This window comes from Lygodium microphyllum, chromosome 19 (genome assembly GCF_053477565.2).
Source record: "Lygodium microphyllum isolate KBCC chromosome 19, Lygodium_microphyllum_v1.1.10, whole genome shotgun sequence".
NCBI lineage: Eukaryota > Viridiplantae > Streptophyta > Polypodiopsida > Schizaeales > Lygodiaceae > Lygodium > Lygodium microphyllum.
Window position 1 is genome coordinate 92,385,489 of NC_141153.1, and position 72,089 is coordinate 92,457,577.

The 72,089-nt window shown below is 42.2% G+C and overlaps 1 protein-coding gene across 2 annotated transcripts; it reads right to left on the reverse strand.

Moving 5' to 3' along the window:
* Nucleotides 1-41,349: 41,349 nt before the first annotated feature.
* Nucleotides 41,350-56,278, reverse strand: ATSLY1 (Sec1/munc18-like (SM) proteins superfamily). Of its 2 annotated transcripts, XM_087700450.1 has the most exons (3): nucleotides 56,055-56,278; nucleotides 55,101-55,291; nucleotides 41,350-43,307 (listed from the first exon to the last, which is right to left on the reverse strand). In XM_087700450.1, exon 3 carries the CDS (start codon nucleotides 43,291-43,293, stop codon nucleotides 41,500-41,502), a length of 1,794 nt encoding a protein of 597 aa, XP_087556576.1. In that variant the 5' UTR covers nucleotides 43,294-43,307; nucleotides 55,101-55,291; nucleotides 56,055-56,278; the 3' UTR covers nucleotides 41,350-41,499. The 2 variants fall into 2 exon arrangements, with proteins under 2 accessions (XP_087556576.1, XP_087556575.1); XM_087700449.1 differs by lacking the exon at nucleotides 55,101-55,291.
* Between the last annotated feature and the right edge of the window lie 15,811 nt (nucleotides 56,279-72,089).

Consider the following 72,089-nt stretch of genomic DNA (forward strand, 5'->3'; position numbering starts at 1 on the left):
AAGCATTTTGTTAAGTCCCTAACTCTTTCAAAATTTTTTCTTTCCCACTCATTGGCTTTCTCGTCCATCTTCTTTCTTCCCTCCTCCAGCTCACTTGCCAAGGTTGTCACAACCTGCTGCTGCTGCTCATTTGTTAAGAACTAGAGTTGGTTTCTTTCCCTAGATTTTCGAGCCAGCTGTTCTTTAGCAATTTCTTTTGCCTGATTTGCAATGCTGAATCTTTTTTTGCCTCAGTAACAAGTAGCTCTGTCTTTCCTTGCACAAGTTGCTCGTGACTTTGGATCTCTACAAGGTGCAATCTTCTTTGGGTGAAGGCCATGGCCATGAGGGCCTCTATGTCTCCCTTGGCAATCTCCAATGCATCTTGCAGTCGTTGTGCCTCATTTTGCAGCCTTTGTGCTTCTGTTGTGGGGAATCCCAACCTTTCCTGCTCTAGGAACTCTATTTCCCTCTCCAGTCTGTCTTGTTCTTCAAGTTCATACCATAGCTGGAAAGTTATGGCATCTTCTTGTTGCTCACTTGGCTCGCCCTCCTAAGCTTCTATTTGTCCGTACCTTTCCAGTTTGGCAGTTCTCTGTTCCAAGTCAGCATACTACTGCACTAGTAACTTCAAGCTTCGCTACTCTGCCACCAGGTTTTGCTCTTCATCTTCCAGCCTTTGTCTTAGGCGGCTATCATTGTCCTGGGCTTCCTTGGTCCTTGCTTCCAGCTGATCTTGTAGCACTTTCACCTCCCTTCTTCGATCGGCTCCTTGCTTTGAAACTTCTAGCCTTAAGGCTGCCGAAGTTTCCTTTTCTTTCTCTAACTTCACCAGGGCCATCTTCTTTTCTTCTTTTGCCTTGTCCGATTGTGCTAGAAGCTCAGCCACATAAGTGTCGTAGTCGGCACCAAGTGGCATGGGAGTAGGGGCTGTAGTGGTTGATGCCTCTAGCTTCTGTTGTTTTGGATCTTGCCTAGACTCGGTATCTGTGACAGTGGGCCTTTTTGCTCCGGCTTCTGGTACAATTTCAGCCACTTTACTAACAAGTAGCTGCATCATGCTCATTAGTTGGGCCATGTCTAGAGAGGGCGTGGGCTGTGGGGTGGTTGTGGTTGTGGTGTCGGTTGGTACTGGCACAAAGGGGGAAGGCAGGGGGTGCATCAGGGACTTGCCCTTGCCTACAACCACTGGGGCCACTTCCACACTGCCACTTGCTTCAGCTTCATGGCGGGGACTCAAGGGATCGATCTCTCCTCCCCCATGGGTTTCTTCGATAGATCTACGAGTGGCCTTTGCCAACTCGGCAAGTTCTTTCATTCTTAGCTCTTCAGCTTTCTCCTCTGCCCTTCTTTGCCTCTCTTCTTCTGCCCTCTTTGAGTCTTCTCTAATTCTTTCGAGTTCTTCCTCTTCTTTCTTCCTTCATTCCTCCTCCACCCTTCTTGTCTCTCTTTGAGCCCTCTTCATCTCGGCTCGCTCTTCTTTGCTCAGTCTTTCTCTCTTCTCCTTCTGGCTCTTGTCACTCTTCTTTTGCTCCCGTGGTTTAGTTGCTTGAGTAGGTGGTACCTCCAGCTCTCCTTTGTCGCTTCTTGTCCTTTCACTCGAGCCTTCTTCCTCATGGTGAAGTGAGCTTTGATGCACAGCTTGCTCTTCATCTACACTGGCATCCTTGATAGCCTCATCGATGATTGCTGTTAGGACATCACTGTATCTGATTGTGGAGGCTTTCGAGGCCGGCTTTTTCCTTGCAGATCGTGCAGTAGAGGCAAGAGACTCCCCACTAGGTGCTGTGGTTGGAGCCAGGAGCGCGACCGAACTCTTGATAGTTTTCTGCACAAAACCGTTCCAATCCACCTCCTCTGGAACTCCTACAGCGATGCTTTCTACTAATGGCACCCCGATTTTGTTCATTAAATCATTGTATCTCTGTCCTGAGAAAAGGGCGTGGACCATTTTAGCTTGCATTCTTGTTTCGGGGTCTGGAATATCAACCAAATTGATTCCATCCATTGTGTGCACATCCTCTTTTTTGACTCCCATCATGGTATATACATCTCTTCTTGGGCGCCTCTCCTTCTTGGACACAAGCCCTAGGGCTTTCTCGACGATAGCTACATTAAGAGGCACTTGTACCCTTCTTTCTTGGTCAGCAGTCCTTACTGTGGCCGTGCCACAGCTCCTATCTTCATCAAAGCTCCTTAAGAAGTCAACACACATGCTGTAATCTACAGCCTGTCTGACCTTTTCCACATACTTTCAGAGGTTGCATTCATCCACCAACTCCTTCACTGCCGGCTCTTCCAGGATGGCATCGTCCAAATTCATGGTATGTTTGAATGTGAACTCGCTGAATCCACATGTCTCAACACTGATCCCATACTTTGTCAGCTCCTCTTTAGTGAATGGAAGTTTACCCTCCTTTTCTTGTCCTGCCATGGTAGGTGCCTGTCATTACACCATGCCCATATTAGCGTTATGAATTGACTCATCACTAACAAAAACCCAAAAAAGAATGTGTGTGACAATTTGCCGCGTTGCTTCAAAGGTATGAAACTTGGAAATAATTCAAAAGCAACATCTATTTTTTCCTTGCATTCTTTCCTATTTAAATTCAATTGATCATTTTCATCCATCACTACACCTTGCTACATCACTTGGCTCTCACTTTGCTCCCCCCCCCCCCTTCTTAAGTTTTAAAGGAATCCTTCCTAGGATTAGCAAGGGAAGAAGGAGGGCTCACATGGACTTTGTGGGGCGAGTTACTTGGCCAACAACCAAGTATAGAGGTTAGGGTTATATTCAAGCTAGGCATGATGATCAAGTTCACATGGTCGTATGGAAGCTTGGGTGATATAGGTCAAGACATCATGAAAGATGTCCCCAGAGTTGACGCGACTAGCAACGTGCAATTCCTCTTCCGTAAGGAATTGGTCAATGTAAGGGTGGGCCAACACATGGTCATCTAAGTGTATATTGCATGTAATGGCCAAAACCCTAAACGAAAGAGGTGCCACATAAGTAGGGTCGTGTTCAATTGTTTTGATTGCCCTTCTTTGCTTGGCATTGGTCATGATGCGGCAGCCTTTTTTCTCCCATTGGAGTCATAAGGCATACCACAGTTGTAAGAACGAAGAAGCAGAGTTGGCAAGCTACGTGAGCTCCTCCGGTTCTTGTTCAGGTGTGGAGCGAGCAGGCTTGCGGTACGAGGTAATTAGTCTTCTGAGAACAGCTTGCTCCTTTGAGATTTCTCCATTAGCGATTAATTCGGCAGCAATTTTGGGGAATTTGACGGTCATGAATTCGTAGTCTTTCCAAGTGCATGGCAACGCATGAACATCAGAAGCAAGGGGTTCATCGAGAAGTCCTAGGTCAAGCCTCTCATAGCTCCTAGTGAATGTAGTGAAGGTGCTATCTAACTCCTTGATGCATGTCACTACGTCATCTCCCAAGGTCTCAGCAAGATCCTTGGCACCTGAAAGGAAAGATCGTCTTTCATACGAAGGCCTAAGACCTGCTGGTGGTGATGGTGCAATTGGGCTGGACAGTGGTGACTCCATTGATGGCGTCACAGATGGGACTTTGCATTCCGAAGCACTTTGAGATGCTGCAGGGGGCTCCAGTGGCATAGGAGGTGTGCTGCATTCTATCTGAGTCGGCATGGGGGTGCTCGACTCCTCTGACTGGGATAATTTTGGGGCATCTAGCTTTAGACGATAAATGAGTTGGGATTCATTAATCACAACTGGTGCTGGTCTAGCTTGCTTTGCAACCTGGGCTCCGTATGTGCAAGCCTCTCTAGTTGGAGTGAGGTTGCTTAGAGTTGAGGCTCTTGAATGTCCACTCTTAGGCACCTATATCCAGGGGTTGCCCTCATAGTATCCTTGTGCTCACAAGAGATCTTTGGGAACCCATTGCGGCATGGTCGTGCGCCTACGTCGATAGCGTCTGAGCTGCCTCTTAGGTTGTGACTGATATTTTTTGCATTTAGAAGCACATTTCTATAGTTTACAAGGAGGTGGCCCTTGTCGTTTTGACACCCATATGAGCATGGACTCCTTGGCCTTGTGAATGGTCTTGGTGGGCTTGGTTCTAGCAGTTTGAGCATGGGGTGAGGTATCATAGCCCTTCTCCCTAGGCTTGGTCATAGGTTTTGGTCGTAGGGGTCTCTAGACGTGGCTTTGCAATTGTAGAAGGATCAAGATAACCCTTGCTAAAAGTAGTCACTATGCGCACATTGCCTATAGCAAGATGGATGCGATCTAGGTTATAGTCCACATTGCATTTCGTCTACTTTTTAAAAGTGCAACCTATTAGTGACTTATTACCGACCCCTTTAGTGTTTGGCAACACATAAAAGAAGACTGGTATACTTTCAAACTCGATAGACAGCCACTTTGCATTTTCCTAAGAGTGAGTAAGTATTGCCCCCAAATGGACTGAGTTTAGCGTTTGTAGGCTGTAATTTAGGTTGACCAATGCGTGTCCAATGGTCATGCATCAAGATATTACAATCGGCACCTTCGTCGATCAAGGCATCAAAAGAATACATCCGTTTTGTAGTGATCGTGATTCGTAGGTAGGCGGGTCCCACTGCTTCTTCATCTTGATTTGTCAGTTCGGTAAAAGTGGCCACGTAGACGTTGATAAGGGATTCAAGCATAGGTGGCTCGTGCAACGGATGGGAAGGAGGATAGTAATTTTTCATGCGACTACCATTGAAGAAGCCTATTCCTTCACCTTCGAGCGTCTCCAATTCAACATTGCCTATTCTACTAATTGTATGTACTCGGAAAGGTCCTAGTCCTCAAAATTTCATTTTCTGTTTGTGACCCTTCACAGAGTATAGTAGGACAAGGTCCCCCCGATCAAAGTTGTGCTGTTTGACATGCTTGTCAAACCATATCTTTCTTCGTGTGTTCTCACAAATCAGAGCATGGGTGGCTAAGAGTCGAGTCTCCGTGAGATGCTCTAACTCCACCAAGCGGTTGGTCCAAGCCTTTCTTCCCTCCTAACCTGGGCTGCTATCCTTAAGCTAGGGACAAAGAACTCTAAGGGTAGAATGGCCTCTGTTCCATAAGTCAGCCTAAAGGGCGTCTGTCCTACAACCGTCTTATAAGCTGTATGATAGGCCCACAAGGCCGCCATTAATTTGTTATCCCAGTCACTTCGTGATGTGGATACTATTTTCGTAAGCACGTTGACTAGGATTTTATTCGTGGATTCTGCTTGGCCATTTTCTTGAGGGTAGTAGGGCGAGGACCTTCTATGGATGATTAGGAAGGTCGAGAGCAGGTGGAATATCACTTCATTAATGAAGTGTGTGCCCTGATGATCACTTACTAGTTCAATTGGACAACCAAAACGTGAAACAACATGCTCCCACAAGAACTTTACAATGGTTCTAGCATTGTTCTTCCTAGTGGCTCTTGCCTCTGCCCACTTCATCAGGTAATCAGTTGCCACAATGATGTAGCATGCCTGGGAATACTGTGCCGCAAGACTGATAGGTCCAATGAATTCAATGCCCCATTTTTTGAAGGGTTGTTGTGCTATTAAGGGGGTCAACTCCATCTTATCCTTGCGTACATGCACCTTAGTCCTCTGGCACTCATCGCAGTGTTTTACAAATTTGGAATAGGGTGGGCCACCATAGTTGGGATTGTAGCACCTTACAGGCTGTTGCATCCCCACTAAAGTGTCCTCCAGCTATTCCACCATGTGCTTCTCTCAATACATCGTACATCTCGTACTCACACACACATCTACGCAACAAACTATCTTGTCCTAGCCTATAGAGTTGGTCAGTGATCAATTGGTATGGCTGGATCTTTAAGATAAGTCTCCTTAACCTGGCTTTCTCAATAGGTCTCTCAAGTAGACCGTTCTCTAGAACTTGAACTACATCATCGGCCCAATAAGGTGTCAGATCGGCTCTAAACAAGTCTCTTTTGCTAGACAGGCCAAAGAGATGAGCGTCCGGTAGGTCATCAGGTATGCCTTATCCAGCAGCTTCTCCTATGGGTATGCAGGACATGTGATCAGCCATGTAGTGCTGCTTTCCCTTACATACAACCACAGAGAAATAGAATTCCAACAAGAGAAGTAATCATCTAGCTGTGTGACCTGAAGTGCACAGCTTGTTCATGAGATAAAGCAAGGCTTGATGGTCAACGAAAAAGATGAAGGGGGTGACCAGCAGATAATGCCTAAATTTCTTTACAGCAAACACCATGGCTAACCCTTCCCTTTCTGTAGTGGAATAGTTCATCTCCATTTCAGTGAGCTGCCTGCTGGCAAAACTCACAGGGTAATCTAGGTTATGCTCACCAAGCTGGCATAGAACAACTCCAATAGCAAACTTAGAGGCATCTATGTGTACATGAAATGTTATGCTCCAGTTTGGGGCTCGTAAGATTGGTGCAATGGTGAGAGCCTTCTTCAACTCTTCATATACACGCTGGCATTCCTCAGTCCACTCAAATACGATCAGCAACTTGTACAATGGTCTAGCAATCAGTGCGTAATTCGGTACAAAGAGTCGATAGTATCCCGTATGGCCTAAGAAACACTGAATGCCTTTGTAGTTAATGGGTGGTGGTAGGTCGACAATGACCCTGACTTTTGAGAAGTCGGTGGCAATGCCATTCCTTAACACTATGTGCCCTACGATACATCCGTGCTTCACCCAAAACTGGCACTTTAAGGGGTTCAGCGAGAGGTTGTATAACCAACACCGTTCAAAGATAGCTCTCAACTTTTCTAAGTGTTCGGCCCAACTAGAGTGTACGCATAAGTCGTCTACGAACACCTCTAGCTCGCATCTAAGCATATCCTTGAAGATGGTGCACATTAATCGTTGAAAGGTCGTAGGTGCATTCATTAGCCCAAAGGGCATAACGATGTAAGCGAATACACCCCACTCCATGGCGAAGGAAGTCTTGTGCTTGTTGTGAGGGTGCACTTGCACTTGATAATAGCTAGAGAAGCCATCCAGGAAGCTGTAGGCTTCTTGCCTGCTACCCTCTCCAGCATATGCTCTATATATGGTAAGGGGTAGTTGTCCCTCTTCGTAGTGGCATTAACTTTCTTGTAGTTCACACACACTCAAATTTTACCATTCTTTTTCATAACAATCACTATAGGTGATACTAAATCCGTGTGCTCAATCTCATATATAAATCCCACCTTCATGAGCTTATCGATTTCCTCCTTCATTGCATAGGCGTGTTTGGGATTCATAGGGTAAGGTCGTTGCTTTTTTGGCACCACATCTGGAACCATTGGGATATTATGGGTCACAACCCTAGGATCGACTCCTTTAAGTTCCTCCAAGGACCAGGCAAACACGTCAACATACTCTCATTAGAGAGCAACAAGTTTAGCCTCCTCATCCTTGGTCAAGTCGTCAGCAATGAACACAGGTCAAGGCTTCTTGCCTTCCCCTGCCAAGTTGACTTCCTTGACCTTGGCGGGTCCCTCAATTGGCTCAATGGTTTGCCCTTGTCTCTTTGCTCCTAGCAGAATCGCCACTTTATCACCCTTCTTAAACTTTGTGAAGCATTTGGGGAGATCCTCGGCTTCTTTTGCCTCTCTGCTTCTAAGTGGACTACAATCTGCAATGTATTCACCTTTCCATTGGCAACGTTCGAATCGTGATAGCTTTCAGCAATGGCAGCAAGGCTCCACAAAAGCCTGTTATGCCATTGATAGAGCTACATAGGACCAAGCCTAAGGAGGGGGATCGTGAGTCATCACAACCACCTAGACTACAAAACCACCTCCAACTAAGGCCATACCCAAAGCCACAGAGCCCACGCTTAAATGGGTGCCAAGGCACCAAAAGTGACCTACTCGTAGCAAGAAAACACAGCCCTGCAAGGCTAACAACTGTCATTCAAAACCTAAGAGACAGACCTGACGCTATCAACATAGGCATACAATCAAGCCACAATGGATCCCCAAAGATCTATTGTGAGCCCAAGGATACTACAAAGGCAACACATGGATAAGGATTCCCAAGAAGGGAAATCCTATGAGCATAGTCCAACCACAACCATCGCTTGCCACCCCATCTCTAGGAAGCCCCACTCCCAAAATAAGGCAGTGAACACCCAGGAAACCAAAGCTGCAAAGCCTACAAAACCCATGACGTTGCAGTCAAAAAACCCCAACCAATCTATCAACCAATGCAGCAGCCTGATACCCCAGAATCATCTTAGTCCAGAGAGCTTGGCACCCTAGTGGTGGCTGCGCAAGAGAAAAACAATGCACCATCTATGCCATTGGAGCCACCCTTAGTACCCCAAAGTAGCACTGGACACACAGATCAGACTATGGAGTTACCCTTAAATACACCACTGTCTAGTCTGCTACCCCTCGAACCATCACTATCTAGCTCAATTCTACCCCAACCACTAGCAATTCTTAGGCCTTCCTACGAGTGACATTCATTATTATCGATCACCAAGGACCTTGCTGAGAATACGGGAGATGACTTGGTGACTTGCATCAAGCTCTTGGATAACACCTTTACCACATTCGCTAGGAGCTATGAAAGACTTGACCTCGACTTGCTTGATGAACCCCTTGCCTCTGATGTTCATTTCTTATCTTGCACTTGGGAAGAATACGAGTTCATGACCATAAAATTCCCCAAGGTCACAAAGGAGTTGATCAATAATGGTGAAATTTTGAAAGAGCATGCGCTCATCAGATGGCTAATAACATCACATCACGAGCTCCAAAGGCTTGTGTCACTTGTTGAGCTTGAGGAACTCACTGGCCTCGCTGACTCTGCCTTACAAAAATGGTGTAACCTATGCCTCCAATGGGAGAAACAGGGTTGCCAAGTAATGACTAATGCTGAGCAGAGATGTGCAATTAAAACAACTAGTATGACCCAATTTACATAGCACCAACCTCTTTTGGAGTCTCGGCCATCACTCGACGAAACAAACACCTAGATGACCAAGTCTTGGCCCACCCTTACATTGATCACATCCTTACAAAAGAGGAGCTACATTTGGTTGGCCGCATTAAGTCAGATGATTTTCTAACTAATGTCCTAACTTACATTACTGAAGTATGTGTTAGCCCTCATAATCTCGATCATCATGCCCACTTGGAACACAACCGTGATTTCTACAATTGGCTTATGCCAAAGTAGATAGCACCATACTGTGCTCAAATGTCCTTGCCTCTCCCATGTCCAATCCTAGGAAGGATTCTCATCATTTCTCGAGGGGGGAGGGGGTAAGATGATTAAGAAAACAAAGGCAAGAAGAAAACAAAAAGCCTTAATCAAAGTTAAAAGCAAGAAAGAATAAAAAAAGGGTTGGAAAGAAAATGCCAAAAATATTTTGGAATGAATAGGCTGCTATTAGAAAATTTCATGTCTCTAATTCAGCTTGTTTATTCTCTTCATGGAAGAAAAATCAATTTCCTGCTTACCAAAAATCCATACGAGGAATACTAATGTTGGACCATGGTAAATGACAGGTATCCACAATGGCAGATCAAGATAAAGGTGGAAAGCTCCCTTTCATGGAAGAAGAGAAAACTAGGTATGGCCTGAGTGTCGAGACAAGGTGCTTTAGCCATTTCACCTTCAAACACACGTTGATGAACCTGGATGAGGCCATCCTAGAGGAGCTAGCTATGAAACAGCTAGTGGAGAAATGTGACCTGTGGAAGTATGTGGAGAAAGTGGGGCAAGTGGTAGACTACGGCATGTGCGCAGAATTCTTGAGGAGCTTTGATGATGCAAGGAACTGCAGCACATTAACATTTAGGACAGGAGAAGAAGAATGTCAAGTGGAGGTACCCCTAAGTGCTGCAATGGTGGAGAAGGCCCTAGGTTTGGCCCCCAAGAAAGAAAAATGCCATCAAAGAGACGTGTATGCAATGCTAGGTGTGAATAAGAGTAATGTGCTCATGGTGGATAGGATAAGTCTAATAGACATCCCAAATCCAGAAGTAAGGATGCAAGCAAAGATGGCACATGCTCTCTTCTCAAGACAAATGTACAATGTGTTGATGAATAGGATTGGTGTGCCACTGTTCAGCATCCCTTGAGAAAGTAGATTGGAATGGGATGGTCTTGAAAACCAATCGTCATCCTAGCCACAAGCGTAGTACCAGCAGGAGGGGAGTCCTAAGCCTCAACGGCTAGGTCAGCAAAGCAAGAAGCTTGCCTCCAAGGCCTCCACAATTAGATTTGGTGGGGTCTTGATAGAAATCATTCAGGAAGTAGCGAGGGAGGCAGAAGGAGTTGAGGAAGAAGTAGGAGAGACACCCATCAGTCACCTCGCCCTGACATAGAGCAATCAAGCGAGTGAACTATTAGTGACCGAGGAGAGCAGGAGGTGTAGACGAGAAGGAGGCCAGGGCACAAGAGAAGAAGAAGGCCACAAAACCCCAACAACAGAGGATGGAGAAGATGATGAAAGAATAACAGGTGGAACTAAAAAAATCCCAAAAATAATCCAAAAGGGCGGAAGAAGAATGAAGGAGGAAAGAGGAGGAAGAAATGAAGAAGGTGAGAGAGGAATCATAGAAAGTCGAGGAGGAGAGAAAACAGAGAGCAAAAGAAGAGACTGAGGAGCTAAGGAGAAAGGAGAATGAAGACATGGCAGAGGCCATGCACAGGTCTGTCGAGGAGACCCATAGTGCTAGAGAGATGAACCCCCTGAGCCCACGACAGGAAGGCGAGCCCAACGGCAACGTGGGAGCAACCCCTATTGTTGCAGGATGGGGCAAGACCCCACTACATCCCCTCCCTTTGACTTTCGCACCTCAAACCACCACCGCCACAACACAGGAGCCAGCACTTGCCATGGACACCACTCAGCTCAAGTCCATGATGCAGTTCCTTGTTTATGAAAGTACAAGAGATAGTGCTAGAGGCAAGAGCCAAAAGACCACAACTACAGCAAACACCAAGTCAAGGCAAGATCCAAAGTGGCAAAGGTTGGAAGCATCCACCACCACAGCACCACCTACAATGTCCCCAACTACAGATTACATTGCATATGTAGCTGAACTTCTAGCCCAATTGGAGAAGGCTAAGGAAGAGAAAAAGGAAACAACGATAGAACTAGAGGCCAAAAGAGAGTTTCTGCGGTGCTAAGGCTAGAGGTGACACGGCAAATTGCAGAACATAAGAAAGAAATCTGAAACATAAAGGAGCAGCTCGATGCCAAAGAAAAGGAGACACAAGAGAATGAAGATCACCTAAGGCAAAGTCTGGAAGATGAGGCACAAGACCTGATGGCCAAGCAACGAAGCTACAAGCTGCTCATCCTAGAATATGATGAGCTTCAGGCAAGGGTGCAAAAAGTGGAAGATATAAATGTAGAATTGCAAGAAAACCAACATGACAGAGACCAACCATCCAAAGAACAATGCCAAGAGCAAGACGATGCCATGGAATTTAGGTTGATGATGGAGCTAGAGGACCAAGGAAGGCGAGAGAGAGAGAGATGGAAGCTGTGGTGCAGGAAAAGGAAGAGGCAATCGAGAAAGCTACCAAGATCCTGAAAGACAACCTGGAAAATGTCCACAGCAAGAAGTGGAGGCATTGATGGCCATGGCCATGACCAAAAGAAGGTTGCACCAAGCAGAATTGCAAAGCCAAGTGCAAGTCAACGAAGAACTATGAGAAAGGCTCGTTGAAACCCACATGCAATTCACCATGGCCGATCAAGGAAGAATAATAGCCAAAGAGCAATTGAACAATTGGGACAAAGAGAAGACCCAAATACTGGAAGTGTGGAATGAGCAGTAGCAGGTGGTAATGATGTTGTCTCAGGAGATGGAAAAAGGCAAGAAAGTTTTGGAAGAGAAAGCATAGCAATGGGAGAGGCACAATTTTGAAAGAGTGCGAGGATTTGACAGAGCACTGTGGCAGTGGCGGAGTGCGAGAGGGTGCTCGCAAAATCTAGAGCAGAAGCTGTAGAAGTGTGATCAAACACTCATAGGCAAGCTTTTCTGAGCACGACGCTTCATGTCACCTAAGTTGAAGGCAAGGATTCGGTGGAGAAAATGAAAAGGAAGCTGGAGTTGATGACCTCATCCTTGAGGTAAGAGCACGTACTTCCAATCGGCATAGGCATAACCAAGGAGCAACAATGCAACTACTTACAACAAGCCGACCTCTCCACTGATAAGCTCAGGGAACTTGGATTCGAAGAACAAGAGCAGTCCCATCCACCCCCAGTCCCCAACCCATGATGGAACAAGACACCGGATTTTGAGCAAGAATTCGAAGAAGAACCGCAAACCAAAGAGCCCAGTCCGCCCTTGCCTTTGACCTACCCCCATAGAGCCAGAGGGTGCCCAAGTCCCCGAATGCATCATTATTGCCAAAAGAAAGAAGAAGAAGAAAACTTGTGGATCAAGCACAGCCATGACAACTTCCTAAAGAACCCATGCCACTACGCGAGGATCACCATCCCGTCAACTAGCCACAAGAGCTAACTATCTGGCAACAACATCAACTCCAATCCTGACTCTTCGAGTTCTCCTTCCTCTACCCACAAGCCTTGGAATGAGTCCTACCTTTAGATGTGGTGGAAAGGATCATTTGCCTAGGCAACACCCTAGTGAACCAATGGGTCGAGGAGCGGAGCATTGTAATCATGCAATGGAGGTGGGAGCCCGTGGATTACTAGCAGGACAAGGTCTATTAGGTTCCTAAGACTGTCCAAGGCTAAGAGGCACAACCAAAGTGGCAGAGGAGGATTTGGATACCAATTTTGATGCATGGATGGCCTTCTATGGCATGCTACCTAAGGAACAGAATGATCCTATCTACATGCCCTATCCACGTAGATATGGAGTAGATTATGAGAGGAATGTGCATGGATGATACGAATTTCCAAAGATCTACAACATCAATATAGAGACTCTCGAGGGATGCATGACTTTCAAAGCAGGGGACTTGCACCCATCCATCAACTGCTTCCTCAAGGATTTCTCTTCGTGTGCCCAGATCCTACATTTATAACTACCTATAGCTACCTTAGGACCATTAGGTTTTTACATAAGCAAAAGCTAGCAGCTGAGGAAGCCCACCTTCCCCCACTCTTTTTTGACATTAACTTAGAAATAAATAGTTACGCTATTGCTACGCTCATGATGAGGGCAACCATGCTTCCCTCTTTTTGTATAAAGATCCTTGAGGATATGAGTGATAGCCAATTTACGACGAGGTGCAATCATCCTTTCTTTCAACCACACCTTTGAATGTAAAGGCTAGTATCAAGGAATACCTACAGAGCCACGCCTTTTTGACTAAGTCCCTAAGATCACCTCATGAATCATCCGAGGAAGATCAGGGCATAGCCTAAGGACTCCCCTATGTTAGAATGTTGGTTGTAATCATCTTATCAAAAAAAAAGGGAAGAAGGAAACAAAATGAAAAAAAAGAGAGAGAAAAAGAAAAAAAGAAAGAAAGAAAAAGGTGGAAACACAATCACTATACCTAGTGTTTCCATACTTAACCTCGTCCCTGTTAAAATATGCGGGATCTAGAGCAGGACAAAAGTGGAAGCTATGGAGGTTGAAAGAGAACAAAGAAACCCATGAAGACATTGACCCTTACAAAGACAATTTTTCACACAAGTGGATTAGGTTCCAAGATTGAGACTTGGACTCATAAACACAATCTTGTGTATTGACAGTGACAAGACACTTTACTGGAAATAAAGTAGGTGTGATTGCAAATTTCTCAACACCCCTCATCAATCACAACCAGAAGTACAAAGTGTGTAGAGGCTTTAGTGAAAGCAACACCTGAAAGTGTGGGCACACCATAAACATGGCAAAACTCCAGAGGCTGTTGCAAAAAAGGCTAAGTGTGGGTACCACAAACATGATGGACATCCAAAGGCTGTAGCAGGGGCCTCACAAAGTGTACAGAGGTTATAGTACATGGCCAACTAAGGAGTTTACAAGTTTATGTCTGAGGCATTAGAGCTAGGAAATACAAAGCTAAAAAAGCCTATATGCATAGAAGGACTGATGAGGTTTGTCCTTCTCCTGGTGATCTTCTTCTTCTTCTTCTTCCTTTGCTCCCTTTTCTTCTTCTTCTTTGACTGCAACTAGATAGGCCTTTTGGGACCTCTTTCTAGCAAGCCAAAACTTATCGGTGTGTCTGATCCTTTTGCAAAAGTCACAGAAGAGCTAATCCTTCTTGCCTTTGTACCTATTGCCAACATATAATGCATGTTCATATCTAAAGGTGCTTGGATCTTCCTTAGTTTTTAGCTTCTTTTCCCCCTCTAATAGTGATGCCTGAATATTAAAAGGTTCAAGGTTTGACATGTTGATTAAAGTTGTTGATGCATTATTATATTCAGGAGGCAAACTCTTTAAGTAGTGGCAAGTGATGTGCTGGACATCATTTCAAGCCTAAAAAAACTCAATCAAAAGACCATATTTTTATGATTTAGACAGTGCACCAAACAAGGTGTCAAGTCTCATCCATGTATCGTGTGAAGTCTCACAGTTATCCACATGGTGGATATAGCTATCATCTAGCTCCAGTTTGATAATGGCTTGAGCCTTATCATCATTCTTTTGCCAAGTGATAGAAAGGTCCGCATCACGAGGCTTATTTTCTTTTTCGGTGGTAATGGCCCAGAGACCCTTCTTCATCAGGATGAGTTTGATGTGGGTCTGCCAGGTATGAAACCCGACTCCTTTGAAACGAGCAATTGGAAGGAGAGTCTTTGTCCATGTTAGACTTGCGGGAGCAGCAGCAAATCAGCTTCAAAATTATCAAATTTAAGCAACAGAAGAGTTGGTTAAGATGTGTCAAAAAACACAAGTGCTAAGAGCACTAAATGAGTGTGAATGGACACTCTTCCTTGAGTCTTCCAAATCTGCAAAATACTTCAAGTTCTTTCAGATCCAAATCTTCCCCTTCTTGATTTGATACTGGGATCTTCAAATTTGAGTCATAATGGGTTGTTCCATGTGGCAAGAGAGAGAAAATGATGAGATTTTTTAGCTTGGTGAAGTTTGGCTATAGAGTCACAGTTCGGGTTTCTGGGGGCAGCCTGGTTTTTCTGACATTGCAGGAGCTATACTTGATCATTTTGAAAACTTTTTATATGAGGATGAAGCATACTTCAAGGGCTATCAATTCCCTATGGTGAAGAGATCACAAATTTCTTCAATGCTGGGCTTCAGAATGGCCAATGTCAAGGTGTCATGTGATAGGAATCTTCTCCCTGAGCAAAGCCAGAACTCTCTAGAAGGAAGCTTCCAAAGATATGAGCTCTATGATGAGATATGAAAGCTCCAAGTGCAGTAGGTCCTGTCTAGCTATGGCTGCCACAAGGTGACTGTGAGATTCAAGTGAGAAATGAGGGTTGTGCACTCAACCTGAGCTACTGGACTAAGGTGAAGAGAATCTAAGAGAAGTGAAAGGAGATCTGGACCATACTCAGCTGAGCTCTAATACCATGTTAAAATATGCGAGATCTAGAGCATGGAAAAAGTGGAAGCTATGGAGGTTGAAAGAGAACAAAGAAACTCATGAAGACATTGACCCTAACAAAGACAATTTGTCACACAAGTGAATTAGGTTCCAATATTGAGACTTGGACTCATAAACACAATCTTGTGTATTGACAGTGACAAGACACTTTACTGGAAAGAAAATAGTACTATCATTGCATTAGAAAGAGAGTGCAAGTACAATGCTTTATAGGAATTGAGTGGTGGTACTTTCTCCTACTATGAATATGGGATTCTGGTCATGAGCCCTCACTGCTCCTTACAAAGGGACTAAAGTAGATATGATTGCAAATATCTCAACAGTCCTCTCTCTCTTGTTGTTGAGGTGGTTAGTCATTTTCATTTTCATTAGTAACTCTCTCCATGTTGTTGTGTTGTTCCTTGTGGACTTCATCTCCCCCTATTCTCCTGCTAAAAGTGAGATGGTTGGGCTTGTTGGGATGGAAGATCGATGCTCCTCTCGAATTGGTGATGGCTATTGGGTCTCCTCTACTATATTTCTCTTCTCGCCTCCCCTAAAGCTTCCCAAATGATGGTAGTTAACACTCGTCCAAAGCCTACAATCAAAGCCTTGGAGGAAAGTTTTTTTTTCCCTCTCAAAAACTACTATGGTAGCCGGAGACTCCTTTTCTACTACCCTTGGTGCTGTGGCTAGTACTTTGCTGAGGTAGACCTGTATTGTTTTTCGAACATAGGCATTCCAATTTTCCTAATCTAAGGTGTTGGTTGCAAGACTCTCTAGCAATGGTTCTTAGTCATGGTCAATTTTTTGGCCAACCTTCTCCATGTATCTGTGGGGATTGCACTAGTCTACTATTTGTCTCACCGTGCCTTCCTTGTTCACCATCTCTCTCAAATTGCCGATGTTGTGCTACTTCAGGCGGTTGTAGACTTGTATTTCACTGGCTAGTCGATACCTGTTGTGCTCTTTCTCTAAGAATAGAAGTTGGCTTGCCATCTTGAGTTCATGTTATGGCACAATAGCTTGCAATTAGCTCCTTTAAGAGTACTTTTGCAAAAAAGGAAAAAGTTTAAGATCGAACATCATGGAATGGTGTGACAATTCAATAAGAAATGCAAACTTTTTATACTTCAAGCAAATATTTTCTTGAAGTGCTTTATTCATCTTTTTTTGCTTTTGAAATTTGGTTTGAAGTTTTGAAGTTCAAGTCATGTTTTCTTTTCCACCTTACCCCTCCCCCCTAGGAATGATGAAAATCCTTTCTAAGATTAGAGAGTGAAGGGAAAAGGGCATTTAAGTACATTCTTGCTATGCTTTACTTTGTCATAAGAAAATTGTAGAAGTTTGGGTTATACTCCAAGTGGGTGTGATGGTCCATGTCATGGGGTCTAATGCCTACGTGTGTAATGTAGGTCAGGACATCAGTGAGGAAGTCACTAGAGTTCACTCTCTGCTAGCAATATGCAGTTCTTCCTCTATCAATGTAGGTCAGGACATCAGTGAGGAAGTCACTAGAGTTCACTCTCTGCTAGCAATATGCAGTTCTTCCTCTATCAATATTTGATCAAAATAGGGGTGGCCATGAAAAATATTCCTCTAAAGGTCATTTGCACATGATGGGCAAGACTCTGAAGAGGTAGAAGAGCCACATAGGTAGGGTCGTACTTAGCGGTTTTGATTGCGTGTCTTTGCTTGGTGTTGGTCATGATTTGGCAGCCCTCTTATTCCCATTTGAAGATGCACAACATACCAGTTTTGTAGAAAGGAAGAGTCAGAGTCAGCTAGCTTTATCAACTCTTCTATCTCTTGGCTGGTTGTAGAGACCTTGCTCTTGTGATAGGATGTGATCAGCCATTGTGTGCAAGCTTTCTCTTGAGAGATCTCACTATCAATCAATTCATCGGCTACCTCAGGAATCTTGATGAACATGAACTCATAGTCCTCCCAAGTGCATGGCAAGGAGCAAACTTTTATTGCTAATGTCTCATCGAGGAGGCCTACTCAAACCATTCATAGTTCTTGGGCTAGCATGGTGAATGTGGCATCCAAGCATATGATGCATGTGACCAAGGCATCCCCCATATTCACGACTAGGTTCATGACCAACATAAGGATAGATCTATGTTTACTAAAGGGTTTGAGGCCTACGGGGAGGTTGGGATTTGGTTGCTTGATAGCTCAACTACCGATGCCTGCTTCATGGGCTATTCAATGGGGTGCTTGTCAGCCACTTGTCTGATGGATTGGTCTTGCAACTTAGATGATGCAATACCTTTTCCTCATGGAGCAGTTGGGACATTGGAAGTGTCAGGTTGAGTTGGTCTAGGGGACAATTGGTTGTGGTTTTGGTTGATAGACTCGTTGAGATTCTATGGGTTTGGTGCTTTTTGAGTCCATTGGTTTCTCATTCCTAGCTGGCTTACTATTTTGTGGAGATAGGTTGGAGGGCTTGGTTTGAGGGGCACATGTGCCCCTCATAGCCTTTGGCAACCAAATCCAATTGTTGCCTCTGTAGTAGCTTTGAGCACACAGTAGGTCTTTAGGCACCCATCCCAGCTTGGCCCTTCCTTTGGTTCTATAGCACCAACTATGTCTCCTAGTTTTAGGATGATGGACCTTTGAGGTCTCCTAGTTTTAGGGCATGATGTTCTAGGATGATGAACCTTTGAGGGTTGGCATTAGGGTGGCCATGGGTATCATTTATGTACCCACCATTGGAGTTGTGGATCTATGGGCCTGCTTGTGTTTTCTTTGGGTTGCAATTCGTTGGTCTTGGCAAGGCAAGACAAGTCACGACCCCCTCCTTAGACTTTGCGCTAGATACTTTTTTCAGTGGCACTATGGACTTAGATGGGGTCACACTGCCTTGTTGAAAGCCATCACTATTTGCACATTGCCAATGGCAAGGTGAATGCACTATGAATCATAGTCAACATTGCAATGTGTTTTCTTTTTGAATGTGTGTCCTAGCAGCAATTCCTTACTAGCGGCCTTGGTGTTAGGCATCACATAGAAGATCATAGGTAGGTTTTAGACTCGATAGAGACTGCTATTTTTCTCTTTCCCAACAATGAGTAGGATTGTCCCCCAAATGGGTTGAGTTTAGCATTGGTAGGCTCTAGTTGGGGTTGACCAATGAGGGTCCAATGATTGTGCATAAGGATATTACAGTCAACTCCCTCGTTAATGAGTGCATCAAAGATGCGTGTCTTTTGGGTAGTCACTGATATGCAAAGGTAGATAGGTGCCACTGCTTCCTCACCCTCATCCTCTATCTCAGTGATGGTGGCTACTCTTATTTGTTCGATCACTTGGTTGTCCGTATTGTACTCTATTCTATTGGCCTCTTCCTCACTTTCCTCATTCTTAGAATAACTGTCTTCATACTCATCATCTAGATCATTATTTTTTGACTGCTCATCGTCTCCTAGGCTTCTAGCCTCAACCCTCTCCTCATCTGTGATCGTGCCTGATTGTACATCAGGTTCAAGTTATGCAACTGGTTCCACTGCCACTTTGGCTTGTCCATGAGATCCTTGAGGGGTTTGAGATTGGCAGCTAGGTTACCTACCAACCCTTTTGTCAAGTATTCAAATATCCCCTAGAGTTCAAGTTTGTTTGACAAAATGTGGAAAGGGACATGTGTTGGCTATCTGCTAGGGCTCCTAGTCATCATGTAAAGTGGTACTAATGGAGGGGTCTTACCCTTCAGTGGGCAGAGCTGAGATGATGTGACTTTTTGAGCCTAACTAGCTACCTTGCCAGCCTATTTATAATCATCCTCTTCATCTAAGAATGATAGATCGATGGTGTCTAGCACGTGCATCCAATCCTGATCATCCTCAAGGGATATACTTTGTTAGTGGCCCATAGGATTTGTTGACTTGTGAGTCTCCTTTCAACATAGTAGAGATGACATTTAGGTCAACTAGAGTGGCCTTCCAAGTATCCATCTTGCTCTTACAACCTTTGATCTATTGCCTAAGAATATGAGACCATTGTCCCAATCTTCTATCGCTCGTGCATTTCGTATCCAAGGTCAACCTAGCAAGACATTATAGTCCACTCCCTTCATGACTATGAAGTTCACTGAGAACTAGACTCCCGCTATCTTCAAGGGCCAATATTTTAGCACTCCAAATGGTCTGACCTTCATTCCATTAGCCAGCATGACATTAAACCTTGCGGTCTCCACGGGTGGGTTACCCCAAGCCTGTAGGACTGCATGGCTGACCACATTGACTCTAGTTCTTGTATCTACAATTCTCTCTCTTGTAGCATTTCCTAATGCATTGATAGGCAAGCTTCAACTCAAGCAAGAGTTGAATGCCTTGAAGAAAGAAAAAATGTCTATCAATGAGTATGTGTTGAAGGTGAGGAGCATTGCAGATGCTTTAGCAGTGATTGATGCAATGCCGGATGATGATGATTTGGTTTTATCCACTCTAAGTGGCCTTAACAATAAGAAGGTATGGAAATGTTTGTTACTTCAGTATATGTACAGAAGCCATTTCCAGATTTTGATGAGCTGATCTCTCTCATGATTACTGAAGAAATCAATATGCAGGGTGATTCATATGAAAAAAATGGTGAACATGTCCAAGCATTTTACTCGAGTTCAGGAAGGGAATGTGGCAGATCCTCTTCGAGAAGCCATGGTATGGGACGTGCTGGCGATAACCAGCAAAACAAGTTCAATCAACAGTTTGGTGAAATGCAGGTTTCTGGATGTTGAGATGGCAAGCTCAACACGTACGGACATTGATAATGGACCGCCTGGCTAGATGAGTCCGCACATCTACACTTAGCACATTGGTGGTCATTATGATACTCACATGGCCACTGACTTATCACTTATTATATTTAGTTTGTTACACCTACCTATAGCTGGCAAAGATATAACATCAATCGATTAGTGTAGTCGGTTATGCACTGTTTGACTTAGAAGGCCACTTTCCTTTATGTTGTATCTTATCTATACTTTGTGTACATTGTATAGTGTGTGGAAGAAGAAGAAGAAAACCAGCAAGAAAATGTTTTAGCCTCCATCTCTCTTCTTGTGTTCTTGAGTGAGCTTCCTCTTGTGTATACAGTGTGTGTTTGGCGCAGCAGCTGAAGCAAGTCCCCCCACCACGTGATTCTTGACACTGAAGGTAGAGGAAACTTTAGAGGCAAGGGGAGCTCTAGAGGAAGAGGTGGATGGCAGAATAGAAGTTCTAGAAATTCTGCTATTGTTTGCCATTATTGTGGCAAAACATGCCATATTGCAACCCATTGCTATGCAAAGAAGGATGACATATGCAATGGTAAATTGCAGCAAGGAAACTATGCATCATCTTCACGACAGAATGAAGACAAAAATGAGTGTATGTTTGTTATGCAGCATATAATGAATGCAATTACAGGAAAGGGGACACATGATGATGTATGGTATGTCAATTCAGGTACATCTAATCATATGATCAGTCATGTTGAATGGTTTGGAGAGATGCAGGACTTACAAAACCCAGGTTATGTGCAGACGGGTGATGATTCATGCCACCCAATTTCACACATTGAAAAGGTTTCCTGGTCCTTGTATGATGGCCAAACAATGAGTCTGACAGATGTATTACATGTGCCATCAATTACAAAGAATCTAGTATCTATTGCCCAAATGGTAGATCAGGGGTTGCAAGTCCGATTCAATGCAAAAGGTTGTTTTGTAGAAGACTTTAATGATAAGTGTAGGTTCGTCACAAAAGGAAGTAGATTTGGCCAAATGTTCACTTTAGATGCTGGAATTCCTACAATGGATGTTGTTATGTATGCTAAAGGAAAAGGAGTAGTTGCAGATATTGAAATATGGCATAAACGTATTGGACATGCAATATGCAAAGGCTGAAATTAATGCAGTCTAGAGGATTGGTTTTACAGGGTTGCCTTCTTTTAGAGTTGCAGAATTGCATAAAGTCTATGAAGCATGTTAGTTTGGTAAGCAAGCAAGACAACCCTTCTCGCATGATAGAGAAGTGAGCAAAAATATTCTTGATGTAGTACATACAGATGTTTGGGGGCCTACACAGAATGTATCTCTTGGTGGCAGCAAATACTTTGTCACATTTATTGATGACTATTCAAGGAAGTTATGGATATACTTCATGAAGGAAAAGAGTGATGTGTTTGAGCACTTCAAATCTTTTAAGGCAACTATTGAAATAGAAACAGGCTTAAAAGTATAGTGCTTGAGATCAGATGGAGGGGGAGAGTACCTCTCTAATGAGTTCAGTGTGGCTTCTTGAGGACTCATGGGATAAAGAGGCAATTTACTTGTAGGTATATCCCACAGCAAAATGGTGTTGTAGAAAGAAAAAACAGGCATATTGCAGAAGTTGCACGGGCATTAACGACTGAAAAGAATATGCCCAAACATTTTTGGTCTGAGGCTATCCATACTGTTGTCTACATTATGAACAGAACTCCCACAGCTGCAGTTCATGAGATGACTCCTGAAGAATGCTTTACTGGCAAGAAGCCGATGTATTGCACTTGAAGGTATCTGGATGTGTTGCATATGTTCATGTGACAGATGAGCTACGGAAGAAGCTTGATCCAAAGGCTGAAAAATGTATTTTTATTGGGTACTCTTTAGAGCAAAAAGGGTGTTGCTGTTATAACCCTGTCACATGTGAGTTCAAAGTGAGCAGGGATGTTATCTTTGATGAGATGGGCAGCTGGTATGCACCTACTGGTGATGTATTAGGTGATGATAATGATCAAGACAACTACATACAAAAAGAAAAACAAGAATCACAGAGTCTTAGTGGACCAGAAACATCATCTGGTACTATACCTACAGTGAGCCCTTGGTCTGGGAGACTAAGGAGTAGTCCCACATCTTCAGGTGGATCTATAAGTGTTGCAGGGAAGGACAAAGGAAAGAAGAAAGTGTTGGATGGTAATGATGCGTCTACCAGTCATTTGGGATTTGATGGAGATTCTAGTAGTTCGGAGAGTTTGGATGATGAGCTTGGCATTCCTTCAGTCAGGAGACCAAGTGTACAGAGAGCTCATAGTAATGTAAAGGCTCCATTGAGTGATCTGATGGTACGCAAATCTAGCAAGGTCAGATACCCTGTTAAAAGATTTAGTTTTGAATGTTATGCAGCTCACCATTATGCTTATATGGTGAAACTATTTGAGGATGTTGAGCCCACTTTTTTTGAGGATGTTGTTGGTCATGCTCATTGGGATGCAGCCACCCAATGGATGAGGAGATGGCTGCATTAGAAGCCAATAAGACTTGGGATTTGGTACCCTTACCTAAGGGTAAGAAAGCTATTGGCAGTAAGTGGGTTTACAAAGTCAAGCATAATGCAAATGGTTCAATTAGTAGGTATAAGGCTAGGCTGGTTGTAAAAGGCTATGCTCAAACATATGGCATAGATTATGAAGAGACATTCAATCCAGTTGCTAGGATGGCAACTATTAGGTGTGTGATTGCCTTGGCAGTAGCCAAAGGTTGGAGTTTGCAGCAAATGGATGTTAAGAATGCCTTTTTGCATGGTGAATTGTAAGAAGAAGTGTATATGGAGCAGCCAACAGGTTATGAGGATTTAGAGCATCCCACATATGTGTGCAGGTTAAAGAATGCGCTCTATGGGCTGAAGCAAGCACCTAGAGCATGGTCTAACAAGATTGGAGAGTATATTGTCAATATTGAATTTTGTATTTCTGATATTGATCACTCACTTTATGTGAGAAAGGGAGATGCAGTTTTGGTCATCATAGTCATCTATGTGGGTGACTTGATTATTACAGGTGATAGTTACAATGGGATTGCTGAAGTTAAGGACTTCTTGAAGAAGAAGTTTGAGATGAAAGATTTGGGTGAGCTGAGATATTTTCTTGGTATTGAGGTGATCAGATGTGATGATGGTATATGGCTATCCCAAAGGCAGTATGGCTTGATTATGTTATCCAAGTATGGTATGACAGCATGTAAGCCTCTTTCAGTACCATTGGAGCAAAATGCGAAGCTGAGTGCTGATGTTGGGGATGAGATAAAAGACCCTACTATGTTCAAGAGGATAGTAGGGAGTTTGATTTACATGACTATCACAAGGCCAGACTTGAGCTATGTTGTTGGCCTTGTCAATCAGTTTATGCAGATGCCTAGAAAGCCTCATTTGGATGCAATTAGACGTATATTGAGGTATGTGAAGTCCACTTTACATTATGGACTTTTTTATGAGGCAAGTAAGGACGTACAGGCCTTTGGATACACAGATGTAGATTGGGCTGGTAGCATGTCAAACAGAAGATCTACAAGTGGATTCATGTTTTCCCTTGGTAGTGCAACAATTACATGGAGCAGCAAAAAGCAACCTGCAGTTGCTTTATTGAGTGCAGAGGCTGAGTACAGAGGTGCTGCTATGGCAGCATGTGAGGTGGTATGGCTACAAAAGTTATTAGGTGTTTTGGATGTGCAAGGAGATGGTCCAGTTGTCATTCATTGTGACAACATGAGCAGCATACAGCTAGCTAAGAATCCAGTGTTCCATGCTAGGACAAAACACATTGAGGTGCACTACCACTTTGTGAGAGAGAAGGTACTTGCAGGAGAGATTGACTTGGTATATGTCAGCATATAGGATCAGATAGCTGACATTTTCACAAAGGCATTGGGTGCAGAGAAACTTTGAAATTTCTGAAGCTTACTTGGAGTTGCAGAGATAGAATTGAGCTTGAGGGGGAGTGTTGAGATGGCAAATTGAACATGTGCGGACATTGATGATGGAGCGCCTAGCTAGATGAGTTCACACATCTACACTTAGCACGTTGGTGGTCATTATGATACTCAAATGACCACTGACTTATCACTTATTATATTTAGTTTGTTACACCTACCTACGCTAGCAAAGATATAATGCCAATCGATTAGCGTGGTCGGTTATGCACTATTTGACTTAGAAGGCCGCTTTCCTTTATGTTGTATCTAATCTATACTTTGTGTACATTTTGTAGTGTGTGGAAGAAGAAGAAGAAACTAGCAAGAAAACGTTTTGGCCTCCATCTCTCTTCTTGTGTTCTTGAGTGAGCTTTTTCTTGTGTATACAGTGTGTGTTTGGTACAGTAACTCAAGCACATCCCCCCACCATGCGATTCTTGATAGTCGTGCTAGTGGAATTGGGAGTTTGGTCAGCTTGGGTGTTGTTCCACACTTGAGGACCCAGTTCGGGCGTGCGGTGCGTGGCTTAGGGAGACAAGTCTAACCGTAGGCGAGTGTGACCCCCCTCGGTATGTCTTGCCCTTGATGTGCCCTAAGCGTTATGTGGGGAATCAAAATGGGCTAAGGCGTTAGAGACGGAGCCAACCAACTGAAGCCACCATATACGCCTAACTTGAGGACCTCTCGGTGCGGCGTCTGTGGCCTACATGGAGCAAGATCATTTGGTTGCTCTTTTCGTGATTTCCTTTTGTGATCTCTTATTCTGTTCCTTTGCTTTTCTCTTTTCTTTGTGTTGTCTCTCTTGGTCTTTTTAAAAAATAATAAAATAATAAATAGATTAAGGTTCATTCCTTGTCATCAGAGATATGAGAGGGAGGGGCTGGGGGCTTAATGGATTTGCTAAGAAATTATATACTTTGGATGTATCCTTTTAGGCCTAGTCGATTATTAAGAGGGGTGATGGATAAGAAGGGATGGTTGCAGCTAGTGAAATGGCTGTCACTCATCCTCTAAGAGGGATGCACAAAAAGAAGGTAGGAGGGAAGTGCGTATCATTATCCTAGCCATTGCATAGCTATCTATGCTAGCATTGAGATAAAAAAAGAGTGGTGGGAGGTGGCATTCCTATGGCGTAGGCTCCTGTCTAAGTAGTATCCTAAGCAATTTCAGATAATTACAAGTAGTAATAAAGGTGGGATTGGGTCTCGTTGAGAAAATGGGTGATTAAGTCACATAGATCGGTGTCGGAGAAGGTTAGGGCGTCCTCGGGCTTGGTGGCATTTACATTATATATCTTTGGAAAATCGCATCTGCCATGGATATCAAGGTTGAAATCCACCCCTACCCTTCTTGGATATGGCATATATGTGGGGTCATCTCTCTTGAAGGGTAGTGTGTTGCAAAATGACATCCACGCATCCAGGTTGCCATCCTAGATTCTCCTTCACCACTTTAGTTGGGACTCATAGCCTTGGGCTGTTTGGGGCACCTCCATGACTTTGTCTTCCCAGTATTTGGGTGCCTCCATTTTCCATCATGTCGGGTTCTTCTCCCTCTCTTGGTGCCACTTACTACCAAGCCTTCCTCCCATGCTTATTACCTCCTTCACCACCTTGGTCGATAGGACTCTACATAAGGTGGAAGGGATTTTGAAGGTGAAGTCAAAGGGTTGGCGACCATTTTCTTTTTGCTCCCACACTATGAGTTCCACATTCCAATCCACTGGGAAGCAATCCTCTTGTGGTGGAATGGGTGCTTGAGTGGCCATGGTTGGTTGAGCTCTTAATCTTCTCCTTACATGCTCCAACATTCTCACCCTTTTCCTCTTGAGTTGTGCTCTTCGCTTAGCAGAGTGAGGTCCACTTCTTGTTGCATCTTTGATTGTGGAGAGAGAGGTTGTGGTCCTAGCTCTTCTTCAAACTCAAACCTGGCTTCTAGAAGTGGCCTTTGCCTTTCAGCTTCACTCCTAGGCCCTTGTGGTTCTTTTTCCTTGAAGCTTAGTAGGTCCACCTCTTTGACCATTAGTCTTGCCCTTAGCAAGTAATCCCTTTGCTCTTCATCGCGGCTTAGGCTAGGCGGCTTAGGCTAGTCCCTTCTTTCTGTAGTTGAGCACACAGTCCATATCTTATTACTCTATAGGTGATCTCTAGCTTCTTCTTTAGGGATTCAACAGCCTCCTCCTCCTTTAACTCTATGACATCCACTATAGTGCTGAGGAAGGCACATTGTTGGGCTTCTAATATTGTCTGAGCGGCCTCTGCCCTGCTCTCCCTATTTCCTTTTGCAAGGGATAGGTGGCTCGCTAGGGCTCTTGCTCTTTCTTCATTTCTATTCACCTAGTCATCTGCTCTTTTCCTCATATCTTCTAGGTTTTCATTATGCTTGCAGGCTAACGCCCTTAACTATCTCTCATGTTCTTCAATTTTCCTTTTTCTAAGCATTGTTGTTTGTCAAGCTCTGAGGCTAGCCTTTTTTCCAAATTCGCTATATGCTTTAGGTGCCATCAACTTCTTTCTTCTTCTATTGTTGCTAGTTACTCTACGACATTACGAATTTCTTCATTTTGTTTTTGTAGCCCTTTGTACAGGGCCACTAGCTCATCACAATTGCATTGTAGGCTCATAAGGCTATGTTCTTCTGCCGTGAGTTTTGCTTGCCATCTCTCATCTTCTCCTTCCTTGGCCTCCTCTCTTTTAGCTCCTTGTTCTCTCATTGGTAGAGGGCCACTTGATGTGTTCTTTCCAACTGAGAGGCTGCCATTATCTCCCTTTCACCCTCAAGCTCAGCTACGGTGATCTTTTTGTCTTCCCTTGCTCATTCCAGCTGTGATAGGAGTTCCTACACATAGGCATCATAGGTTGTGGACAAGGGCAGTGCAGAGGGACCATTGGTTGTAGATGCTTCAATCTTTGGTTGTTTGAGGTCCCATCTAGATTCTACGTCTATAGCTACTTGTCTTCTTGCTCCCGCCATAGGGATTCCTACACTCGCACCTTCAGTTTCCTCCCTATTGACCAAGAACTGCACACATGCCACAAGATTGCTATCATCTACCATGGTAGAGGAGTCTTTGGTGGGTGTACTGACCAAGGTGGTAGGTAGTAGGACGGTTGGGATAGGGTGGATCAAACCCTTGCCCTTTCCTTTGGTCACTGGGGGTGGCAGGTTTTTGGGGGTCTTGGAGCTAGTTCTTGGATTTTTGTGTCGAGGTGTGGGCTCATGGCCGCCAAGTCTTCTTGTCTTGAAGGTTTCTCCACTGAGAGGTGGATAGCGAGAGCTATGTCTTCTTCCTCCTTCTTCCTGAACACTGCCTCTTCATCCTCATCTCTTCTCTCTCTCTCTTCCTTAGCTCTTCTAGATTCCTCCTTTATTCACTTTGCATCGTCCCTTTCTTCTTTCTTTCTTCGTTCTTTTGTGCCTTCGGGCTCCCCTTGGGCTTTGCATAGGTCTTGCTTTTTTCTCTTTATGCTTCCTCTCTTCTTTGGCCTACTTTTTTTGCCGAGTCTCTCTCTTTGACTTTATGGCCCCTCCTTGGCTAGATTGTGCTTGGTTGCCTTCCTTGGTCCTCACTCATGGTCCTTTCATTGGACTGCTCCTATCCTTAATGCATAGAAGGGACCTATCTTGAATTTTACCAACTGCCTCTCCTTCTTGTGCTTTTCCTAGTGCTTCTCTTATGATGGCCATCAAGATTCCTCCAAAGGCAATGGTGGAGGCCTTTCAGGACAACGATTTCCTGGCTTTGGGGGCTAGAGATTCTCCCCCTACGGGTCTTCCGCTGATGGCTAAGGCTTTTGTCGATGTCTTTATTGTCTTCCTCACGAAGCCATTGAGGTTTACCTCGTCATCGAAGGACTGGGTAGCAATGCTCTCTAGCATTAGTACGTTGATTCTATTCATCAATGCATTATACGGTTGACTAGAGAATAGAGCATGCACCATTTTGGCCTAGATTTGCACTTCAGGGTCAAGGATGTCGGCTAGGATGATGCCATCATTTGTGTGGACTATCACTTTGTCCATCCCCAGCATATCGTATGCATCTTGCTTTTGCCATTTTTCCACTTTGTTTGGTAAGTCCAGTGCTTTTTGTACCAAGTGAGGGCTTAGCTCGATTTCTACTTGGGAGGCTTCATTCTCTAGGTGCACTGTGACAATGCCCCGGTTTATGTTGAAGGTTCGAAGGAACTCTGCGCACTTCTCATAGTTGATGGCATGGCCCACCTTTTCCACATATTTTTGCATCCTGCATTACTTCATCAGTTGTTGAATGGCTAGTTCCTACCCGATTATGTCTTCTAGATTCAGGATATACCTAAATTTAAGTTGATTATAAGCCCTCGTCTCCAACGAGAGGCCGTATTTTGCTTTCTCCTCCTCTGAGAATGGAAATTTGCTACTTTTTTCTTGTCCTGCCATAGTGGATACCTGTCATAATGCCATAGTTCATCATTAGTGTCCTCAAGGTAACTTCTTGCAGAAAGTTAAGCAAGAATTAATTGTGCTTTCATTGAAAGAATAAAATGCTTAAGCTCAAAAAGAGAATTTTCTTTCATGCAGTCCATTCATTCCAAAGATTTTACAATTTTTCATCAGTTGCGAGTTGATTTTTATCCACTTTCTTCCACTCTTGGTCATCTGATGGAGGTTTCATTCGTGTGTTTCATTCACCTTACATGTTCACATGTTTGATTCCACCTTGCCCCAAAATTCTTCCTAGCAGTAAGGTTTGAGGGGGCAAGGGCATTCAACGCCGCTGGCTTACGATGGTTTACTTCTTCATGTGCCAATCATAGAAGGTTGGATTATATTCGAGATTAGCATAGCGGTCCATGTCAAAAGGACAGATGCCTACTTGAGTGATGTAGTAAGAACATCTATGAGGAAGTCACCGGAGTTGATCTTGCTAGCAGTATGTAACTCTTTCTCAGTCAGAATTCGGTCTAAGTATGGGTGGCTCATGACATGATCTTCCAATGATCAATTGCGAGTGATGGCCAATACCTAAAAGAGGTAGGAGCTACGTAAGTGGGATCGTACTTGGAGGTCTTAATGGTCGTTGTTGCTCAGCCTTAGTCATGATTTGCCAGCCTTCTTGCTCCCACTAGAGTTTGAGAGCATACCACTTCCTCAAGAAAGATGAGTCATTATCGGCTAACTTGCGAAGTCATCCAAGCTTCTGCTCATGGCAGTGACTCTGCTCTTATTATAGGAAGTGATCAGTCTCGTTCATTGAGGGCTTGATCTCGAGATATCTCAGCATCGTCAATCAATTCCTCTATGACTATGGGAGTTTTTACCACCACAAATTCGTATTTGTCCCAGGTGCATGGCATGGTGCAAACTTCCAATGCTAAGGATGGATCAAGTAGACCTAGGTCTAAGCATTCATAACTCTTAGCAAGTAGAGTGAAAGTGACATCTAAGCACTTAATACAGGTGATCAAGTCATCTCCTATGTTCTCAACCACGTCTTTAGCAAATGTGAGGATCGATCGTTGTTTGTAGGACAACTTAAGACCTGCTGGTGGGTAACGGACTAGATAATTTGGCAACTAATGGCTACGACTCTAGTTTTTCTCAAGAGTGTGGTTGGGCTCCTTGTTTGATGGCCTTGGTTAGAGTCGAGGATGCTACACTATTAGATGCTAGCGAGGTCATAGGTGCACTAGTAGGACTGGGTTGAGACATGTGTGAGTAGCAAGGTGCAGCTTTGGTCTATAGACTTGTTTAGTCTTCACCAGCTTCTGCATTTGAGGCTCTGTGGGTTTTGCAATTTGAGCCGTTTGTGGCATTGGTGCCTTGTTTGTCATGTGGCTTTGTGTGGTTAAGTTTGGGAGCGGCGTTGGAGTAGGATCCTTGGCCATTCTATTTTTAGGTACCCAAATCTAGGTGTTACCCTTGTAGTAGCATTGCGCTTACAACAAGATCTTGGGGACTCATCGTTGCTTGACCATTCGTCAATGCCTATAATTCCTTCTCTGCCTCTCCTAGGTTTTGAATACAAGCTCCTAGCCTTGCAAGGTCGTGATTGGGTACTCCTAGGCGGCGGTTTTGGATATTTCAATGCCCATTTGAACTATGGTGCATGGGCCTTGGCTTGATTTTAGCGGTTTGCTAGCTTTGAGGTTTAGAGGGTTGTAACAAGTCACGACCCCCCTCCTTAGCCTTGGTGGTGTGTTTCTCTATCGGTGACCTTACGAGCTTGGATGGAGCTACATTGCCCTTACTAAAAGCGGTGATTATTTGTACATTGTTGATAGCAAGGTGAATGCACTGTGAGTCATAGTCGAGGTTGCAGAGTGTTTGCTTTTTAAACATATGTCCTAACAACGATTCCGTACTTGCATCCCTCACATTCGGTAACACATAGAAGGTTAGGGGTATGCTTTCAAACTTGATAGAGACTGCAACCTTGCACTTTCCCAGAAGTGCATGTGGTCGATTCCCACAAATGGGCAAAGTTGGCGTTGGTGGAATGTAAATGTGGTCTGCTAATTTCAACTCAATGATCATGATTCAAGATATTAAAATCAGCACCCTCATCGATCAATGCATCAAATGTGTGTGTTTACTTATGGCAGTAATATTCAAGTGCATGTAAGTACGACTTCCTCATCTTCATCTTCAATTTTCGTAATAGTGGCCCACTGATACCATGGCAAGGGATTCTAGCAATGGAGGCTCATGTAGTAGGTAGCATTCCTCGGCACCATTGAAGGAGTAGTAGTCCTCATATTTGCTCTTGTCACACTAAAGGAGTAGCAGTCCTTGTATTCGTCATCATGAGAACTATCATCATCCAATTGCTCATCATCTTCTAAGTCTTAATACAGCATTTCCTTTTTATCGGTAGCTAAGGCTCGATTGTACATTAAGTTCAGGTTGTGCACCTTAGTCCACCACCACTTAGGTTCATCCAAGAGATTTTTGATAGGTTTGAAGTTAGTGGTGTTGAGATATCGAGCTCCACTCGTGATACGCCAGGGTGACCGTTGTGTATTTATGTCACCGACTTGTCAGTTGTTGCAGACGCGGTTGGTACACCGCCCATGAATAATAGCTACATGATAGCTATCCTTATCTACTCTAGTTCGTGGCTCAGTTAGTATGCCACCTTAGTTAGTTGAGTTTGGTTTGAGACCCATATATAGGGTTCTTCTATTTCATTGTAAGAGAGTTCTTTTGGCTTACACAACTAAGAAGAGGAAAACTGTTTTCAGCCTCCACCCTTGTGTGTATTCCCCCATTGTGCAAGCAAGAAAGCTACAAGTGAGACTCCTTCCTTCTCTCCCACAATCTTGACAAGTGGTAGGGTTGCCGCGGCTAACTTTCCCATCAGGTACTCCAAGTCCTCTTGGAGTTCTAGTCCATTACTACTAGGGACATGGGATGTGACAAGTTTGGGTTGGCTGCAAGGGCTTCTCGCCATCATGCAGAGTGGCTTTGTAGGCTCCTTCTTGGGCACTCTCTCTTTCTTTACAACTTGCTTGTACTCTTCTTCCTCATCTGAGAATGGCAAATCTATTGTAGCAAGTACATGCATCCAATCTTGCTCATCTTCTAGGCAAGGGATATACTTTTGAGCGGCCCGTAAGAGTTTTTAATATGCGCATCACCCTTTAGCATGGTGGAGATGGTATCTAGGTCGACTGGTGTGGTCTTCCATGTATCCATCTCTACTCTTACTGCTTTTGTTTGATTGCCTAAGAAGATTAGACTGTTACCCTAGTCTTCTATGACCTGTGCATTGCGCATCCAAGGCCGGCTTAACAGGATGTCATAGTCCACTCCCTTCATGACTATAAAGTCAATCAAGAATTGGGTACCTACAATATTCAATGGCCAGTTTTTTAATACTCCAAATGGCTGCGCTTTCATTCCTGGAAGCCAAAACTAAGCATGCATAGAGGACATAACCCTAGTAAGCCCTTGTCAAAAGGCCTTATCCATCAAGCTACAAGTGTTGTATTCTTTGAATCCAAGTTTCCACGGAGCTAATCTAGCTTGGAAAGATGGGCCATGGCATTAAGAGGGTTCAATGTTTTTCGACTCCTATTGTACTGCATGGAGTAAAGGTGATCTAGAGGGAAGGGAGGCATAAGGAATGCATGGGGTCGAGGTACCAAGGGATCCTCAATGTCCTCAAGTCATGATAGAGGATGGGGCCCCCTTTGATTAACTAGGAACATTTTCCAATGATGGATCAAACAAGCAATCAAAGGATTTGGTGCAAATAATGGAATGAAAGAGCCCATCCATTGGCTCCACCATGGGGGTTAAAGAGATTGGTAGATTATCCATACCTCATTTGTAGAGCATATCTCAATTCAAGCTACTATTCATTGTTGTCCATCATCGAGTGCTTGTTGCAATCTAGTCCCCCTGCTATTGTTGGTGACTATTCCCAACTTATTGTATGACCAAAAACTTTTGTGTTTGCTATAATGATGCCATCATCTAGCGCATTGCCAACTTTAGATCTACCATCGCCAATCGTTGTATGACAAGAAATTATTGCATTTTGCTAATTTAGCCATCACTTGCACTACCATGTGGCATCCAAATCTGTGTTTTTTATTCTAGCCTATTTCCCAATCATGTCATCATCAGGCTATGTTTTGTATCACTACACTAGTGCTTGCCTTGTCTTCTATCACTAATCCAAATCCACACTATTGCATTTGTTGCTATCAAAATTATCCAAAGGCTATCTTATGTGTTTTGAAATCCATTAGAGTATGATGCACTGTTTAGCTCATACTTTTTGCCCCAATCCTTGACACACAAGAGTTCAAGGGTAGTATTTCACCTTTGCATAGTGTGTTTACTTCATTGGGTATTGTACTTATATTCATTCATTATCTTCTTCAATGTTCATTGTCTTTGAGTTACCCTAACACTAATTGTGTTCTTTATCTTGGAGAGCCCATCATCTCAAAAATGGCTTCACATAGGTGTTTTAAAGTCAGAGAAGGGTTGGAGCTAACACAATGAGGAGCTGAGAGCTCTCACTCATGTCTTCCATTATCATTAACACATAACTGAAATGATTGTTTACAACCTAAGGTCTCAAGGACCATTCACACCAAAACAACTAAGTCCTAAGCATTGATTTATTTAATATCTGCATCATGTAGTACATCTGGACAACTCAAGTGTCCCGATACAGTCATACCAAAGACAGAAAGATAAGCTTGAAGTCTAACACTCCCCCTCAAGCTCAAGATAGCATCAGTACACCAAGCAGGTGTCTGAAAACACTGAACTTATCTTTACCCAGAGACTTGGTAAAAATATCTGCAACCTGTTCATCGATCTTCACATGCACTCTAGCCTACTCGATAAAGCAACCGTAGGCTGCTTCTTGCTGCTCCAGCTGATCATTCCACTTCCAAACCCAAAAGCATAGCCACTCATAGATCTACGGTCATATGAGCATCCTACCCAATATGCATCCGTGTATCCAACCAGTTTCAAGGGATTATCTCTTACATAGAATAGTCCATAATCTACAGTGGACTTAACATATCTCATAATGCGTCTAACTGCATCCAAGTGCGGCTTTCTAGGCTTCTGCATAAATTGGCTTATGAGCCCTACATCATAGCTCAAGTCAGGCCTAGTGATGGTCAAGTAGATCAGACTTCCAACCATCTACCTGTACATAGTCACATCCTCAATTTCAGCTCCAATGCTCATTATTTACTTACATGATTATCAATGATGATAATGGCATTCTTCATTTCCATCTTCATCCACATTTCATTTTCAAAAGGCTAAATTCAAAAAATCAATTCAATGAATTCATTCACACATCATCATCACCATAATCAAATTTCCCATCAATTTGATGAGTTCATTCACACATCATCATCACCACAATCAAATTTCCCACCCACTTCTTTTGCTGCTACACTACCATGCACCTTTCATGTGCATATACCACTAGTGACATCTCATGTTACACCAAGGGGCTCATCAAACATAGACACATCCTTTAGGACCTTTTTGGGTAGTACACATACACCAATGCAAGAGATTCAAGCTCCATCTTCCACATTTTTGGACTTTACGCATGGGATACCTTCTCAAGCTTTCTGAAGTGTAGATCAATTTGGTACCACCGTTTTCCCAAATGGCTTTACCTAGAGGACCAATTAATTATGGTCATATGCCTCAACCTATGATTGGGTAAAGCTATCGAGTCCTAGTGCCTCCTCATGTGGCATCATTTGAACCATCACAACCTATTCATGTCTACCATCTTGTTCTTCTTACTACTCACCCTATCTATGTTATCCAATACTACATAGTTCTTCCTTCACATCAACCAAGAATACATTAATTGATAAGTCTCAATTTGACAAGTATAAGTATACTACTTGTTCAAAATTGATTACGCATGTCCTTGACCCACAGCACTTGTAGGACATTGTCCTAAGGTTGGAACCCCAAGCAGACCCTCTCCTTGTTCCATACAAGGTTTTGTGTCCTTGGAAGGTTAGAAATGCATCTGCTATCATTAATTTGATGCATGGATTACTCCCAGAGTTTCATTCACATCAACTACAACGTTTTGAACTTGCATTGGAGATGTGGGAATACTTGACTGCTATAAGACTTGAGATAGGACTCATCATACAAATCTTGACCATGAGCTCCAAGAATTTAGGATCATAGGCTAGGATGACCTTAAGATCAAGTTCGCTAAATATCGGTGATTACTCACAGAGTTCTCCACCATAGGGGCTCCTAAGTCCCTTGATGACCAAGTCACATTGTTCCTTATTTAACAAGCTCCTTAAGAAATATTTCAATTTCATATAGCAAATGATTTCATAATCAACTATACCCATGTTCTATAAAATTGAGCATCAACTACTACATTATACTTGGATATTCGATCAGTTCCATGGCATGTCCTCCTTAGAGGGGGCTCTTGTCACACCACCTCTTAAAGAGCACAGCAAGAAAAAGTCAAGAAGGCACAAAACCAAATTTAATCAAAATCAAAACCAAAACCAAAAATAAGACCAATCAGGGGAATCACAAGGGAACGCCTAGCTTGCTCTCAAACCCGAGTGGTAGAATGTACCTTTAAAAATAGGTATTGCCAATACAATTAAAAGGTTGGCCATTTTGACAATGAGTGTCGATCAAAAGCAAGAGGCACCTAGCCAAAACCCAAGAATGAGACCCCCTCCCCTCATCAAGTAATCGCCAACAAGGGAGGCAAGGCAACCAAAATCAAGGGCAATGGAGGATTCATATCAACATTGCCACCAATTAGTGATGATCACATCCAATTAAGTTCTCAAGTTCAAAGGGCATATTTGCCTGGTCCTTTGGACCACAAGCCCATCTCATATCGATAGGGACATCAGTGGATGCGAACTTAATTTATATTCATGAGTTATCTATCGATGATGAAGTGACCACAGAGACCCACTCTACCCAACTAAGCACATCTTCACTTGTTTCGATTGTGGATAGTGGAGCCACCCATCACATGACCCCCATCCATGATATTTTTGTCTCTCAAGCCCTTGCAGCAACAACCAAGAATGTCCAATATGAGAATAACTCCATGATCAAGATCCATGATCTAGACCACATTAAGTTTGATATTGACAAGGGTCCAAATCTCAATTGGCTAGATGATATTATGTCCCCCAACTTGGGGTAAACCTTTTATCCATTCAAGTGTTTTGCCAATTGGGGTGAGCCATTTTCTTTATTGCAATCATAGTCAAGGTGATAGATTCTAAGACTAGTTTAGGGATCACGCATAGCAAGGTTAGCCTAGTGGCCTCTATATGATGACTCTGAGTTCCACCATTTTTGAGCTTTAGCTACCACATGGGGAAGCTATGGACAATGAGCATCTTTGACATTTCTGCTTTTTGGGCACATTGGGTGTAACTATCTCTACAAGCTATCACGTTGTGAGACAGTTGAGGGCCTTCCATATATTAAATCGTCCAACAATGTCTATAGTGCGTGTCATCTTGGGAAGTAACATTACACACCATTCCCTTAGTAGACCACACATAGAGCTAAGGAGCCCCTTAGATTAATTCACGTTGATTGTTGTGGGTTAATGTCTATTACCATCCTTAACAACATGTTGTACTTTTTTTAACATGGATGACTATTTGAGATATATGTGGTTGTATTTCTTAAAGGATAAATTTGATGCATACTTCTCTACATGAGTGCATCTTGTACAAAATCGAACTAGTTGTTGTATCAAAACCATGAGGAGTGATATTGCTAGTGAGTTTACCTCCCACAAATATTTGGAGTTTCTACATGAGCACAGCATCTTGCCAAATTACATCTACCAACTCACCCTTTTAGAATGGAGTCATAGAGCATAGGAATTGGATTGTGATGAACATGGCACGCTCTATGTTGTTCATAGCAGAGCTCCTCATGTGCCTATGGACTAAGGCTATTAGCACATCAGCATATATCATCAACTATAGTTTTTATCCCTCAGTCTACTTCATCAAAGAGAGTGCCATCTAAGTTGGGTCTACTACTTGCTCCTAACCTAGCAGTAAAGTCTTCCATACCCATGTCTCCTCCTGGGAACCCATTAGCTCATTGGTACCAACAAAGCATATGGAATTCGAGGATCCTCCCATCAAATTTAACCTTGGAGGGCCCAAGTAGATCTATTTGTCTTACACCTACTACCTCATTTGCATCTACCTTCATGCCAAATTATATAGCATATTTTAAGCCGAAGAGTTGTCTAGAGGCTTTAAAGCATCCACAATGGGGTGAGGCCATTGAAAAGGAGCTTGAGAGCATTGACTGGAATGACCTAGATCTTGGTGGATCGTTTAGGCCACAAGAAGGTCATTTGGAATAACTGGATCTTTAAGACTAAAATGAAATATTGTGGAATTCTAGATAAATACAAGGCTCACCTTGCAATGCAACGTTTTCAAAAAAAGCATGGCATAGGTTATGAGGAGACCTTCACACCCACAACATGATTTACATCATTTTGGCTATTAGTCACACTAGCCGCTCATCACAATTGGTCAGTTTATCATATGGACATTAAAAGTGTGTTTCTAAATGGTTATCTAGAGGATGTCTATGTGGAGCAAGCTCCCAAATTTTCTCTTACAAACCGTAAGGATAAGGTCTTTCGTTTATGGAAAGCTCTTTATGGGCTAAAGCAAGCACCGCAATCATGGTTCCATAGGATGGACGAGTTCCTTCAAACTCATGGTTTCTATCCTATCCCTTATGGTCCGAACATGATTTTACTTCTCACATGCTCAAATTTTACTACCATTGTAGATATTAAGGCCTAGCTACTTGAACAGATTTCATAGCTCGTGGCCATGCCTCTAGATCCTACCACCATTAAACTAGCTAAGAATTCCCATGGTCAGCCCTTTAACAAGTACACATATAAATCTGATGTAAGGAAATTACTTCGATTGATTCACACTAGGCCAATTTTAGCTTACTCAATGTCTTTGCTCAGTCAGTATTTCAATGTGCCTAAAATGTCACATTGGATTGCTTATTTGTATGTATTGAGATATGTTTGGTGTACCTTTTCTTATGGACTGACTTATGGTCATGGTTCGGATTTGCAAGGTTATACCAACTCCAACTAGGTGGAAGATCCCAACACCCCAGCTTTCCCATGGCAACTACATCACCTCTTTGGGTGCGACTCCCATTTCATGGTGAAAGCCGTAAGCAAAAGACAGTGGTTGCTTCCATTGCCATCATGAGATATGGATGCTTCTTTCGAAAAAGCTACCAACAATTATGTTTTAAGCCAGAGGGAAAGAGACACCTCTCTTTCTTCTTCAGATTGATGGGGAGAGAGGGTTCCCTCTGGCTTTCCCTTCCACATTGAGAGGAGAGGGCCTTTTAATCTTAGTGAGACATGATTTTGATTATGCATTGCTTCATTGACATTATTATTCTTTGTAATATTGTATCATCATCAAGATGTCTATGATTGTGAAAGGATGCTTGGACAAGTGAATAATTCCCTTGCAAGGACATAGTCCACCGTTGCATAGCATTTTGCGTAAGCATGACGAATTACATCACCCCATTGCATTGACACCTCATTGGCATTTCGTTCTTGTAAACATATATCTATGCGCATTTATCTCTTTTCAATCGAAAAGCAGTCAACTTTGGATCCACCATATTCTCAAAAACTCGCATGGCAAGCTCCTAGCGCAATCTCCTCGCTTCCTTATCACATATACCATATACTTTCCTAGAGAGAGAGAGAGAGAGAGAGAGAGAGAAGCAAAGTTCAATATGGCTCCATCCACCTTTCCAGGTCCTAATAGGCCACTAGGCAACCGACAAGCACCCTTTGTCCAATACCCTAGCCTCTCTAGGGTGATCACTCAAATTCCCTTGGTAAGATAACCATTGCCTTTGTCAACTTGATAGGTCACTAGGCAACCAATGAGCACCCTTTGTCTAATGCCCTCCTCCTTACTCTGGGGTGGGACGCCTTAGCATAAAAGAAAAATTGGGCTTGAGTTGTCTTGACTATCCCTTCTTAGCTCCAATTTTGGGCTTAAGAGGGGGTGTTGAGATAAAAATACACTCTAAACTTAATTAGCACTTAATTACAACCCCAAAACACTCGTCCTAGAGAGTATATGTATCCCATAAGCCAACTCTACTTTGGGAGGACCTATCCATCTTAAAATAGACAAACTACCCACTAGTCAACCCTAATCTCATTTTTGCAACTTACACGAGTGGAGGATCTCTCTGTTGTCCACTATTTCCATCATTAGGTGCTTGCTATCTAGTCCCCTTGCTACTATTGGTGACTATTTCCAACTTGTTGTACAAAGAAATTGTTGTGTTTGCTGCTAATGTTATCATCTTGCACATTCCCAACCTCAAAGTTATTGTTGCCAATTGTTGTACAACCGAAAAGTGTTGTGTTTTGCAAATTCAACCATCAATTGCACTACCACCTGTCATCCAAATCTACATTTTACCGTTCCCACTTGTCACCCAACTACCAGGGCATCATCAGCCTATGCTTTAATGTTAACATTTTCCACTTTTGGGAAAATTATGTACGTGCAAGTCTTGTAAGACAAGTTGTCTAGTTATAGTTATGTAAAAGCATTCATTTCATAAACGATCAAAGATCCTACCTCTCTACCATTGCATTGGATTGCAATCAATACATAAAGATCCAATGATGCAAAGGTAAGAGTTCAAGTAATGGTTGCAAGAAAGGCATCTTTCAAGTTTCATATAATAGGTTTCAAAGTTTTAATTTCAAGGATTATATTAGTAGTTTGCATTTTCATGATGAAATTTCAATATTTGATAGAAAGAATGGAAGAAGCATGGTGCAAAAGTTGTCTTAATGGATGTCCCAAAGAAATTTGCGGGCAAGAAGTCCCAAGTACAAATTTGTCAACTTGAGGGTTGGAGTCAAGCACCTACATTCAAGAATATTAGGTGTCTAACCTGTAAGGATGAAGATTCAAGAAAGGTGCAAATTCGGGATGAGAGATTCAAGGTAGTTTTCTTGAAGACCCGTACAGACTTCATATTCCAAACCTGGATGAAGAATTGCACAGTAAAGACTATCACTAAAGCATGCAGCCTTGCAAACTTTCCCAATGCAGCATGGCCAGCAGCCAACACCTCAGCACCCCTGGAATTCCAGCCACCTTCAAGAAGACAATGATATAGAAGTAATAGATGCTCAACCCTAGGTGCCACCGAGGAAATATCTGCATGCTGCATCCCCCCAGAATGATAACTCCAGATGCTCAACCCTGGCACTGAGGAAATGTCTGCATGCTGCCCCCCAGAATGATGACTCCAACACCACCCAGCAGACCAAGAAATAGGAGATGACCAAGCCTCCATACGTGCAACATCTTGCTACCCAGCCAGCCAACCCCATAGATGTAAGGTGTAGAAAACAGTAGGAAGAGAAGGGAAGCCCTCCACCCAGTGGCACTGACAAGTCCAAGAACATTTTAGGGTCAGCATGTTGGAGCAAAGGTTGTGCAGGTCACAGCCCTGCCCAGGGAAGATAAGTTAAAGTGCAGGAAGTGTAAAGAGCTCAGAAGAAGAGGAAGAAATTGAAGCGGCAGCTCCCTCAATAGTTGCCGCAGGAGAAGATTTAAAAGAAGCCTAAAGCTAGAGTAAGGAGAGAGAGAAAGGAAAATAAGGAAGTAGAAGGGGCAGCCTCCTCATCACCCTCCATCCTTGTGTCCTGTAGCAGCAAGCTCAAGGGAAAGACAAGAAGAAGAAGATATATTCTTTAATAATAATAATAATAATAATAATAATAATAACCATAATGTTTTGAAACCCTAAGGGTTTACCCTCTTAGGAAAAACTGTAAAATTCACATGAACAGATACATAGATGCATGAGCAAAGAACAAAGGATAAGAACAAGAAGGGGTTGAGTATGGTTTTCTTACTGTAGCCCAACTTGGCATTCTGCAGGTCATTATAGATCAAAGAAGAGGTAGGTACAAGCATATCGATCAAGCTGCGATTGCTGTTGAGGAGGCCTTGAAACAGTTGAGAGTGACAGAGAGCTTGAAGAGCCGCAAACTTCCTTTTCACAGCAGGTTAGTCAAGGTTCAAAGAACAAAATTGTCAAAGGAATGTTTACTTGGTACAATTAAATCTGTATGATGTGCCACTCCTTCAACATCTTTTAAGCCAAATGATAGATGTGGCCAGACAAAAGAAGCCAAGCAAATTAGTAAGCCATCATCAAACAGTCAGAAGACCACTTGTACATGTGAATACACATCTTGCAACATATAATCAGTATGACAGAGAACTAAGCCTTATCATGACATACGAACATGAAGATGAGTGTTTCCAATCATGACCTTTAAACAACCAACCCTTTCCCTGCCATAATTTCAAGTCAATCCAACAATAAATTTGGGAACTACTACTACATCAGTGAACACTTGGAAAAGTGCTTGCACTCATTGCAATAATCGCATGTGTGAAGTAAAATGCTCAAATTTGCAGCTAAATGGAGGCCACAAAGAAGGATTTGAAATTTGAGCTCAACCAAGCTTGAAATGGGATAGGATCCAGCCACAGAGAGTTTTACAAAACTCGTTACATTCACTGAGAGAGAAAAGGGCGATACCACTTCAGTAAATTAAGGGAGTGGATCTATCATTTGCAAAAAAATTATACATAGAATTCCTACCTGCCAAAATTAACCAGAATGTATGAGCATATACAACCAGGCATTGGGCCCCTAGATTACAAGTCAAGACAGAACATTAACCCCTGCCACTTATGTTGTTTGTTGAGAGTAGCCCGTCACACCCATTTTCTTTCCCAATACTCCAAGCTGCTCCACAAAGTCTTTGCCTGTTAGAATCTCCGTTGCTCCATATATGATATTCTTGACAGGCTGTTGTCGTTGTGCAAGCTCTTGCAAGCTCAAGTACTCATTGTAGTTCCCACCACCAATCATGAAAACAATCGCTTCTTTGAAGGGACCTTGTACATGACCTCTAGAAACAGAGCTTGATTGTGGAGCCCGTGGATCAAAAAGAAGATAAGCCTCTGTTTCAGGTCCAGGCTTGGATTCCATTAGTGACTCTACTGCCCTTGTGACAGCCAACTGTCTTCCTCCTGATAGCAAGTTCTTCACACCAGCTGTCACTGCACTAAGTGACTGCCCATAGAGTTTTTCAGCCCAATCAACTAAATTGCTTCTATTCCCAGCAGTTGCTGATGCTAGGGTCATGTTCAGAGACTTTATTTTCTTGACATAGAGGAAAGATGAAAGGTCTATGTCAGGCTCCCTGAGAACACCTTCAATAGCTTCAATATCTGCTGCAGGGGTTGTTTCCAGTGATAACAAGTACACAATTGCTGTCCGTAGTTTGTCTTCCTTTGTTCCCTTTTCTTTTAAGGCAGTTAGCAAAGCATTTCTGTCAAGACTTCCTCTTCCAAGCATGTCATCTTCCAGATTATAAAACCCATCTAAAGCCCTTGTTTTGATTTCACCCAGTAAAGCAGTGGCAATGTTGGTGTGTTTGTCAATCATCCTTTTTCTTTCAGTCAGCTCTGGAAGAGAATTGACAGCACTCATTAGATGCTTGGTATTACCAAGCAGTTCTTGTTCATCAAATTCAGTCTCTCCTTTGCTCCCTGTCCTCCTATTTACAGCGGCGATATCTTCCTTATACTTATTCAGCCGCATCTCCAACTCCTCTGCAACTTTAGGGAAAGGTGCACTACTGTTGGCAACCCAAAAAGAGTCAGTGTCATCTAAATCATACGACTTCCCACCATGCACTACCCTATTCAATTTTAGCCCCAAAATATCATGTACCATTGGTTTATAGCTCCAAACATGCTGCACAGCAGCTGATAATTCAAAATTCCTATCAAAGATGCACAGAACAGGGCGCTGGAAAGAGCTCCCAAAATGTCCAGCCTCTGTGAATAAATTATTCCGAGCAACTAAGTGATCTCTTAACCGAGAGTCAAGCTGTGATGCAACCATTTCTGCTGGACCGCCCTTAGGGCAGCGAATTAGTGGAACAACTCCGAGTGTCACTAGGACACAGAACAGCCCATTGACAATCCCTTCAACAGCTGCCTCCACATCCTTGTCCTGAGCTTGGGGGTCATTGAGTTGCACATAGGTAAGTGGCTGAGCAAGGGAGAACATACCTCTCTCCAGTGTCACAAATTCCAAGTACTGATCATAAATTTTACTAAATCGCTGGATGCAGTCAGCCTTTAGTGTCCCTGCAGCCAGATCCTCTAACAAAGGACGGGGAATAGATGATGAAAAATTCAAATAAAAAGCCTCATAAATCTTGTTGGATGCATCCTTGATTATCCGTTCTACATTTGATGAAGTGGCCTTGACAAAATATATAGCTGGTACATCTGGTATAGTTTGTCTATCTTTGTCAATGGTCAGGTACAAAGTGATCCCATGTTTTCTAAGGTCATCAACTCGAATCAAAGGGGAGAGGATGTCTCGACAGAAGCGGTCGAGTATAAGAACCTTGTAGACTTCATCAGCAGTGCCACCACTTGCAACTGATTGATTCAGATTTAGCATCTTCACAATGGCATCTGTTCCAAACCAAGTCTACATCAAATTTGGTCCTGACTAGAAACGGCAAGTACACAAGAAGAATGAATTTAACAGATGTTTAAATTACAGAGGGACCTAGCTGAAGCAAAACAGGAAGCATCAAAAATGAAAAGTACATTTTAGCTGTATGTGTGCACACGTGCGCGCACATACATAAAGTTCATGAAAATCTGCAAAATGACAGAGATGGTCCACGATGAAATAATTTACAGCAAGAAATCTCCACCTAGTATTATCTGCTTTGTACTTTTGGAAAGAATCATGCCCCTGGACATGGGCACTACCATATGCATGTGACTGAGGACGTCAAGTAATCAGACAGCCCTGTCCGAGTGTCAACAACTACTGCCCCTGCTATTGTCATAATCAGACTGAGGACGTCAAGCCATAACCAGACAGCCCTGTTCAAGTGTCAACAACTACTGCCCCTGCTATTGTCATCATTCCTGCCTGCATTTCCACCTTGGAAGCCTGTGCTTTCACCTTCTAGAGACCAGCCTGCACAAGCATCATCTCCTTCGCCTCCCACTGCCAGTGGAGGCTGCCATACAGCCAGCAAACCTTGCATTTTGCTGCCCAGAGTCATCTCACCACATCCTACTGCCAAAGAACTACTTTTGCCTCCATTCTTTTCTGCCCACTTCATCATCAGCCCCAGTGGACTGCTGCTGCTGATTTTATTGATCCATCTGGAATACAGCACAGTTTTGGAGCTGTCTCTGATACCACACTCAGCTCACCTCTACCATGGTCCTTGAGACATGGAAGTTTGAGGCCACATTGTATCATTACATTCCTGTACACTCAGCTTCTTTAAGCATTCATCAAACTGTGTTTATCCTGTTCTCATACTTTCTGTGCTTCTTTGTGTTTGCCCTAGCATTTAAGGAGTTAGTGATGCAATGCACACACCCAACTACATGCTCTTATAAGATGAGGATATCTCCGAGAGGAGACATATGATGTGTAGCTCCATTGTCCACAACCCACTTGGCCGTATGCCCACATAGAAAAGTGGGTAGACCTACGCAGTATGGCAAACACAAAGAAATGCTAAATGTATAATAACACATAGAGCATGACTTGTATAACATCAAATGAAAATAAGTGAATGAGAGAAAGAATAATACAATCAAGAAGGCCTCAAACCTCCATGTCTCAAGGACCAAAGCAAGGATAACCAATGACTAAGAATGGTGTCGGAGTGCATCGTACTAATGTCTAGTCCTAAAACACAGCAGCAGCGATCCAAAGTCTTAATAGGCATCCAACTGAAACATGGCAGCAAAATGCAGGTTTGGCTGCCTGAAACACAATGTAGCTCAAGTCAATGACGTCCAACAGCATGTTGTACAGCTCAAATGATAACATCAGCAGCTGGGAGGCCAGGTAGACAGCAAATGCAGCAGTGCAGCTCTACAAACCAGGTCAGGCTCAGGTCCCTTGATAATGTGACAGCAAGGCAGCCTGCTCCAGTCTGCAAATGCAGCAGCAAGGCCTCTGACTGATGAAATGGCATGCTGGGCAGCAGCAGGGCCAGCTTACTCCACTGATGGCAATCTCCTCCAGCTGGGTGACAGCAGCTCCAGGATGGGGTGGGGTGTGGACAGCAATGTGAGGAAAGATGCATGAGGGTAATGACCCTTGATCAGAATTGTGCCTCAATGTTATGCCCAAAAAACACGTCTTACATTTTCTTTGTTCTTTTTTTTTCATTTATTTTCTTTTGATGGCTTAAATGAACAGCAAGACTTAAGGTCGTTACATCCTCCATAAAATGAATTGTTGCAAGGCAAGGATGGGGTGATGTAGAAGAACTAAGCTGCAGGGGGTAACTACCATAGTTGATTGCCCTAATGATGATGTGTTGCAAATATGGTGGATCCAAATTGACCACTCCTATGATGAGATAAAAGGGAAAGCTGCTTACATAGTGCCAAGAGTTTTCAACTTGAATGAAAGCTTGCTTTTGAAAGTTTCCCCCCATCCAAAGTGCTCTATTTCACAATTAGCATGATGCCAATGCATGGAACATGTAAGGAGTAATGCAAAGTGTTATGCTCAAGAGAATGCCATGCAAAATGCAGTGGTACCACTTGAGCAATGCTTTCAAAGGGAATTGTTCAACCCAAGCACCCTTTTACAAGCATAATCATTAAGACAAACAGATAACATGAATGCATGAGTTCATCAATATAGTGACGAAGATCCCATAAGCACCATAAGAATTAGACTTTCCCCTCTCACTACCAAGTAGTGGAAGGAAAAATAAGCATCCCTCTCTCCCCATCATGTCTATGCCAAGAGGAGAAGGAGAAACAACCAATGAAGAAGAGTGAAGTGCATGTCCAACTTGAAAAACTTGTGCAATGAACGATCTCTACGGTAGCCTCAAGAAGGCTGTAACCTAGCCACAAGTGGGGAAGACTCCATGTTGATCCAAAAGTGTAATGCTCAACCAAAGAGAAACAACTAAGATGGGAGTGCTGAACTATCCAAGTCTCCCCTCCAATCAAAGAGGGTAGGTCCCTGCAATAGTTAGGTCCTAACTTAAATGATATCACAAGGAACGGCCATCCTAGGGCCCTGGAATGCAGAAACTCCATCCCACCCTCTAATGAGAAGGGGACACCAAAATGGGACAAGATGTTAGCAGATTAGTTAGCTCAGGTGTGAGTCTGTGCTGCAGAGGCTATGGCTTTTTTTTGTATTACTTTTTCTGGCATTTTTTGGTGCCCTTTTTTAGGACTGGGGAGCATTTAATGCTGGCCGACTGCATTTATTGCTCCCCCCATTTTATGCCTATATATTGCTGGGCTCCTCCTCCTCTTTGTGTACTTCAGCCATCATTTGTGGATTCTTCTGGGGAGAGAGGAGCCAATGCCAAGGTGCCCACACAGCCAGTGACTCACTGTTGTAAGTTGCTGTCTCGTGTTCGATATGGATTCCGTTTCCCGAGCAGACGTCTGAGTTCTCATCTGTATTTGTGCTCATTCATTCATTCTTTCTCGTCTTGTGTTTCAGCATGTTGTTTATGCTTTCATTGCTACACCACTTCTGACATGGTATCAGATTTCAGGTTGTGCACACCTTGTGCTGTGTTTTATTGCTGCTTTCAAGACTGATTTACCCCTCTGCTGCCCTGGCAACTACTGTCAACCTAATTGCGACCAGATTTTGGCTTCCATACTCTGTGTTTTGATCAGCATCTGCATTGGCTGCCTGTCCAACACCTCCTACTGCCTGTGTTTTCCTCATCAGGCTGCCGGCAACAGTTCCCTACACCTGTTTAAGCAATGTGCAGCCTGCTTTTTGCTATTTACAGCACTATTTTGGGCTGGGTGACTAGCAAAACAGGCCGTTTTTGCTGTTTCTAGCGGATTTGAACTGATTTTTTGACTTTGTGCGGCAGATTTTGGCTTATTTTGATCAGCTTTTGGGTTATACTGCATGTGAACTCTTGCTTTTTGCAATCTGTGCTCATGGTTTGGCTGTGTTCCCTCCCCAATCCCTTCTTTTCTCTCCTTTTCTGAATCCTCTCCAGGTGGCTCCTCCATGCACATCCACTGATGACAAGCTCCATGGACCTGATTATTACACGTGGAGTACGGTGATGAAGGCTTGGTTTATACAGAAGCGGTTATGGTACATGGTTGGCGGAGCTATGGCACATCCTCAACAACCTTCTCTTGTTCCATCTGATTTTGATTAAGACAACCATAGGGAGGCTTTGCTTACATGGGATTCGAATGATGTCCGTGCTTATTCGGCATTACTTCGGTGTATTTCCAAAGAAGTCCTACCGGTGGTCACCTCCTGTACGACAGCTTCAGATGTATGGTCGAAGTTACAGTTGATGTACGAGGCTCCTTCCACCATGAGGGCCATTACTCTCTATGGCCAGCTCCAGCAACTGAAGTTTGAATCCACAGATACGATTCAATCCTTCCTACTTCGTGTTACCTAACTCCAGGACCAACTTCGCACTATGCAGTCTACCCTATCAGAGGCACATCTTGTTGGTACGGTACTCTACAAGCTGCCTCGGGAGTTTGATGGAGTGGTGAATGCTTTACGGGCGCAGACATCTACGACTCCTGTTAGTTTTTTTCACATATCCTCCATGCTACTTGAGCATGAGGCTACTTTGCGACTACAGGGGAGGCTTCCGTCACATTATGGAGGTTTAGGTGAGGCTCTTGCAGCTTCAAAGAGGGGTTCAAAGATGAAGAAGTCGAAGGCCCAGTGTTACCACTATGGCAAGAAAGGTCATTTAAGGAAGGACTACAAAGAGTTAGCGGCTTCCAGGAAGAAAAAGGAGCAAAAGACGAAGCGGGATGCAGACTCCTCCGACGAGTCATCATCTACCTCAAATTCCGATTCTGATCCTCCGGTCAAGGCGAAGTCCCAAGCACGAAAGGGATCCTCTTCTTCGGATCGTGGGAAGGACTTGGTGGCCCCTTCCTCAACTGCTTTCTAGTGGTGGTGATGAGAATATCCCTCACGACTCTCTAGTGCCAGAGGGGGAGTGTGAGAGGGTGGTGAGATGGGGCAGCCGTGCCTCATCTATATGTCTATACAAATGCACAGGATCCAGAGAGGGACATCCCTGACACATCAACCAAAGTCTAACAAGTACAAATCCTGGAGCTAGGATTGACATCTAGGTTCATGATGGACTGGTTACTTGACAAAGAGCGAGAGGCTTTCATCTGGAGCCCACATGAGAGGACACTTTGGTGGTTCTGGCCAAAGGCAGGGATTCCATGGTCACATGTTCAAAGACATGTTTGGCAGATTGGTCTTGTATGTCCTAAGTGACATAGGTGACATAACACAGAGAACTGCTATGATTCTTTATTTTCAGGTGGTGTTGTTATGATTGACATCGACATTAGATACTCTCCAAGGCATCTTGGTGGTGGGCTGGCCACTCACTGCTTGGATATCCATGGTTCTTTTGGTGGTTCTATATTGTATAGTTTATGATTCCCCATCATTGTACTAATGTATTGTATCAGATCACCCCTGATCTGAGAGAGGGTGTTAGCAGATTAGTCAACTCCGGTGTGAGTCTGTGCTGCAGAGGCTGTGGCTTTTTTTGGTAGTATTTTTTTTGGCATTTTTTGGTACCCTTTTTTAGGGCTCGGAAGCATTTAATGCTGGCCGACTGCATTTATTGCTCCCCCCATTTTATGCCTATATATTGTTGGGCTCCTCCTCCTCTTTGTGTACTTCAGCCATCATTTGTGGATTCTTCTGGGGAGAGAGGAGCCGGTGCCAGGGTGCCCACAAAGCCAGTGGCTCACTGTTGTATGCTGCTGTCTCATGTTCGATATGGATTCCGTTTCCCGAGCATACATCTGAGTTCTCATCTATATTTGTGTTCATTCATTCTTTCTTTCTCGTCTTGTGTTTCAGCAGTTTATTTCAGCATGTTGTTTATGCTTCCATTGCTGCACCACTTCTAACACAAGGGACATCCCCTTCCCATCCTCCTGTCCCGGTCATCCCCTACCATGTCCCCCTGTCACGTCCCTTGATAGGGGACCCTTTTTTTTGGGTGGATGAATTTGGGGGCGGCGGGCGGGGGGGGGGGGATGTTTATGGGTTTTTTTTTGTGGGGTTGTTTTTCAGACTTCTTCCAAGGACTTCCCTTTTTGTCACATATACACATACAAAATCAGCATAATCTTGTATGAAGCCATATCAAATCAGCCCACATTACATATGCAATTTTTCTACACTGGAAAATACATGCATGCATGCACATGCACATGTTTTTTGGTAGTATACATTCACACATACATCCACCCACCACATCACATGCATACATTTTAAAATGCTATTTATGTATGCGGTCCCCTCCCCCATCCCACCCCCATCCCAAGTCCCTACTTTTGGCCATCCCCCATCCCCGACCCCATCCTCATCCCCATTCCATGTTACCATGACTAAAACACAAGCAATAAGCATAAGTACCACATGAGATCATACGGCACACATACCTCTACTTCAATGAAGATGCTTTAGGTGCTTTAGTGTTACATTAGGGGTTCTCACTATCAAAGATAGGCAAGCTAAAGATGTAAGCTAGTTGCAATAAGAATATGCAACGTAGAAGTGAATACGAACTTAACCGAGCCCTATTGGGATCTAAAGATATGCAAGTGGGAAGAGAAATAATATCATGCCCAATGTCACAAATATCTAAACCAAGTGAGACACTCCGCTTCACAATCCACTAGACTAAAGGGTCCCATGAGAAAGTGGGCTTCGCAACTTTTGTTGAACATTTAGAGGTCAAGAACACGTCTTGTCTATCCTCAAGGCTTTCTTCATGAAGAAATTCTGAATTTTCTCTCTCCTCAACATTTTCTAATAATCCCCAACAAGATCTCCGTCATTCTCGAATCCCACCACATCTCAAACATTTCATCACAATCCAGCCGGTAATGGTGGACAATAGAAGTATTAGCTGTTGTAAGCCCTAATTAACAGTCAAAATTAGGGTTTACCAACCACCTCAAGTCGCATGCCAAGAAGTTCAAGGCTTAGAACTTGGAATCAACAACTAGAAGTCAAGGAATTGCTAGTATATCAAGAAATCAGCCATCCAATTGAATTTGGGGTTTATTTTGACAAGCCAATGGTCAACTAAAAGCCAATCCCCTATTAGATCAAGGGGTAAATGAAGGCTTTCTAATCATATTTGACAACAAGAGACATTGGAAAGTGAAGGAGTTTGGAGCCAAATCTCAAGATACTTCATCCAATTTTAATAGAAGCTAAAGAAATACGGCAAGGGACGCCAAGTTTTGGGGCCAACTGGGAGTCTATTGTGCAAGATTAATTGGTAACATTTGTATTTTCAGTTTATGTGAATTTTATGCTTGTTGTAATTAGTGCCTAATCAAGTCATTAATACTACCTCTTTTGAAGAAGGAAGGCTCATTCCAAATGAGCCAACATCGACTAGCCCCCAAAACATTGGTGTCACTTACAGTATTTCTTTCTACATTAATTTCAAAAATTGTTACAAATGAAATAGGCTGAGCTTCCTACCAAGTTTCTCCAACCAAGTTCAAGTTTTCTTTGACCAAGTTCCCAATCCTTAGCAAATCAAGCACGATTCCATATAATTTTGAAAACATTGTTCTCTATTAACAGGAAACCTAGATTTCAATTTGCCCCTTGATTCCACAACATGGAGAGCCCAAATTGAATCTTCTCCACTTGCAAGCAAATCAACCCTGCATCTCACAAATCAACTGTCTACTAACCAAATTTCCATCCATAACCTTCATAGAACATTGAGGTATGTATGCATCTATCCCAACATAGCCATGCAAACCTTGAACTTTTTACATGCCCAATTAATGCCCTTGCCCAAACTAACACACCAAGCACCCACAAGTACCTGTCCATAATAACATAGTACAATTTTTGCCAATGTCACCCACTGCATACTTAGGGTACTTAGGCTGTCGTCGTGACTTAACTAACTTGCACTTGATGTGTGCACCTCACATGTGCACAACTTCATGATACCAAGGCTGAGCATTAAAAATACACATTCCCGTGATAGGCCATGCCCAACACCAATTTTAAATTCCTAACCTCTTTGAACCAAAAGGTGTCGAAACTTTCCACAAACCTTGGTCTAGGCTACCTCAACTAAGGAAGAGGATTTAAACCAGTGGAATATGTCTCGAAACATGTGGTAACCCCCAATGTGGTGAAACTATGGAATAGATAAGTATGTGTATGCAACGAAAGAAGATGGAATTTGTAAAATGGGTGGGATGGATGGGAATTGAAATTGTATAAGTTGGTTTTGATTAAGTGATGATGAAGCACTGAAAGTAAAATCATGGAAATGAGCATGTGACATAGTAGTATTACCACACTTTCAGCTTCATTAATCACTTCTTGTTGCATTCACATACTAGTATGGGTTTTGGTTTTCATGCTTGCTTACATCCAACATGAACACCTACACTCCAAAGAAAGAACCAACAAAATTTGTCTCATGCATACCGTGCACCAGATTTTATGAAAAGGATGACACTAGATAGCTAATCGATCCAAAATCAGTGTGTCCTCTTTTAGCTCGTTCTACATCCAGACCTACCTAAATCATGAGCATATAGATCAATCCATGTCTAGCTCTCTTTTATCTTTTTCTCCAGACAAACGTGTATTCCTCTTTGGTAAGAAAATACATGTACATTGGCTTTGGATACTATGTAATAGAACAGTATGGCAAATACAAAGAAATACAAAATGTACAACACATAGAACATGACCTATAGAATGTTGAATGAGAATGATACAATTGTGAGTGTATACGAAACCATCCTTTCTTGGAAAACATGGTAGATAACCTGATTTAACACTTACTACAAGAAGCAATAAAATATATGAAATTGAAAAAACACTTTACTATATTAATCTTGGACATTGACACTCAATTGGTGCCACTTGCAGTATTCCCTTAATTTATATTGCCAAAGGTTGAAGTACATTGAGACATGGACTCATGTCCTTCGATTTTAATACAATGGTTATTAAAAATAACCGGCAACTCTTGGATTCAATTTGCCCCCCTTGATTGTCCTACGATCCGCGTATAATTGGGTCTTCAATCTCCTACATGCAGAACACAATAAATAGAGAATGGGTTCACGCCTTGGATCAACTGTAAATTCTCTATCTACATCTAATACACCATGTACAAGGCCTTCAATTAATGGGCACGGATCCTAAGGTGGTTGAGAAACCCTAATGGCTGCTGCAAACTAGACCTTCAAAAACAATTTCTTCAAATGCACTTCACTTGGTATGCTAAGAATAGTTGAGGAAATGTTAAGAGGATGAGAGAAAAAATCAATTGAGAAAAGTATTTTTTGAACTGTAGCTCTAATAGCAATTTTAATGGCACCAACAACTCCAAAGGGAAGGTTAAACCTTGGTGCAACTACCGAGCCCTCCTCTTCTATCACCCTCTCTCACTAAGGCGAAGAAGAAAACAAGATGCTCCTATTCTGTCGCGCTATGCGATCAACTGTCCACTATTTTAGAGCTAATCACGGTGGCTCATCCATCCTCCCTCAACCTTTGAATGGCTGCCTCCATACTCAACTAGCCCCAAACAACCTCTCTCAACTTGCATGGGCAAGTTGACCAAGTGGCAACCTTCCAAAAGCAAATTTCAACATTAATTAACAAATTTCAGAATTAAATTTCTGAATGTTAAGGGATTATCCATTTGACCCTACCCAAGAATTGGCTAGTGCTAAATGTCATTTTATGTACTAATCCTCCTGGAACATTTAATTGTTCCTACATTAATTGGCCTAGGACTAGAATTAATTAATTAATTAATTAATGCCTAGGCCCAATGTCACCACCTGACATTTTAATGGCCCAATTACTAGTCTAGACCTTGACTGATACTAGGCATCCACAAGTACCTATCTAGCATAACTTTACACAACTTTCACCAATGTCACCCACTGTTCACTTGGGTTTATGTAGGCCATCACCATGACCTCATTGGCTTGCACTTCACGTGTGCACCTTACGTGTGCAAAACTTAATAACATCAAAGCTAAGCATTAAAAATACACTTCCCAATGACACTGCACAACAAGAGAACACAAACATGAAGAGGGAAGGAAAGAGAGAGACTAAAGAGAAAGAAGAGAATGGAAGAAAAAATCTGCACTAAACTCAAAAGAATGCTAAATACTATGTGGATTGATCAATCCCTACATGCAACCAAACTATTAGTGAGAGCATCGAATCAAGACGATGACAAAGGAGAGCATCAAATGATGGAGGACCAGCTATAAATAGCTAAAGAGGCTGAAAACTAGCCAACTACATCACAATGGAGGTAAAAATGCTAGCCAACCTGCATCACGTTCAAATTTCCTTGCTGAGGAAATATTGATCACCATCAAAAAACTAGTTGCCCCAATGTGGACAATGTGAGTATAGCCTCAAATCATTGAAAAAGAAACACACTGAGTTTGATCTCTTAAACAACCGATATGAATACAATAAAACTAAATGAAACTAACTAAAAACATATAACACACTAAAATGCACACTCTAAATGGGTAGAAAACAATTAGATCTCCAATGTCTTTGTCAAACTCAAACAAAGCTCACAACCAAGAGATGGTAGACTACAATAAGATAGGATAACACCCCCTCTCATCCGGAAGGGGATCTCCTATAGAAACAAGTTTGGACATTGGGTCCATAGGGCATGATATGGACTTACACTAATCCATACCAAACTCCAAAAGTAACTTGGAGATACACCTATGCTGCAAGATGAAAATGCCCTATGCCATTTGATAAATTTTAAGACCAAGGAAGAAGTGGAGAATCCCTATATCAATCATGTCAAACTTGTGGCAAAGAATATCCCACATTTGATCCACCTCCTATAAATCACTCCCTGTAATGATCAAGTCATTCACATAAAGAATGATGAAAACACATCTCTAACACTCAACCTTACAATAAAGGCCAAGATCATGATCTAATCAACAAAAGCAACTCCTTTGAAATAACTAATTGATCTGTTTGGTACCAAGCCCTAGGAGCTTGCATCAAGCCATAGAGGGCCTTCTGCAAAGGGTAGACATGTTCCTCCTTACCCTGTACATAGATACATCATAATCTTTACTTTAAACAGCCTACACCCCTCATGTGTACATGACCAGCCATCCTAGGGCCAGAGTCTAAGATTGAGGAGTCTTACCTCTCTCATAAATTTATCATTAGCCCCAAAAATCCTTTCATGCTCTTCCTTAACCTCCTCAACCTTGATCAGCATCCATTAACAATGGCTGTCAAATACTGGCCTCAGTAGATGCCTAACCATCAATTTGCAAGCTTAATCCTAGGACATGGGGAAATGACAGCAAGCCTAAAATCTCTTTGCGTATACAACAACAAAGTATAGAATAATTAATTATCTTCAACAATACTCTACATGACAAATATGTTCTCTAAAATTCCACAAACAACAATATGAGAGAGCTCCTCAAGTTTAAAGCTCATTTTATGCCTATAATAATCCTAACTCTGGATGCCACACAACTTTCCACTAGATGAAAATAGTGAGCAAGGTAGACCATCAACAGTAGAACAATAAATAAACATCTAGCATGGACTAATCATGTCCCAACTGTTTTTCCACCAGCACCAGCTGCTAATTATGGCAGCCAATCAGACTGAACTACTCATAATTTGACATGCATATCAACATGTGCAAAATAGACAGGCCAAATCCAACAAGCTCTTGACTTTGGAGTCTATATGCAAGATGTGATTCTCTTTTGAAGATGCCATGATAAAGAGAAATTCCAGAATTTTCAAATATGAGAGAAAGATCCATAATCAGCACCATAATATGAAGATAGGCAATAATGATGCTTCAGGTTTTGACAAACCATTGAGCCATAACTCTCAGATTAGAAACTCCATAGTCTGAACTACCATTTCATGGCCAAACTGCAATTTACCTAGATTAGTGAAAGCTAAACCACAAATGTAACAACAAATTACACAAATCATCTCTTAATACAAGGGTCTGCTCCACTACAAAAATAAAACAGACCTTAATATGAGATCTATTTGCATCATTATTATGCACATATCAATCCAAACATAAAATAAGTGGCAGCTGACATCGGAGAAGTTTGAAGAGGGTGAATTTCATCTCACAAATATGGCCAAAAGGAAGTTACCATATGACAAAAAGTCAGGCTAAATGACCACTGTTCTTAGATGAGTCTGTTCCTCAGTCCTACAAAATGTGCAAGATACATGTTGGGAGATTGTAATACAGCCCTTCAGCAGCAATATATGGAACCAATGACTGAGGATACACCCAAATAAGTGCACCAACACAGCTGATCTCCACTCCTGACCTTGAATACTGACAAATTAAACCACCAGCAAAGAGCCAATAATCAAAACCACTGTCAAATGGACTAATAACTTCTACACACCTTGGCCATCCCTAGGCATAAACGCCACACCTGCTGCATCAGACAGATGCAATGCTGGCATTAAACAGGTCAAGACTGACCAGTCACATTAAATAAATTCGAGGCGTAGAATTACATCTCGGAGACAGTGTGAGAGTCAGTTTTCCAAGCTGAGCACATGTAACTAAAACTGTATGTATCCATGACGATCCTCATGTCTTGTATACACATGACGCCAGACTATCTGTTTTTTACTGCTGAACAGCCTAACCTGATTGTAAGCTATGGAAAAATGCATTGCAACCCTTTTCTCGCCTCTGAACCTACATCAGAAGGATTTTCGCGTCCAGCATGTGCGACCGGGCCATCGATGCATTAATGGCGCACAGGAAGCGGATCCTTTGTCCACTCAAAACGTGTGGCACGTAAAAGAGTCGGATCTTATGAAACCAGGACACACATTTGAACAGGAGCAATTCCGTTGAGCGTTTCAGCTGTCTCTGCACGGAAAGCAAGCCTTTGCTAAACTAGTGGTAGCAAATCTAATTTCTTAGCAGCATTTCGTCTAAACCGCTTGGGCTCTGTACAGAGAAAAAGCCGTCCTGATTCAGAGATGGCCGGTTGAAGATTAAATCTATGCTTCCATCCATCATTGCCGTTCCTTGTGAAAGCCAAGAATCAATAGAGAGCATGAGAAGAAACGGATCGCACCTGTTTGCTTCTGGCGAAGAGACAGAGCCATTCTGCGCGTTTGTGCAGATCATCAATGGAAACTCAAAACTGGATGCAGATCTGTAGAAAACACCGACCAGTGTTAAAAACTTGTAAATTCTAGGTACAGTATATAAGTCGGGGTGAAGCCACACTTAGCTTAGCTCATGGTGGAAACTATAATCTCCATATCTTCTTCATACATAATGCACATAATGAAAATGATAATCATGATGAATTCTACGCACATATGAGTAAGAGTTAATGTTAGAGGCTGAAATCTTCTTCACACATAATGAAAATGATAATCATGATAATCTTCATATTTTCTTCACACATCATGAAAAGAAAAGTTCTAAGTATGAGTTTAAGAGGGTTGGTGATGGGATCACAACACACATCGAATGGCTTGAGTGTCGTATTAGTGTGTTATGAAGGTTGACATGTTTAATTCACATTCTGAGTAGATTGATTCAAGCCCAAGAGAATAGTGGCCCATCTTCCAACCTAAGAAAGTATTCGCCCACAAACATAGGCTCAAAGGTATGACTCTTGTTCTAGAATGACCAAGATTTTTCACAAAACTTTTCATCCTTCCTCTGAGTCTCTCTCCACATGCAATTTGGGGCATTGATGTGCCTCCACTCAATAAAAGATCAAGACTAACAAGACTATTGAACATTGATAAAAGGTGCTATGTATGCAGCTTCCATTGCCACTAGCTAAAGGATTTTTTATCCATTAACCTTGTAAGTCCCAACTAAATTATAAGTTTCCAATTGACTCGCTATGGCTTTAAAATGTAATAATGCTAGTATAGAGGCTAAAGGCCACAAATGGGCCACCGTATAGAAATAAACAAGCCATCTTGTCCCCAAAATGGTTGCCATGCCATGCAAGAAAATAATGTTAATTATCTTTCTCAACCACCTAGCAACCTTGAAAACTTCATCCCTCCAAGCTTATCAAAGGGCTTTTATAATGCAACCATGCAAGCTAAACTTTACCTCAAACTAGTCCAAAAACAATCCACCATGCATCCATTCTTTCTCATGTCATGATCATCAAAATGTGCCATGTTAAAATATTAAGAGATCTTATGCACTTAGTTGTTATGCTAGCTACCACTACACGCCAAAAATCACAAGGCTACTGCACCCTTATAAAAAGGGAGAAGAAGTCTAGCCAATAGGCCACCTCCTCCTCCTCCATTATCATCATTATCCTCATCATCATAGCATTATTATTATCATTGCCATCATCATTAGCATTATCATCGAGAGAGAGAGAGAGAGAGAGAGAGAGAGAGAGAGAGATGTAAAGGTCAAGCTTCAAATAATTGCCACCACCATTGTCTCGGTTGCCTCTTGGCCAAGCCACCATCATCATCTCAAGCGCCTCTATTCTTGAAGCTACCATTGTCATCGAACCTTGCCATTTTCTAGATGCATAGGCCTAACCATATGGCCTATCCATCCACGAGGAGATTAAGGAATCATAATTTGGAGACAAGACTATCAAAGTTGTAGAATAGCCTCATGTAGATCCTCCAATGTTGCCACCCCATCCTTGACCACCAACATAACTTCATGAAACCCACACGTCACTTATAACATCTATGTACACCTTAGTTTTTAATCATTTAATTCATCCTAGTTGTTAGGACATAAATCCTTAGGGCTCGAATTCCAATAGTTGCTTAGTCTTTTTACTTTGATATATGCATATAGTTACTTGAGATCAACCTATGTAAAGTGACCATATATGTCACGCGGTATGTTACTTGTATCACAAGTGCCTGCCTTGATATTCGAGCAATTGTATTTCCTAAGATCAAATGAATGAAACTGAATGCAGGGAATGACAATGTCATGTTTGTTGGTTGTTGCTGATTAATCTTTATTTCTGTGTCTTGTTTTTTGCTTATCAAGGTTATCATTTATGCATTATGTGTTCATAAATATTCTCAAGTATGGTTGTTGGAATCTACGCAGGAGTTATGTCAGTGATGAAGTCTAGTATTTTAGCATATTTGGCTGTTCCTGTATTTTCTATTGTGGGTTTGAATACCCATAACACTTTGGTGATCCTGCCAATTTCATGGAAAGTCTCCTTATGATTGGGCATCAAGCCTGGAACTGGTTTTCTAAAAGATCAAGTTGCAAGTTTCTAGAATGGTAATGGCATTGAATGTTTACAAGGTGCCTTTTATGGGCAACATATATGTCAGACAATTATCCATATCTGGCAAACTGAATTTTGATGAGAAGCAGTTCTTGAGAGACAAGGGAGGCATTAGCAAGGCAATAGCATCAGCATGAAGTTTTGTTGAATGATGTAGGAGTAGTTGGAGGATTAGGTATGCTGGAGGAAGAGCAATTTGCAATTGATAGACAAGGTTATCAAGATGTGGGTCCCTTTGGGGGTACCATGATGATGTATAATTCTCCTACTAGTTTTGAAGAATTTCCTTCAACTCCTCCAACCCCTACACATTCACAAAATGTTTCAGAGGATGAAGAACCATTATTACCACCTAAGGATCATGATACTCCTCCTAAACAAGCATTTGAGAAATTGCAACATATATATGTTTCAGAGGATGAAGAACCATTATTACGACCTAAGGATCATGATACTCCTCCTAAGCAAGCATTTGAGAGATTGCAACATATAGTGCTTGGGGGAACACTTTTGATGAGAAGTAGAACACTTCAATCAAAGAAGTCTTTGAAATTTAATCCTTGACCACCATTGCAAAGGTTTCAAAAGCAAAATATAATGAATCCAAATTAGCTTGTTAACCCAAATGTGAGAGCTTCTAAGTTTTTTGGAAAGAAGAAGGAAGATCCTGATTGTCATGTGGCTCAATTTGAGACAAGGAGGACAGCCAATGGATTTAACCAAATCTATGGTGATCAGGTTAAGAAGCGATAGTTTGTAGCCACACTATAGGGAAAAGCCATGGATTGGTTTAGTAGTTATGGTATGGGAGCATTTAATACGTATGATGCATTGAAAACTGCATTTTTAAGCAGGTTTGGAAAGGATAAAAGGCCTAGAGATATTTTGAGGAAGATCAACAAAATCAAACAAAAGAATATGTTGGTTGAAGATTATGCTAAGAAGTTTAAGAACCTACTTAATAGGTTGGATGTTGCAGATGCACCATCAATAGAAATGCAGATTACTTAGTTTATTAAGGGTCTTCAAAGTCAGGAATCCTATTGCTAATGTGGAGCTTGGTCAAAATGACACCTTAGATACTATGATAAGAGCTGCTATGAGGGTTGAAAAGAGGTTAGGTACTTCTAGGTCAAAGACCTGGAAGGATGATGACTCTTTAGATTTTGATTCTAATTCAAGATTAGAAAGTGATACTAAAGAGGAGGAGAGTGACTACAATTCAAAATCAAAAGATGATTTTAGTGACTCTGATGATGATGAGTATAGAAAGAAGAAGCAAAAGAAGAAGAAAAGGAAATCGCTTTCAGCCAAGACCGAAAGTAAGAAGGCAAAAGATAAAACTAGGGAAATGACTGTGGAAAGTAAACTCGATAAGAAGATTAAGCAGATGTTGAAAGATTTAGGCCTTTCTGACACTAAGAAGAAAGACAAATATTGTGAAATTTGCCAAAGGAATGGTCATGAAACTCAAAATTGTTGGTACAATCCTAATGTCAAGATGGCACATCAGATGCTAATGATGTAGCCTAGGCCTATACCTATGCATCTAGCTACATTTAATCAAGTTATGTCTAACATAGTACCTTAGAGGCCCCTTAGGGGAGTGAGAAGAATGCAAGCAAGATAGTCTTGGGGAACTTTTTAGACACAACAACAAACTACTCAAACAAGAGCATGCCATTATTGTGGAGGTCAAGGGCATTTTGTTGGACCTAACTGTGAGCTTTGGGCAAGGCATAGGACTAAGAGAGGAATTCCAGTAGAGTAAGGTCTCACAATGACAGAAGACCTATAGGAGCATCTCATCCACAGCATCCACCTGCCCCTGTTGTAGAAATCCTCATAGAGCTTCCTGACCAAAATGAGCAAAGGCAGTCTTCGGAAGATTCAGATATTGTTGGTTATGGGAAAACATATTTTGAAACATCTCCCAAAGGGGCAGAGGATGTGTCAATAAAATTAAGTGTTGTAAGTTTGTGTGTTGCATGTGATTGTTCTAATTGTATTAAGGTTGAGGACTATCCTGATGAAACTTTGGTATTAGCTATTACTTGGAGTCAAGTAGGTCCAAAGCTTGATTAGCATGAATAGGAGAGGATAAGGAAAAAGGCCACAAGGCAAGTAAAGAAGTTGCAAATACTTGCTAAAAAACAATAATTTGAGCAATTTGATGATAAAGGGGATTCAAGAACTCAGATTCCTAAACAACATCGAGCATTTTCTTGAATAGCAGGAGTATTCTCTTGAACAACAGGATCAGTTTCCTGATCAGCAGGTATAGTTTTCTAAAAGTACAATTTTTTGAAAAGTTACAGCAAGGAGGTTCAAAAGACCTGTGTTCACTTAAATATATTTTAAAAATAGATAAAATAGTTAGCTCTTAATCAAAAGATTAGGGCACTTGGCTATTGGATTTAGGATTGCAGGAATGCAAGTACACAACTTGGAGAAGAAGAAGCTTAAGAGAGCACAACTCAAAGTGTATTGAATAGTATCAATAGAGAAGATCTACAAGACTAAGTATCCTCTAAAAGTGAATAGACATATATACAAGGCCAAGGGCACAAAACTTGAAGAGGGAAAAAAAGGTGCTCCAATGGTCCAAGTGTGTTCACAAACATCATTACTTAAATATGGTAACAAATCCTCCCTAGGAGTGATGTAGTGAATAAGAGCTAGCCCTCATGTATAGGAAAGTATTGTGCCTAGTGATGTAGTGAACAAGAGCTAGCACTCATGTAAAGGAAAGTATTATGCCTAGTGGGCTAGCTCAATGCAAAAGGGAAGAAAACCCAAATCTTTATAGAAAACTTTAAACTTCTCATAAGGCTAAGCCATTGTGAAAAGATCATCAAGGTTATCCTGTGTTGGCACATAGGCAAGCTAATCTTAATCTTGCCTTCAAAGAGTCTCTCCCTAACTTAAAGATAGTGCACCTCAATGTGCTTAGTACATGCATGGAACAATGGATTCCATGCAATTGTCAATGCACTCTAACTGTCAATGAAGTTGGTGGTGGTATTGTCTAATACCCAAATTAGCCAAAGAGGTATTTGAACCAAACACACTCAACCATAGTTATGAAAGCCGCATTTTACTCAACTTCACAATTAGAAGTGGCCACAATGGGCTGCTTCTTGCTCAACCATGATATCCATGAGTTGGCAAGCATGAATCAAAAATCGCCCATGGATGCATGAGTGTCATAATAGCCAAACTAGTTAGAATTTGAAAAAGGATGTGCCCTTGGGATAAAACAATCCAAGGTTCTAAGTAGCACTCAAGTAGTGAAAGATTTACTTTACTACTAACCAATGCTTCATGCTTGGGCAATGCAAAAACCTACCCATTTGTGAGATTGCAAACTAATGGCATGCCTCATTATGCACACATAAATCAAGCATCCAACATCCTATTAATAGAAAAAGGTATCAAAGCAATCTTTGGCATTTTGAGGGCTCAACTTCAAACCTATCTCCATAGGAGTAATGATAGGCTCACAATATTCAAGACCAAAACTTTACAATAATGTCTCAACATACTTTGACACAAATAAATACCTCCATCAAATTTCATAAATTGAATGTCCAAAGAATTATATAATAATAGGCCCAAATCCAACATATTAAAAGCTAATTTCAACTCAACTTTTAAATCAACAATGTGTCTCATTAGGACCAGTGAGTAGCATGCCATCAACATAAACCACAATTATTAGAAGCACATCACCCTCATGTTTGACATATCACATGCTTTGATGGGACTATTCTAAAAAACGCATGTAGCCAAGTATGTGTATATCTTCTCATACCAAGCTTAAGGTACTTACTTCAAACCATACAATATCTTTTTCAATCTACGCTTTGTTTGCTTGTCACAATACCACGAGGCTAAAAAATATCACTTCCTCATGTAAAACACCATTCAAATTTGTAGTTTTGATGTCAAATTGATGTACATTCTAACCATTATGTGGTGTTAATGCACAAATGCTACAAATAGTCATACAACAAGTGGAAGCAATGGTCATATCAAAATCTATACTCTTATATTGAGCATAAGCCTTTGCCACAAGTCTAGCTTTGCGGTGATCAACAATACTATCTAGCTTGTGGTTTGACTTGTAAACACACTTTGTACCAAGGCCTTCTTAACAAAGTGCAAATCACATAAGAACCAAGTACCATTTTTAATAATAGCATCATGCTCAATTTTGCATAACAATTATCCAATTTTCTAAAATTTGTCTCCTGAATGAGTATAACTAGCCAACAATGCATCCAGCTTATTGTCATGTAACTATGCATCCAACTTATTATCACATAATGTTTGTACTGTCTATTTTGTCATAGCCATAGATTATTAAATCTCTACTCTCTCATCAAGAAGTGTATCATTCACATTTGCACTGAAAAGAGACAATAAATTATCATAGATATTCATTTTATAACCTTGTCATCTAACTTCTCATGTTGTTGCAATGGTAGATAAACATAAGCTAGGCAACTAAAAACACACAAGTGGGTCACAAATGGCCTTTTACCATGCCAAGTCTCGTGATTGACTATAAAGCTTTACTGGGACACTTGCTAAGTACACAAACTACACATAAATTAGCTTCAAGCATGTGGCAAAGCTTGACTCTTAATCATGCATCATGTCATCTCCATGAGTGATCTATTTTTCCTCTCAACTGCATTATTTTGTTGTAGTGTATATGGCACTATACATTGGTGTTTTACCCCACATTTAGCCAATATATGCATTGAATTCCTTATACATTTACTCCCTCCCCCACCCTCCAAAATCAAAATTGAGAGTGTTTACTTTACATCTTAACAAATTTTCAAACACGCTAACAAACTGTTTGAAGCACAAAAACACTTCAGACCTAGCTTTTAAACCATATATCCATGCATGCATAGAGTAGTCATCAGTGAAAGTCACGAAGTTCAAGTAGTTTCCAAAAGGGGGTGCTTGTATAGGACCACATATATTATTATATACAAGCTATAGTTTGCAAATAACTTTCATTGAACCATCTTTTAAGAATGCACACATTGCATTCTACCTAATATGCAACTATCACAAATGTGTTTTCCACATGTCTTAGGAGTAAGTAATGAGGACACCATACCAAATTTCTATAGGTGCAATAGACTAGAAAAATTCACATGACTAAAATAGCATGCAAAAGTTTTGCATTTGAAACTGCCTACAAATATGCAATTGCACACACCATGTCTTACACACATTTTCCATAGTCATTGAACTTATATAACCCATGGCATAGTAAACCAAATGTAATAATCATATCACCACAAGAGAGATCATGATTGTACATTTGCCATCAATAAACTTCACAATCAAACCAATATTGATAAATGCAAAAATTGATAGCAAATTCTTTTTATCTCTGGTACATACAAAGCATCCATAAGTGTGAAAGACTACCATTAATAGTAGTCAATACAAATTTTCCAACTCCTTTGATAGGATAAGAGAAGTTTTTTTTTTGTAATGCGCTTTCCATTTCTCAAAGGTAAAAAATGTTTACAGCACCATTTCAAGGGGGGGTGCAGCTGGCTACAGTCAAGAAACAAAAGAGCTCAAGACATAGTTTCTAATTTCTTACAGCACAGTTTGAACACCCAATGAGTGGATTTCAATGTTCTGAGAACTAGAGAAACCTCTGCCTTTAGCTGATCTTCAATCAGGAGCCGATGAGCCTTCTGAAAAATAGTGTTGTTCCTTTCTTGCCAAATGATTTTCAAAATCACAGTAGATAAAAGTATAACCAGTCGCAAGGTAGCATCGTCCAATGATCCATGGTCTCCAAAAAAGACAGTAGCAAAGGCAAAGTCAAATCTGAGATTGAATCCTTTCAGCCATTTCCTCATTCTGTGCCACAGTGGCTGAATTGCAAGGCATTCCCAAAAAAGATGCTTCTCCTCCTCTTCATGTCTCTTGCAGAGGGGACATAGAGGGGAAACAGAGAATCTCTTAGTCAACCTTGATCTAAGTGGCAATTTTCTGAGTAATAGTCTCCATCTGAAGCAGTTCAGACGATATGATGGTGTGATGTGCCAAACCTTGAGGATCCTCCTTTGCCAGGTACAGAGTGATGCATGTGGACAATGTTTCCGCCATTTTTCACTCAGAATTAGAGCAATTGCCAGGGATAGAGGAGCATGATCCTTCCTGTCACGGCATTTTATCAGTTGTTTGTCAGTAGAGCTTGTTAATGCCAGCAATGGAGGGCAGGAGCAGACAAATGAAGACGTGGGCCAATCCTGTCTCAGACAGGTAAATAGTCTGCTCAGCCATAAAATGTCATTCTCCAAGAGCCCAAATTTGATCTTGATGTCCTCCAATGTAAGCCATCTATTTTGATCAGGCAGCCATAGTTGAGTCCAGTATTTGAGACCTTTAATTGACATTGACTTGGCAAGCGTACGATTGGCTAAAATGGGGGCAGCTGGGGGGTCAAATGCGAAGGCGTTATACTAGATTGATGAGGCTAGGGAATAGTCGCCTTTTCGACTAAATTTAGTGGACCAAGAGGCTTGAGAAGCTATTGATTGCTAGCTCCTGACTAGTGCTTGGGCTGTAGAGGACTGAGGAAGCTTGATAGGGTACTGGTAGCAGCACACAATATCTTGCCAGGCTACCCCAGCCCATCTTTGTCCTAAACCTTCTATCCATGTGGCAAGAATGACAGACCACGGTTGCCCTTGATTCATCCTGAGAATCAGTTTGAAAGTGAGTCTGTTGGCTTTATCCATCAAAGGCTCAATCCCTACACCACCTTCATCTCTCCTGGCGGTAACATAATCCCAACCAATCTGGGATATGCTGGTACCATTAGGCTTTCTCCAAAGAAACTGTCTTAACAGCTTCTCTATTAGGCCCCAAGATGCTTTGCTGAAGGAAAACAAGGATGCCATATAAACTATCAGAGAAGAAAGAACATTCTTGATGACCGTGAGCTTTCCAGCCAATGTGAGGGGGGCACTAAACCACTTAGAGACCTTCTCCTGTATTTTGCCCCCATACCATTGGAATCTTTGCCGTGTTGTCAGACCAACACCAATCGGTGCTCCTAAATACCTTACCACTTCACCAGGTCTGATAACCTTGAAGCCATACCCAAGCATCCACTCCTGGGGTCCCTCCAAGTTAAGAGGGAGAAACTCAGTCTTGCTCCTATTTATGATGGATGAAGACAGTAGAGCAAACTCATTGAAGGTGTCCATAAAGGCATCAACTGACTCTTTCTCCGCGGCCACTAGGGATGAGCTATCATCTGCAAAAAACTGTGAAGGTGAGCAAGTGCCATCTGGCAATGGCATGCCTTTAATAACCCCTTCCTGGACTTTCTTATCAATTGCACGGAGCAATGGATCTGTGATTAATGCAAACAGAAGTGGGGCGACCGGACAACCTTGCCTAATAGATCTCTTAAGAGGAAAAGGCGTGGTTAAGTTACCATTGATGCTGATGGCTGCTGTAGCATTCGTGAAGAGTGTTGTAATCATCCTGATAAAGGTTGGCCCGAATTTAAAGGCTTCAAGAACCTTCTTGATGAACACCCAATTGACTCTGTCATAGGCTTTATCTAAGTCAATGTTGACTAAGACAAAATCTGAGCTATGAGCAAGGGCCATGTCAATTGAAAGTACTAAATTTAATACAGCATCTTGTATTTTCCCGCCACTCACAAATCCATATTGTCTGACATGGACAATTCTTCCCAAAAGGCTCTTGATCCTAAGAGCCAGTGTTTTAGACATCACCTTATAGGTGAAATTCAACATGGATAATGGTCGCCAGTTGGAGGGTTTAGTGCGAGAAGGCAACTTGGGGACCAGTTTGATTAACCCCTGGTTGGCCTCTTTAAGCATATAGCCAGTCTTCCTGATGTAGTTCATCATATTCACCATATCTTGCCCACAGATTTCCCAGATTTTTTGAAAAAGTTCAGTTGGCAGACCATCAGGTCCCGGTGCCTTCCTAGTTTTCATGCAGGATACTGCAAGGTGAACTTTCTCCTGCGTAAAGGGATGGTCCAGCAGTAAAGCTTCTTCAGCAGAGATAGGAGAAATTTTTCCTTCTAGAAAGCTGCTTACCTTTGCATCATAATCACTCGGCAAATCAGGCTCTGTGCCGAGAATGGAGGCTAGATGCTTTTCAAGAATTCTTGCTATTGTGTGCTCATTTGTATGCATGTTCCTTCTTCATCTTCCATAGCAGCGATCACCTCCTTTCTTTGTTTGGCTTTGAGAGAATTGAAGAAAAAAGAGTTGGGGGCATCTCCATATACCTCCCATTGACCCCTCAGGAGCACCTTTGCAGTCTGCACTGCATACTGTTCTTGAGCCTTCAAGTATATCTCTACTTCTTTCAGCAGAGTTTGAGCAAAGGAGTCGTTAGGGCAGTTTGTTATTACATTGAGAAGTTGTTCCCGTATCTTAACAGCCCTTTCACCTTCTCGCCTCCTCCTAGATTCCAGTCTCTGTTGAGATATCGAGCTCCACTCGTGATACGCCAGGGTGACCGTTGTGTATTTATGTCACCGACTTGTCAGTTGCAGACGCGGTTGGTACACCGCCCATGAATAATAGCTACATGACAGCTATCCTTATCTACTCTAGTTCGTGGCTCAGTTAGTATGCCACCATAGTTAGTTGAGTTTGGTTTGAGACCCATATATAGGGTTCTTCTATTTCTTTGTATGAGAGTTCTTTTTGGCTTACACAACTAAGAAGAGAAAAACTATTTTCAGCCTCCACCCTTGTGTGTATTCCCCCATTGTGCAAGCAAGAAAGCTACAAGTGAGACTCCTTCCTTCTCTCCCACAATCTTGACATGGTATCAAAGCCTTGTTCGTGGTAAGGAGCTCAAGAAAGCAAGCCAAGCTCGCGGTGTTCTGGTAAGAGGAGCAGTGTTTCTTTCATTTTCTGTTTAGGGAGCAGATCTCTGCAGGTAGCACAGCCGAAAATTGCAGGAGTGCATTGTCTCAGGTTGAGACGCCCTTCGCGGTGAAGCAAGAGGGCAGTATATGCTGCGGGAAAGGGCTTTAGCCCTTGGCGACCCTGTTTTTTTGATTTGAGGCCATTTCGGGGCCTGTTTTGGAGGCGGAAGTTTTCTGCACGCACTCAGGAAAAGGCCCAGTTTTAAGCTGTGCGACCACTGTTCTACAGGTCGGTGAAAAGTTACCACAGAAATTGCATCGTATGCTTATGTGCAGAGACATTGGGAGTTACAGAATCATCCTTGGTTCCTGTTTATGCAAAATCGTCACTAGGAAGTGACTGTGTGGTCAAATACCACTTTCGTCAGTTTTGCAGATTTGCCCTTGTGAGGGTGAAACTGTGTTTTTTGCAGTGACAGAATTTTTTGCAGTGTTCTGTAATGGCGTCTGATTCTCTTTCACAGATTGTAACTGAAAAGCTTGACAAGAACAACTTCCAAGCATGGAAGTTTAGAATGACGAATTTCCTTATGGGAAAAGGATATTGGGAATTTGTTGCAGGAAATGAAGAAGAACCATTTCTTCCTGATGTTCCCAATCAACAGCAAATGCAGGCATTTAAAGCATGGCATGAGAGAGCCAGGAAAGTTATGTACTGGCTGTCTATCAGTATTTCAGACTCTATGATTGTGCATATTCAGGATGCAAGTACGCCAAAGGAGGCATGGGATACTTTGTCAAAAATGTATAGCACAAATACGCAAGCCAGGAAAATGCAGCTCAAGCAAGAGTTGCATAATGTGCAAAGAGAAAATATGAGTATCAATGACTACCACATGAAGGTGAAGAAAATTGCAGATGCACTTGCTTCCATTGGGTCGCCAGTGGAAGATGATGATTTAGTTTCTGTGACCTTGAATGGTCTAGGAAAGGATTATGCACAGTTTCGGACATCCATTTCAGTTCGTGAAAGATTTCCTGACTTTGAGGAGTTGATTGCTCTTCTAATTTCTGAGGAGCAGAGAAATGGTGGTGCATCTTCTTCAGGAGGAACTTCAAAAGAAGCTGTCTTCTACTCAAATGTTGGAAGAGGTAGAGGCAGAGGTAGAGGAGGCCGCTTTGGAGGCCGTGGTAGAAATCAGAATATGCAGCAAACTCAAGAAAACCAGTCCTATGGAGGAGGACGTGGTAACTCTAGAGGCAAGGGGAGCCAAAGAGGTCGTGGTGGATGGCAAAGAGGTCAAAATGCAAACAGTAATGTTGAATGCTACTACTGTGGTAAAATGGGTCATATGGCTAAAGACTGCTATAAAAAGCAGAATGACATCATGAATGGAAAACTGCAACAAGGGAATTATGCATCTTCTAGTAGACAGGGTGATGACAGAAATGAGCATTTGTTCATGGTGCAGCACATGAACAATTCTGTGACAAGTGCAGAAGAAAGCAATGATGTATGGTATGTTGACTCAGGTGCATCAAACCACATGACAGGTCATGCAGAATGGATGGAGGATGCAAGGAAAATGGAAAAACCAGGATTTGTGGAGACTGGTGATGATACTGCACATCCTATTGTGCAGATTGGAAAAATTCCTTTGTCTATGCAGGATGGGAAAAAGAAATACCTATCCGATGTATTTCATGTCCCGAATATCACCAAGAATCTGGTTTCTATTGGTCAAATGGTTGAACAGGGCTTGCAGGTCAGATTTAATCCTCATGGATGCTTTGTTGAGGATATGAAAAATAAAGGTCGCTTGATAGAAAAAGGAAAGAAGAAGGGCAGAATGTTTACGTTGGATGCAGACATGTCTGAATTGAGTGCAGCAATGTTTGCACATGGGACCGGCGTAGTTGCAGATATTGATATCTAGCATAAACGCATTGGTCATGTTAATGTACATCGACTTAAATCAATGCAGGCCCAAAATATTGTTGCAGGATTGCCTAAATTCAAGGTTGCAAAAATGCATAAGGTATGTGAAGCCTGTCAGTTTGGAAAACAGGCAAGGAAACCATTTCCTAGACATGTTCAAGAGAGTAAAAAGCCATTGGAATTAATCCGCTCTGATGTGTGGACTACTAAAGCTGCATCTCTTGGAGGCTGTCATTATTTTGTCACTTTTATTGATGACTATAGCAGAAAAGTTTGGGTGTATTTTATGAAGAAGAAAAGTGAAGTGTTTGGGCATTTCAAAACTCTTAAAGCTATGGTTGAAAAAGAAACAGGTCTGCAAATAAAATGCCTAAGGTTAGATGGAGGGGGAGAGTACCTCTCAAATGAGTTTGCAAGGTTCTTGCAGGAGCATGGCATAAAGCAGCAATATTCATGCAGTCATACCCCACAACAAAATGGAATTGCAGAAAGAAAAAACAGACATATTGGAGAGGTGTCTCGTGCCATGCTCAATGAAAAAGACCTGCCAGATTTTTATTGGGCTGAAGCAGTTGCTACAGCAGTCTACATAATGAACAGGACTCCCACTGCAGCAATACATGGAATGACTCCAGAGGAGAGGTATACTGGTAGGAAACCAGATATTTCTCATTTGAAAATTTTTGGTTGCATTGCCTATGTACATGTGCCAGATGAGTTGAGATCCAAGTTGGATCCAAAAGCTGAGAAGTGCATCTTTATTGGTTACTCTCTGCACCAAAAAGGGTATAGATGCTATAACCCTTCTACTCGTAAGTTTACAGTGAGCAGAGATGTTGTTTTTGATGAGATGAGTAGCTAGTATAAACCAGTAAATGTGATTGATGATGTAGATGCACAAAATGGTAATGCTGCACAGAATTCACAGCAACAGTCACAAAATATTAGTGGACCTGGAGCGTCCTCTAGCAGTGGTTCACATTCTTCGCCATGGACAGGCAGATTGAGATCAGGAGAATCTTCTCAAAGTAATGCAGATAGTGGTATGCAGGTATCACGAAAAGGAAAAGAGAAGGTTGATCAGCCCATGTTTGATGTGAATGTAGGTCACTCTTATGTGGATGGTGAATCCAGTGGCTCAGAACAGAGCATTGATGATGAGTTGGGTATTCCTTCTATTGTTACACCTGGAGTAAGGAAGACCAGGGATGTTTTGAGAGCACCTGGGAGTGAACCTACTTTGCGCAGGTCTACGAGAGCTAGGTATCCTGTGGATAGGCTAAAATATGATGGATTTACAGCCATTCACTATGCATATATGGTCAAAGTGATACATGAACCAGAACCCACTTCTTTTGAGCAAGCCATGGGAAAAGAAAAATGGGAGAAAGCCATGGATGAAGAAATGGATGCCTTGGAAGCAAATGCTACATGGGAATTGGTACCTTTGCCTAAAGGTAAGAATGCGATTGGCTGTAAGTGGGTTTATAAGGTGAAGCACAATGCAGATGGTTCTGTGAACAGATACAAGGCAAGATTAGTAGTCAAGGGGTATGCACAAACATATGGCATTGACTATGAAGAAACATTCAGTCCGGTTGCAAGGATGGCAACCGTAAGAGCAGTCATTGCTATGGTTGCATCAAAGGAATGGTCTTTACATCAAATGGATGTAAAGAATGCCTTCTTGCATGGTGACTTGCAAGAAGAGGTCTATATGGAGCAGCCACCAGGTTATGTGCATGATGTTCATCCTGAGTTTGTTTGCAGGTTGAAGAAAGCCTTGTATGGCTTGAAGCAAGCACCTAGAGCATGGTCTGACAAGATAGGACAGTATCTTGTCACTATTGGTTTTCAGATTTCCAAGGCAGATTTCTCACTTTATGTGAGAAAAACAGAGAAAGGTATTATGCTACTTGTCATTTATGTTGATGATTTGATCATGACAGGTGACAGTGATGAAGATATCCTTCATGTGAAAATGCTATTGAAGCAGAAGTTTGAGATGAAGGATTTGGGAGAGCTGCGTTATTTCTTGGGCATTGAGGTGATTAGATCACCAAGTGGGATACAGCTCTTGCAGAGGCAGTATGGATTGGACATGCTATCCAAATATGGGATGACAGGCTGTAAGCCTATTTCAGTTCCTTTGGAGCAGAATGTGAAGCTGAGCGCAGATGCAGGTGAGCTTCTGGAAGACCCTACTATGTACAGACGCATAGTAGGAAGCTTGATTTATATGACTATTACCAGGCCAGATTTGAGCTATGCTGTTGGATTGGTAAGTCAGTTTATGCAGGCTCCAAGGAAATCGCATTTGGATGCGGCTAGACGCATACTCAGGTATGTGAAGTCCACATTGCAGTATGGACTATTTTATGAGACTGGGGTTCAGATACAGCTGCATGGATACACTGATGCTGATTGGGCTGGTAGTATTTCTGATAGACGATCTACCAGTGGATATATGTTCTCTTTTGGGAGTGCTGCAGTCACTTGGAGCAGCAAGAAACAGCCTATAGTTGCCTTGTCGAGCACAGAGGCTGAGTACAGGGGTGCAGCAATGGCTGCATGTGAGGTAGCTTGGTTGCATAAGCTACTTTATGATATGCATCAGTCTACAGATGGGCTAGTTGTCATTTATTGTGACAACATGAGTAGTATACACTTGGCAAATAACCCAGTCTATCATGCTAGAACAAAGCACATTGAGGTGCATTATCACTATGTGTGGGAGAGGGTTTTACTAGGTCTTATTGATCTAGTTTATGTCAGCACAGAGGATCAGGTAGCTGATATATTTACGAAGGCATTGGGCACAGAGAAGCTGCGCAAGTTCAGAGACCTGCTTGGTGTGCAGGAATTGGGATTGAGCTCGAGGGGGAGTGTTGAGATATCGAGCTCCACTCGTGATACGCCACAGTGACCGTTGTGTATTTATGTCACCGACTTGTCAGTTGCAGACGCGGTTGGTACACTGCCCATGAATAATAGC

Excerpts from the sequence above, each read along its gene's own strand:
- ATSLY1 (XM_087700449.1), bottom strand. The coding sequence starts at position 56,085 with ATGGCTCTGTCTCTTCGCCAGAAGCAAACAG. Across the intron at positions 43,308-56,054 it reads TCTTCGCCAGAAGCAAACAG|ATGCCATTGTGAAGATGCTA; the intron begins GTGCGATCCGTT and ends GGTTTGGAACAG.